The 72,089-nt window shown below is 43.3% G+C and overlaps 1 protein-coding gene across 1 annotated transcript; it reads left to right on the top strand.

Moving 5' to 3' along the window:
- Positions 1–23,430: 23,430 nt before the first annotated feature.
- LHX5 (LIM homeobox 5) lies at positions 23,431–38,479 on the top strand. Its single transcript, XM_051969917.1, has 5 exons — positions 23,431–24,054; positions 26,912–27,135; positions 28,124–28,401; positions 31,023–31,188; positions 37,866–38,479. Exons 1-5 carry the CDS (start codon positions 23,882–23,884, stop codon positions 38,231–38,233), a joined length of 1,209 nt encoding a protein of 402 aa, XP_051825877.1. The 5' UTR covers positions 23,431–23,881; the 3' UTR covers positions 38,234–38,479.
- Positions 38,480–72,089: the final 33,610 nt, after the last annotated feature.

Here is a 72,089-nt window from a genome sequence, read left to right as displayed (position 1 = left end):
AGAACCTAGAGCACAGGGATTCAGATATACAATATTAGGCACTTAATCAAGGTCACACAGAAGTGTGACAGTAAGGACAGTGTGACATAGAAAACAAAGACATGAAGTCATGAGAGACCAAGGTTTGAATCCTGCCTCTAACAAGCCACTTAATTGACCCCTCAAATACTCAGTTTCTTCAGCTCTAAAATGGTATACCTGTAGCACCTACCTCAGTCAGTGAATAAATATTGGTTAAACAACTACTGTGTTCTAGGCACTATGCTAAGCACTGGGGATACCAAAAGGGGAGATAGGAGACAAAAAGGAGTCCCAGCTCTCAACAGCTCACATTCTAAAAAAGGGAGACAGCAAACAGACAAGATACATAAAGGATAAATTGGAGATAATCAATAAAATGAAGACACTAGAATTAAGGGATCCAGAGAAAGTTTCTCATAGATTATAAGAGTTTGACTGAGACTTGAAAGAAGCCAGGGAAGTCTGGAGACAGAAATGGGTAGCAAGAGAATTCTAGGACTGGGAATGATGCTGGGAGTTAGAAGATGGAGTATCTTATTCATGAGATAGCCAGGAAGTCAGTGTCTCTGGATTGAAGAATATATGGTGGGGAACAAGGAATAAGAGGAGTTAAAAGGTAGGAGGGGGCTAGTTTATGAAGGACTTTGAATGCCAAACAAAACATTTTGTATTTAAGTCTATAGATGATAGGGAGCCAGGAGATAATTTGCCAACTTTAAAGTGCTATGTAAATGTCACCTTTAATTATGAGGAAATATTGTTTCTAAGTTTCAAAACCATGTCTCTCCTGACTACAAGTCTAGGGAACATTTTACTACATCATACTCTATCTTTCTCACTAGACTATCAACTCACTGAGGGCAAGGACTGGATCATATTCATTTCTGTGTCCCTTGGAATATATAGCACATAGTAGAGATTCAAATAAATACTTGCTGATCACTGATCCAAATTATAGGACCTTGGTTAGAATCCTGAATCTGCCACTTATATGACATTAGGCAAGTCATTTAACTCTCTCTAGATCTCAGTTTCCTCATCTATAAAATGAATTCATGACTAAATGATCCTGAAATCCCTTCTAACTTGAAATCTGTGGGATCCTCTAAACTGTCATCGGGTTGTCTTTTCAGGCTACAGCTGTGGGAATTTGTGTTTGTTTATATATTCAAAATATTGTTTATTATTCAGCCCCTGTCCAAATGCTCAAGTCTCTTCTTGCTCCCAGACTTCAGAATCAATGGGATCACTGGGGAAAGTGCAAAATTCCCATAGGCTCAGGTTCTACTAGGAACTTACTAATAATGTCTTCTTAGCTCTGAGTTCCTCAGCAGAGAGATGAGGAGATCTGTGTCTGCTATCTCTTCTTCGAGCTAGATTTGGACTGGAAAAAGACATGAAATTATAAATCTACCACATAATGATCATTAAAGCTTAACTTCTCATCCATTTCTCCCAAAGAGTTCAAAGTGATTCATTTACCCTTAGGTAAATGACAGATTGACAGAGAGAGCATGAGCAACTCCATTTTGCTGATGGGGCAACAGAAAGAATAGAAAGGTTAAATAACTTCTTAGGGTCACACAAGACAACCAAGTGGCACTTTGGATAAAATGCTGGGCCTGGAGCCAGAAAGACTCTTCTTCCAAAAAAAAAGACCTCTCCCTGAGTTCATATCCAGCCTCAGACACTAACTTACCTCAGTTTCCATATCTGAAAAATGAGCTGGAGAAGGAAATGGACTTGCAAAAAAATTAAAAAAAAAAAAACTAGGTCATCAAAAAGTCAGAACAAGGTCATATAGCAAATTAGGGTCAGTTCTAAGCCTCCCAATGCCAAATATTTTTCAGGAGACAAGCCAACATCCGATTCATTTAAAGAAAGTCTATAAGATAAATGGAATTGGACATTGTTGCATTTTCAAAAATAATAAATGTAAAGAATTCAGAAAACTTTGGTAGGTATATATGATCTGCTCTGGAGCCAAAGAGCAGAACCTAAAGAATAATATAAACAATGATCACAATAAAGTCAAGAAAAGAAAAGAAAAAAAAACAATAGGAGACATCAAACTTCTTTCAGATCAATGCAATGTCTAATCCTAACTCCAGAAAACTTATGATGAAAACATGTTTCCCCCTTCCCTGCCTTGTTAGAGAATTAGGAATGATGAAAAATAAATAGGCCACATGCTTTCAGATATGCTTGATATTCCTTCTTGTAATAAGGAGAAATGCTGAGAAATAATAGTGATGGAATTGTTTTAAAATATTAATAAAATTTAAGTAAAATATAAGCTTCTTTAAGACAAATACCCTTTTTTGTCTATGTATCCCAGTGTCTAGCCCAGTGTTATATGTCAGTACTCAGTAAATATTTGAATTGAATTGATAATATTTTTAAATGGCTATGAGAACATTGAGATTCCAAGGTCTGAAAACACCTATCTTTGACTTGTGAATCTGAGCAGATACTTTTTTTTACCATATCTGTAATTTAATTGCTACAAAAACCATATCAATTAATTAGTGAGGAAACAAAGCAGACCAGCACCTGTTCTGAAACTTTAAGTTTGAAGGATTCCCTGTGGCATGGAGAGACTAGTCCTGGATCATATAGTAAATTGGTAGGAGAAGCAGTATTTAATCCCAGGTTTTTCTAACTCCAATCTCAGTTCTGTGGGCACTACTCAACTGGCTCTCAGTAGAGTATATTACATTGGAGTAAGTTACATAAGTAGTCTTACTTGTATGGTAGTCAGCAAACATACAAACTAAACCTCACCGGGCCTTTGCTTTCAGTAAAATTAGGGAGCTAGATTAGATAATGATAATAAGTTATCATTTCTATAGTGCTTTGAAATTTGCAAAGTCTTTAAAAAGTATTATATTATTATAATAACTGCACAACATGTTCCCATTCTAGATTAATTATTCTATGGTCCTATTAACTTTCAACTAAAAGATAAAGATCCAGCATGAACTGGAATTCTAGAGCTGTGGCTTCTATTTTTGGACTGATTGCTGACTCGTATTTTGACTGTCACAGACTCAGTATAAGGGAGAACTTATGAACCATCAGTCACATCTGAAAGTGTTGCAGAAGTTAGAGAGTTCCCTATCAGTAGAGTGTATTAAAAAGGAACATAGGTGATCACTTGTCAGAGATACTGTAGGAAACATTCCTGCTTTGATAGAGATTGTTAAACTAAATTGTCTCTAAAGTTCTTTCTTGTTCTGAGGTCATGGGTCCAATAGTTATCATATGACCTTCTAATCATCATTCTTGGGTTCTTCATGACAAGGGCACTTGTAAATCTAAAGTTCTCTGCATGATTATGAGTTGTATATTTTATTTGGTTTGATTTCTTAGAGGGGAAGAATTTCTTTAGATCTCAACCAATTGGTTTCTTTGGAAGATATCTAGTAAATTATTATTTGGTCATACAAATGGAGAGATCCATTCGCAGATGTCTTTCAAAACAGATTATCTAAACGTCATTTCTAAATCACTTTAGACTATGTTTGATAATTTGATTTATTTCAATTTAACAAATGTTTATTAATCACTTTCTGTATTCAAGGAACTGGGGAACTCAAAGGCAAAAATCACATTCCCCCTACCCTTGAGGAGTATGCATTCTACTGGCAGAGAATCAATATGTATTCAAATAATAAATAGAGGCAAAGTAATATGCAGTCATTTCCAGAGCAGTAACAACTAGGGGAATCAAGAAATGCCTTTTTAGAAGGGAACAATAGAGCATACTTGGAAAGAAACTATGGATTTTCTAAGGCATAGAAATGCTTTCTTAAATTCTAGTGTACAGGGAAGGTTTCGTTGAGGAACCTTTGCACAGGTCCTCAGCACAGGTGCTACTATCCTATATGCTAAACCCTTCAGAGAGCCAGAGAATACAAGAAAGGGAAGGAATTTTACATCAGAATGAATGTCCAAACCATTAAAAAAAACCTTAGAATATAGAACAGAAGATACAGATATAAAACTCTGACAAAATACTAGAGTTTGAAAAGACTTTAAAACATAGAATTCAAGGGCTAGATGGTCCCTTTAATCATTGACTATCTGAGCTGGAAGGAACCTAATGACCAGAGATTTCCTGAAGCCATCTTAAACTTTGGAGAAGCAATTGTTAAATTTTCTGTGTGAGCATTGACACCTCAGAAATCATTACACAATTCAAATCAGTAGTTGATTAATTTTTTTGTTAATGGCCTAGATTTAAGAAAATGATAGAGAAAATGTTAATGTGGATTAAACTTTTTAAATGTTTTCTGAGTACATTTTCTTTATTTGAAGAAAAAATAGGTTATTAAGCACTTAACAGCACATCCCTGTTTTAATAGAATGTCAGAGTATCTTTAGAACAGAAAAGGTCCAAGCTGGGAGGGAATTTAAAACACAGAATATAGACTGTAAGATCCTCTATTAGATTGTGAGTTTCTTGAGAGCAGGAACTAAATCTTATCTTTCTTTGAATCCCCACTTCTTAGCCCTTTTCATGGAACACAATAAGGAATTAAATACTGTTGACTAACTTGTCAATATCAAAACAACTCTATCCAACCAAAATTATGTGAAAACTAAAACCTGGGTAATTATAATGATCAAGTTTGTCCATAAAGAAGTGTGAAGAAAATATACCTACTGGTGGAACTAAAGATGAGTCTTACTTATACTGTCATACTTAGTTGATATATTGGCTAGTTTCAATCAATTATTTTCCCCCATTTGTACTTTTTTTGTTATAAGGGATAGCTTACTACTTAGTGAAGGAGGAATATATTAAGAAATGAAAGTGATATGAAAACAAAATAGATCAATCAAAACTTAAAAATCAGAAAACAAATAGCAAACCTGTAGCATCTAGGCATCCCTTCACAGATTTTTATTCTTTTTTCATATTAACAACCAAAAGACATTTTTTCCTATTCACAGAACCAATTTCTTTTTGAAGAAAAAAATGCTTTAAAAATTTTTAAAAAAAACCTTCCCTGGAAGGAGAGAAAAGTGATTTCCCCAAATATTTGCTCAGAAGATGTTGACTAAATTAGTACTGTGGAGAAGACAGGCTGCTTGAGAGTCTCAGAGTCTCTCTCCTTCCCCAAGCAGCAGCAGCTGGCCAATAGGCAGTCAAGGAGTCCAGTTGTCTGGAAGAACATTTTGCCTGGAGTATTTGAGGAAGTCTTTGTTCCCTGACATGTGGAGCTTCTGGGAATTTGGAATGTGCACCTTCAATTCAAGTGATAAAATTTTCTCTTTAGGACATATGGTTTAAATAATAGAAAAGAAGCAAATAGATGAAGAGCTAGGGATCTAGGAAGGTTAGGGAAAAATCTAGGGAGTGTAGAGATATCTTAGATGCATGATAGACCAGTAGAAGTGGTCAAATTGACAATAGATTAAAGATAGCCTGATGATAAATAAATATAGGGATAATAGAGATTGGTAATAGTGACTTGGTAGTGGTGGTGGGAGTGGTGAAGGTATGATGATGATGACGATGATGATGGAGATGATGATGGTCATGGTCATGATGATAGTGATGATGATGATGATGACGATGATGACAATGATGATGATGATGGTGATTATGATGATGCTGATGGTGGTGATGATACTGATAGGTTGAAAGAAAGAGAGACAGAGAAAACTAGAGCCTAGCCAATTTTGTTGTAAAAGCCTATCTTTTACAAAACATTCCTCAATGCCCTTTTCTGCTAGACTCCTCTCTGTTGATTATCTTTGATTGAGATTGTTTGTATGTAATTGTTTGAATATACTGTCTGTCTTTCCCACTAGATAGTGAGCTCCTCGAGAGCAATGATTGCTTTTTGCCTTCTTGTGTATCTTCAGAGTCCTTTTTGGGGTGGGGAAGGGGGGAAGATCTGTTTTCTTTCACAATGTAACTTCATGACTTTAATGAAGGGATAGAGTGGAGAGAAGGGCAGAGAAATCAGAACTCAAAGTTTTTGAAACAAATAAAAAAATTTGTTTTGCATGTAACTGGAAAAATAAGAAAATCAAATGAGAAAAAAAGTACAGATCACTGTAAAATCTATGACCTTCACCTATCTCAGTGAGTTAGCCTGATGTGGAGGCATTATGACCCAGGAATCTCCCATATACTAAGATGGCAGAGAGCTTGGCTTAACTTAGTAAGGCCCTTCAGAAGAACCTTGACTGACTGCCCCCCATCTGCTCTGACTCAAAGTCCAATCCACTGTGGTTCTGGTAATCTCCCTACCTGCATACTGTCCATATTACCACTGCTCCCTCATCCCTCTTCCCTATGAGTTTCATTTTAGGCCTCAAATATCACTCACCTTCTGTGAATTCAAAGGTGCTCTAATAAAAAGCCCACTCTTTATATCTAGTATGGATCTCTCTGATTCCTTTGGTGAAATGCCTTCTAAGTCCCAAAACTGTTTTCAAGGATAAGAAAGGAGAGAAGAAAGCGAAGAAGGAGGGAATTCTTAGGGATATCCTAGGAAAACCTAAGTCTGAGTGTAGACGACAATCACTTTCTTTTTTATTCCCTTCTAGCATCCAGAAATGTAGTTGGGTGCTGCTGAATCAGCAGTGGGTAACTATACAAAATAGATCACAAAATGTCAAACCTAAGAGGCTCTTTAGAATATAGAACACCAAGACAGGAAAGGGCTTAGAACATAAAAGTTAAAGTTGGAAGGATCTTCAGAATGTGATATATAAAAGATTAGAGAAGTCTTAGAACAGAGAATAGCAGAGGTAGGAGAAGGCTTATAACAGGGACCATCCGAGTTGAAAGAGGCTTTAAAACAAAGAAAGTCAGAACTGGAAAAGGATTTAGAACATGGAATATTAGTAGCAGGGGGGCGGGGTGAGGGAAGGCCGAGGATAGAAGGGAACATTAAAACAGGGAATGTGGGAGCTTGGAAGAACCTTAGAACATGGAATGTCAAAGGTTCAGACACATTTTGCCTTTTCCCCATCTGTCAGGGGCCACTAAATATCAAAATGGATGAAGGTAGGAGACACAATCATTCTGCAGACAGTAATAATCCTCAATGGATTAACCCTAGAGAATCAAAACCTGAATATATATAGACATGATCTACGTGGTAATTTCCCCTTAAGCTAACCCATTATTTGAAAATGCAAACTTATATTACATGAACTAGGGGAAAGAAAGTATGTACAAGTAAATGTACAGGCCAAAGAGTTTTCAGTCTAACCATGGACTTAAAATGAATGACATTGAAGGACTTCAATTAGAATCTCCCTTGCTGAATTGAGTATATGGTCTACTATCTAAAATGTTTTTTAGAGATATCTGTCCAATTCACCCCATTCTCAAATCCTCACTGCCAAATCCTCCAGTGCAAATCTGCATGACCTTATGCCTGTGCCACTGCATGTACCTTTCTGAAGATGATTTTTTCTGATTTCAAGATCTCCTCATCCAGTATATTCTGCATTCTATCGGGAAATATCTTCCTTGAACTTCAGTTGCATCTCATACTCAAAACTCTTCACTAGCTCCCTATTCCTTACATCATCAAATCTTCACCTAGGAGAGATGATTAAATGTGTCCAATAAAAGCCTTCATGAAATAATAATGACTCAGGAGGAAGGGGAGGAGATGGCTCAGTGGGTAGAGCACCAGCCCTGAAGTCAGGAGGACCTGAGTTCAAATCCAGCCTCAGACACTTAACAATTCCTGGTTGTGTGACCATGGGCAAGTCACTTAACCCCAACTGCCTCAGCAAAAAGAAGAGAAAACAAACAGAAAAGTCATCCTAATGGCAAAAGCAAGCAGTAGCTCCTTCCCCTTCCTTTTCCACTCCCCTGCCTCTACCCACCAAAATCGTCATTTCCTATACAACACATCAGGACTTGCACAAAGAGTGGGCGGGGGCCATTCTTTCTCCAAGATTATATATTAATAGAGTATGGTCCAATTACTATTTAGCCTCATGTGCTTGGGACGTCAGTGCATCAACTCAAGCCTCAGCCCATTACACCAGGCTAAATAAAAAAAGACTAAAATAATAACTCTAAAATATTATTGTTTTCATTGGGGTTCAAAAATAAGTTTTGCTCTCAAAATGAGCAGTTCAGAAGGTAATATAGACATGAAGTCCTGGGATCCTCCAGAATAAAGTCATCATATTAAATTTAAAATATAATTTTAAAAGTTGTATATAATAAAAATTCAGAGTGTGCTGTACAAGTTCCTCTTTTTCTTTTTTGTAAGTTGAAATATGTATTTGTTGATGTTTGTCCATCTTTCAAAAAAGAATATAAAACAAATATAATATAAAGAAGATTTGAGTAGTTCATCTGAAAATGATCTGTGGGACTTAGTGGACTTTAAACTCAAATCAACAGTGTGATATGGCAGATAAAAAGGGTAATGAAATTTCAGACTACATTAAGAGAAGGATAATGTTCAGAGAGTAATCTTGGTATACTGCTCTTGTTGAAAAACTATTCTGTTAAGTTTGGAGCACTATATTTTAGGAAGAACATTGATAAACTAGAAGGTCTAGGATGGTTTAGATCCTCAAGGATCCTATTATATAAGAATCCATTGAATGAACCAGGTATTGTTAGCTTGGAGAAGCAATGTTTCTTAAATTATGATCGATATCTTTAAGTATTTAAGGGATCCCTGAGAACAAAACTAGAAGCAATGGATAGAAGTTGCAAAAAGACAAATTTTAGATTTCTTATGAAGAAACTCTTCCTGGTGCCTGAAGATATCTAGAGTATAATTGACTGCTTCTAGAAGTAATAGATTCACTGGGGAACTTCAAGCAAAAGCTGGATGATCCATGATCAGGTAGTTTGGAGAGGGAATTCTTGGTTAAAACCAAATTAGGCTAATTCACCTCTGAAGTCCCTTGCTACTGAGATCTTTTGATTCTGGATATTGTAATCTCTCATTCCCTCTTTGTTCCACAGGATTTCAGATACGGAAAAGACCATAGAAACCACTTAGTCCAATCTGTCTCTGAATAAGTGTCTTTTTCTAGAACATATCTAGCAAATAGTGTAGGGCATAGTGAGAGAAGAGACTTTCTTACTTTCCTATTTGTATCCCCAGAAGTTACCATAGTTCTGTACACATAGCAAGTTCTTGATACATCTTTTCATTCATTCAGTACACATTTAAATATACAAAATGTGCCATCTATTTACACATGAACTTTTGAAATTTCCTCTAGTACTCTTTAATTTCCCCTACATGCTTCCATCTCTGAGCAATGACTGGAATCATATTCCCACATTTTTTTAATCAGACAAGCTTGATCTAACCAGTCACTCTCATTCTCCTCCTTACCACCTGACTTCCCATCAACAGTTCTAAGGCTTCATGTGATCTTTCCAAAGGTTAAAATGCCAGGTGTCTTACTGCCCAAATTAGCATGTTTAATACCTAAGCCTCCTTTTATCCAATCATTTGGGGAAAGGGTCAGGCTGTCAGCTACTTTTACCTATATTGCTTCAAATACTCTGGTTCCAGTTCTATTAGGTGTTGGTATAGCTCAGTGATCTCAGAATACATAATAAAGTTATTTAGACTCATCTTCTCTATATTCTGAGACATATACCAAAATTCTGATTCTTATGCCAAAAAGATTAAGAGATTTGCTGAGGAAGGTCATCTCAATATTGGAAAGGTATCGACTTAAGGGAAGTGGAGGAGAGAGGATGAATGAATGGGCTCAGATTTGGGATTCCAGGGCTAGGCTATCCTGATTGATGTGTGAGTGAATGAAACTTCTTTACAAAGCCCACTGCAACCAGGAAGCCATACACCATGCTTCACATCCCATCAGCCAGCAGGCAATGGGGAGCCTGTCTGAGAATGTTGTCATCTACCCTACTATGTCTTTTCTCTACCCTTTACTTCTTACTTCTAGGACTTACTCTGAGAATAATAATCCAATCAATGCTCCCATTGCTCTTGAAGAATGTTATGGTCTGCTTACATCCCCGTGGCTTCTCTCACAATCTCTGAGACACAATTACCTTTTATGTGTTGTCTTCCCCTATTTGGACATAAGCTTCTTGAGGACAAAGACTGTTTCACTTCTGCCTCTATATCCCCAGCACCTAACATAATGTTTGTCACAGACTAAGAACTTAATAATTGTGCTTGCATCTGCTCATTCCAAGGTAGCAAGTCAATTGGAGACTATAACCACCTGATTTCTCTCCCCTGAAGCAATGATAATTCATTGGAAGGATTCGGAAATGTTTTATCTGAAGAAAAGAAGAATCAGAGGATTTTTGGGTAGCTATAATCAATAGGCAGATCCCAAAGAAACAAGTGGAACTTTCAAAGAAGAAGATTTAGCTAAGAGGTCAAGAAATACTTCCTAAAAATTAGAACTACCCCAAAACAAAATGGGCTGCTTTGGATATTAGCTGGTTGTCCTTTAAGCAAAATACTAACGGTCACTTTAGGGGTATATTGTCAGGATGTTCTCAATTGAACAGAGCTAAGGCTAGAAAAGAATCAGATCCAGTGCTAAAAAAGATTTCAAAGGCTATCTTGGATATACAACCTCTTTATTTTACCTTTTAAAAAGCTGAGCCCCAAGGAAGTTAAGTAATTTACTTAAAGCCACAAAATCCCTAGCAAATTGTGATTCTGGCATAAATGGGATTCGTAATAAGATTTTTTTCACACATGTGGGAAGTTGGGCTTCTTTCCTTTTCCTTGAAAATAAAGATTAAGGATAGAAGAAGGGAAGTCAAGTTATTTAATTTACTCTTCCCCTTACCTGTTCTTCCTCACAATGAAATTTGGAACCTCAGCAGGCTTAGTTGGCACCCTGTAAAGAGAGCCTCCTAGGAGAACATAGGCGTTTGGAAGGCTACAAAGGAAAATGTTCATGAAAGCTGAGTGGGGAGATATCTGTGAACAACAAAGGGTAAACACTATTTTATGAGTGTGTATGTGTGTGCATTTATTAATGCATTCCTAAAATGAGAGGGGGTCCCTTTTAGTGAGAATATTTATGGCTATCTGTATGTTCTTATGTTTATTCAGAAAGCTAAGTTCATCCCTGTTCAAATCTGTTTTGTGTCCTATTGACATGTTTTCAATGTTGTGTCCTGTTTACATATGTATCTAACTTGCAGCATCTTTCTTCAGTGGAGAAAGTTTTGGACTTTCAATCAGGAAGACCCAAGCTTGATTTCCTCCTGAGATGTTATGTGATCCAGAATCAATGACTTAATATCTTTGAGCATCAGTTTTCTCATCTGTAGAAATGGGCATAATGACAGCACCCACCTCAGGGAGTAATTGTAAGAATCAAATGAAATGATATGTGTAACTCATTTTGCAAATCTTAATTTGCTATGTAAATATAAGTTATAATTACATGGCATGTGATGTTTATATAATTGTGTTGTATATTACAACAATGTGTGTATATAGAAACAGCTGAAACTCTTTTGCTTTTCTATTTGCATCCTCTAAGCTTACCATAGTTCTGTGTAGATAGTAAGTGCTTGATATTTTTTCATTCATACATACACTATTAAATACATAAAATGTGCCATAAAAAATGTGTCATCTATTCACATTTGGACTTTTGAAATTTCCCCTAGCATTCTTTAATTTCCTCTACATGATTCCATTTCTGAATGATCACTAGAATCATATTCCCACATTTTTAATATCAGATAAGCCTGATCCAACCATTCACTCTGGTCCTTCTCCTTCATCTGACTTTTCATCAATAGTTCTGGGGCTTTGTACATTCTCGCCAAGGGTTAATATGTTAGATGTCTGTTGTTGTCCAAATTAGCATGTTTAACACCCAAGTTTTATCCAATCATTTGGAGAGAGATTCAGGCAGTCAGTTCCTTTCACTTATATTGCTTCAAAGCTTGTTTTATTGTTATTTTAAAATGTTCTAATTTTTGTATCTAGGTATTGTATTTCTGAGCTAAGTTATTTTTTCCTATGCCACGTAGAATAAAGAGACAGACACAGTTTATTTCGTTGATTTTGTTCTCTATTTCTTAATCAATGACTTCACTCTTTGAAATAAAATATATCCATATACAGTGTACATATGACAAAGAGGCAAGGTTTAAGGAATGGAGAGAGGGGAAATACAAATGAAACGGAAAAGAGGAAATAAGAGACTAAGGGAGAAAGAAAGAAGAGGATTGGGAGAAAAAGGGGGAAAGGAGGATCAATGAATTCCAAGCTAGAACTTGTATGGCGGCACCGGGTGGCAGCAGCTTTCAGCACCGCGGACAGCTCCAGGCTCGCTCCTGCCTTTGTCTGCCCTAGCTTGCCGGCGCTCCTGGGAGTTCACCCCCTACCTGCTTCGCTAAACCTGCTGGGAGAGAGAAAAGGACACTAGGAGGCGGGGGTTGGGAATTGGGGTGGGGAAGGGGACGTAAAGGATCCCAGAACGTGACCGGTTATCTGGCTCACCTCCCGCTCCTGCGCATCCCTTGATCCAGACTTAAACGTGTAGCAGAGAAAAGAACCCAGCCTCCCCCGCCTCCCCCCTCCCCTCCCCTCCATCCCAACTCCAGAGTCAATTTTAACCCGCTTCTGTTTTGCTTTTGAACTTAAGGATCTGCTTCTTCCAGCTAGGGGAAAGAAAAGGGAAAGAGGAAAACGGAAGAGGTGGCAGGCTGTTGGAACTTAGACCTATCCTCTCCCTTTCCGACATCATTACTCTTAAGAGGTTCTGAGGTCCTTTCCAACCATTCTCCCTGCCCCAGAACTCCACTCCATAGGTTGGGAGAAGCAACTTGCCAGATTTGCAGAACCAGAGGGCTCTGAGCAGCACAAGGGCTAGGAGAGTCTGACGGCCCAGAGGATCCTGGAGGCTCGCTTTGCTCCAGCTGTTCTTAGCAACTAAACTAAGGTCCTTCATTGAAAGATCTAGGGATGGAGAAGTAATCCTTCTCCTAGTCCTTCCCTCCCCTCCCACCCCAGAGTGACTCTTCCTATTTTACTTCTTCTCGTCTAAGTTTAGTTTCTGCTTATTAAAAACCAAATGGATTTTTTTACCTCGACCAGAAACTCTCTTGTACACACGTACAAAAGAGACAAGGATTCAGTAGGATTCCCTTGTTTTCACCTGGAAAAGTTCTTGTCTACTTCAGGTTGGGGGATGCCGTTTTAATTTGTCCATTCTTTGAAAAATGGGGGCAGATAGACCAACGAACCTAAAAAATGATTCTCTCTCTCTCTCTCTCTCTCTCTCTCTCTCTCCTCTCTCTCTCTCTCTCTCTCTCTTCCTTCCTCCTCCTACACAAAAACACACACATACATATTTTTTTCAGGTGAAAAAGTTGTACACTTCCAGACATTATCTTGGGGCCCTGAAGAATCAGACCTCAATTCCCAAAGCTAACACTTTTCCAACTGCAACTACTAGGGCCTCTGAGGGTAAGGTTTACAGCAAGTATAGATCAGTGGATGTGGAGGGCCTTAAGATTTGGCTTACTCACTCTGGATCCTGAAAACAGTTGAAGGACTAAGAATGGTCAGGTCTCAAGGAAAGGGAATGAGAGGCAGTGTCCAGGCCTGCATTTATTCCTCCCTCTTCTTCCTCCCCACCCACCCCCACCCCCAGCAAAACGCTTCTGCGCTTCGTTGTTGACTCCTCAGGGTTTTAGTAATGAGATCCTCCTTCCTAGAGCAGAACCGGCCCGTGAAGATAAAAATCTTACTCTAGGAAACTGAGACAGAGGTTGATAGGATGTGGGGAGAACCTTCCCTTTACAATCTTTGGGCTGAGAGGAGAAGACACTAGGGAAAAGCAAAAAAGACTGATGAAGAGAGCGATCATCCATACTCGTAATCTCTCTCTCATACACACACGCACACGCACACGCACACACACGCTCCCCTTCCCCTTTGGCTATGAAAGCCCACTGGGGGAGCGGAGGGGGCGGCGGGGAGGACGGACTGGAGGGCCGGGGCCAGGCAGCAACCAGAGCGGGAGCGGAGTCGGAGCCCAGACTCCCTACTGCAGAGCAGCTTGCAGCCGGGGCGGAGTGGAAATCGCCTCTTTCGGATGCACATTTCCTTTTAACACCTTCTAAACAAAGGCTAATGAGGGCACCGCATCGCTATATCAACACACAATCATTAGCAGCCGAGAAACACACACAAGCGCATACACACACACACACACACACACACACACACACGAAGCTGCCGAAATAGAAAGGATTCAAAAGAAACCCAAATTAGGCGATAACAAAAGGGGAGGAGGAAGGGAGGGGCCCGGCTTAGGGTTAGTGTGGGGGGTAGAGGAGAGAGAAGAGAGAGAGAGAGAGAGAGAGAGAGAGAGAGAGAGAGAGAGAGAGAGAGAGAGAGAGAAGGAGGGAGGGAGGGTAGAAGGAAGAGAGGGAAACAAGGAAAGGGAAAGGGAGAGAGAAAGAAAAAGGGAGATTGGGTGTTTCTACTATGCGGGAAACACTTGGAAAGCTACCTTTGCAGCTCAGCTAATTATCACTGGAGACAATCAGCTCCTGGCAGAAGCGAAGGAGAAAGGGATCTTTGCAGAGCCTACATTACTAGAACAGAGGAGAATAAGAGCCAGTAACACTTAAGATTTAGGGAGGAGAGGATACCCATCACTTCTGATTGTTTTCCTCATACTCTTTCACTAAAAGAATCTCTCTCTCTCTCTCTCTCTCTCTCTCTCTCTCTCTCTCTCTCTCTCTCTCTCTCTCTCTCTCTCTCTCTTCCCCCCCCCATCCTCCGCCGCCGCCCCCTCCTTCGGGTTCGACTCTTTTTCCAGTGAAAAACATGGAACAGCAGACCCCTTCCGATCCAAGCGGGCTCCTAAAGCCACAGTTTAAAATATCATTAACCAGCCAGGGTCTGCCCAGGTCTGCCCGGGTCTACAGAGGAAGACAAGTTTTATCCGACGACAAATCTCCTCTAGCAGGCACTGGAGATTGAGGGGGCCCGGCAGGGAGGGAGACGGCTGGGATCTCCAGCCTCGGTATCCTGGTGCGCCATGGATTCTTTCCCTTCGCTGTTCCCGGGAAAGGCTATACAGCCCGAGATCCAGCTCAATCTCAGTGGCGCTACAAAACGTTCAAAAATAATTCATCTTTATGGTCGAAACAAAAGCTCTGGGTTTTCCCAGATGAGCTTGGATAGGAGGGGGCAGAAGCAAAGATCTTTCGACCCAACCTTTGACTCCCCCCAATTTTGACCCCCACCCTACCCTGAATAAGCACACGCAAGTTGAGGACCCGACCCCCAGACCACTGCCCCCTGCTGAGCTGTTGATAAGCTTCTGGTCACCAAAACTGTGGGTTTATTTAAGCCTTTACCTCCAGAAAGGGATATTTGAACTAGTAAAATGACGGACATGAGTCTGTGGATCCACTGCAGCCTTATCCCTGGTGAAAAACCAATGGACCCGTGTTCAGAAGTTGGGAAGAGGAATCCACCTGAGACCCGATCCTTCCCAAAGAACATTGAAAGCATCTCAACGTGAGCTGAGCAAACAGACGCCAAGTTCGAGAGCCCCGAGAAAACCTGGGAGTCTGATCTCCCCAGAAAGGACTCTTTCCTGGGTCGGAGCAGCTTGGTGTCTAGGGTTCGGCATCTCTGTCCCTAAGAAAACTTAGGCGTGTAGTACACAGACTCCTATAAAGATGTGTTTTCTGGAGGATACACAACTTTTCCGATAGTGTTTCTTTTTATTCTCATCTGTACCTGTCTGTGGAGTGTATAATATATATACATATGTACGTATTGTGTATATAAAATGTGTGTGTGTATGTACGTATAGACACAAATTATCTGTTCCCAATCAACATTTGGACTGCTTCTGTTAATTCAAGAATCCCTCTGTGTACTCTGTATGGGAATATGCTTATTCTCTTCCCCACTCCATCCCATCATACGCACGGGGATTTGCTTAAAGTAGAACTCAAAACCCGCGTGGCTGAAGGGCACTTGGTCCTCCTCCCAACCATATTTTTCTGTTACAATTATTCCTCCCCTCGTGTAAAAGCCCCAGCTCTCCCCTCCTTTGAACTACGACTTTCATGGCTCCGAAAATTGTTGAATCGTTTTGTAGTCGGGTCTAGGAGCTGCTTCTAAGAGACTCTCTCCAGATGCGGGGGGGAAAAACGGGCTTGGGGGAGCGCTAGAACCTCGGGAACGATACACACCTTGGGAGTGAGCAAATAAACCAACATCGGACTCGACTGAGAGCCTGATGTGGGTCTTGTTCCTTCCAGATGCTCAAAGGCGTGCGACCTCTAGGACGCCGGTGTAAGACAACGGATTCCCAGGGTTTCCGCTACATCAGAGCCGTGGATTCTCTTACGGGGGAAAAGGGGAGGGAGAAGTTCGGGGAGAGAAGAGGGGAGCAACAGAAGCACAGAGCCAACGAGAGACAGGAGAGAAAGGACAGAGGAAAGAAATGGGAGGGGTAGAGAAATGAAAAATAGAGAGAGGAGAGGGAGAAAGGCAAACGGGAGATAAGAGATAGCAATAGAAGGGGAGGAAGAAGCAAAAAGAAAGAATAAAAGGGAAGACAGTGAAAGGAAGAGAGAAACGGGAAGGGAGGGAGGGAAGGAAGGAAGGAAGGAAGGAAGGAAGGAAGGAAGGAAGGAAGGAAGGAAGGAAGGAAGGAAGGAAGGAAGAAAAAGAAGGGAGGAAGAAAGGAAGGACATTGCTAATGATCCTTTCTCTGGGTTCGAGTGACCATGTAATGAGGGAGGGGTGTGAACATCGAAATGACAAAATCGGGCCAGCTCTTGCATTCTGGGCTGATTCACTTGGCCGCTGACCTGGCACTGTTAGGGAGGAAGGAAATTTGCCCTTCGAGGAGCAGAGTATTCAAAGACAAACCAGATCTGGTCTCCTCCGGGGGAAAAGGGGGCTGCTCAGTGCCCACACCGGGGCCAGAGACCCAACCCAAATCCCTCTGGGCTCCAATGGACCTCGCTTCAGGGCTCATAATCTTCTAGTTAGCCCAGCCAAAACCAGGAATTTGGGCCCAGAATCTGACCCTGGCGGAAACAAGGACAGGCAGGCCTCCCTACACACACTGCACACAGTCAGGGCTTAATGGACAGCTCTCTGACCCTCACCGGACTGCTCTCATTTCCCAGCCAGCCCACAGGCTGGCACCGAATTTTTTCCCAAACGCTTTACTCCATCAGCCTCGGTGGTGGAGAAATTGGAAGGTGCTGCACATCCTCCCGTTTTCCTAGCCGTGTTCTCACACCAGCCTAGGTCCCTATGTGGGTGCGTCACCCTTCGGTATTCTCAGACCAGGACAGCTCCCAAAAGCCCGGCTAAGAATCCGAGGAGGTGTCCTATATCCCAGCTAAACCGAAGAGCGCTTCCCCAGAAGCCTTCTCCCGCGGCTCCCCCTTCGGCTGTTGACGGCTCCTCAGTGAGCCCCGGCATCCGGCAACCAAGCCCCTAAACCACCCCCAGTGGGCCGTATCCCCTTGCATTAGACCGAGATAACTACTCGGGGTGGAGCCGAAGGCCTGCGGCCTCTCGGACCCGGCTGCTGGAGGAAGGTGACAGGGCGCAGCGTTTGGAAAGGGCTCCCCAACTCTGCAGCAGCTGCGTGCGTCGCCTTTAACCCCTCCATTAATTGGGGGCCGATCTCTCTCCGTGTCCCGGAATGCCTGGGAGCGCGGCTGGAGGTTTATCTGTCTGTAGCGTGGGTTATATTTACACCCCAAACAAAATAATTACACTTTTGTTGGAGAGAGAAAGCTGGTGATTAGGCGCCGGCTCTTTGCAGCCAAACAGTTTCTCGGCGGTACAGCGGTATAATTTTTCACGGCTGGCTGAAATCAAAGAGGGGAGGTAATGAATCCGGCGAGCAATTTAAATTTACAATTTGTAACGCAGCCGCGCAGACAGAGCCCAGAGCGCAGCGGCGAGCAGCTTGCTGGGTTTGTTTAAAGTTAAAGCTTCTTTGGCCCTCGCAGAGGGAGAGAAAAGGAGGGGAGGGGGGAAGGAAGGGGGAGGGGAACGGGAGAGGGGCCTTTAATGATCGAAATCAGGGAAAGAAGATGGGCTGCGGCTCTCTTGGAGTGCGAGAGGAGAGGGAGAGAAAGTGAGGGGGGAAGCTAAGGGTTACCCTGCGACTCGCCGTTTTCTCTTCGTCCTTTCCAATCTAGTTCCCAAACAAAAATTCCCGATGCCCGCCCCAATCCCAGAGTGAAATTTCATCTTTAAATAATGACGGGAAGGGGGAATAATAATCCGGGGGGGGGGAGGGGGAGGAGCGGGGAGAGAACTTCAGAAGATGACTGAAGGAAGCCGTTTCTCAACAGTACTTCGCTCCCAAAGTCCCATCCACCAAATTGGCCGAATGGAGAAATCCAGAGATCGGGGCAAGAATATAAGGACGGGGGGGAAGAATCCAAGCATTCTGGGAAGAGTTTGAGCATCCAAGATAAAGGCGAGCTCTGATATTTAAGAGGAAAGAATTCAAGGGTCTGAGGAAGAACTTAGACGTCTAAGGGGAAGAAATCAGAAACCAGGAAGAAGTCAGGCTCCGGGAAATGACTCCAGACCTCTGGGGATGGGGAGAAGATAAGAAGATAACGAAAGCTCAGGAGTTAGTGGGAAAAAATCGCGCCTCAGGGAGAACCCAAGCTTTGGAGAAAGAGCCCGAGCGTCTAGGAAACCGGGCCCTCCAAGGCCCTCCGTCACCGGAGTTAGAAATACCCACCAAGTGGGGTGTGTGCATCCTAACAGATAATTAATTACGAAGCACAAGAGGGAATATGCAAACTGCATATTACAAATTCTACAGGGCTTAAGTGATTGGAAACAGATTATTATCTTGTTTGTCTTTTGTCTGTCTTACTTATCCCTCAGCCGTCTGTTCCGCGGTAATGTGGATACACTTTACTCTGGGAAGGAGGTTTTTATATAGTAAATTCCATCAACATCTTGTATAAGTGACACTGCGTCTCCATGCATTACCCTGTTAAGACACAATCGGTTTATTAGTTACATATAGAAGGGTATTTGCTGCCTGGAAAACCATCTGTTAGCGTTGCGAGGGAGGGGGTGGGGGGAGAGCGGAGAGGGGGGGAAACGAAAGGGGTGCCTAATAGCGGGGCTGCCGCCACGGGTGCAGTGGGGCTCCGTAAGTTGGAGGAAAGAGTGGGCCTGCCTGTTTCCTTCCCGGCGCCTCCAGGAGGGCCGGCCGCGGGTTAGCAAGCCGACCCGCCTTCTCTGCTAGATCCTGGGCCGCTCCTCTCAAGTGGGGGTGATTCAGTCTCTTGAATGTCAAACGGCCCGGCCCCGGACCCGGCTCCGGCGGGGTTCCTTTGCAGCGGTCGCGAAGCGAGAGACCGAGAATATTTGGGAAGCCAGAGAGAAAAGCCAGCAGTAAAGCTGTTCAGGATTCTGGGAAAGGCGGAAGCCTGGAACCGATCCCGAAATAGACAAACGCGGAGACGAGTTCTTCTTTAAAGCTTTTTACTCAAGAGTGACCCGCGGATGGTCACAGTATAAGAGGGACAGCACCTCCGAATTATCTGGCTCCCAGGGATTCCAGAAGATTAAACTGCCGGCGAGAAAGATCCACCCTCAGCGCATCAGAATGCCCCGGGCCCTCCAGAGACCTGGGACTATTTGGGATGGGAGAGCGGCTGGGGGAAAGAGCGCTTCAATGGCGCTGGATCCCTCCTCGGGTTGCCACTGCTGCTCTCCTTTTATCTACCTATTCCGCGGAGGAGCTAGGCTAGTCGGCATTATATCATATACTATTATAGGACGTCATATATCAAATCATATGATATCAAATTATATCCTATCACATTATCTCAGGAGGAAAGAGAAAGCAGGAGGGCTGTTTTGTTTTTGTAGTGTTTTGAAAGACATTAGAAGGCTTCTGAAATGTTTTAACAAAACGAAATCTCTGTTTACTATTGTGAGTCCACATTAGGAAGCATCTAGCAAGAGCTCTGCTCCAGGACTGATGTTCACTCTTCATTCCATACAGAGGAGGGAGGGGACGAAAGAGAGAGAGAGAGAGAGAGAGAAGAGAGAGAGAGAGAGAGAGAGAGAGAGAGAGAGAGAGAGAGAGAGAGAGAGAGAGAGAGAGAGAGAGAGAGAGAGAGAGAAATGTCCCATCAGATCAGATCAGAAATCTTTCTCCCTTTTTCCTAAGTTTTCACTTCCATCTCCCTTTGCTACTCCACTTCGGGCGGCTCCGACTTCACTGCCCCGGAAAAGATTTCTTGTGCCTCCAAGCCCCATTTTCTCAGATGGAAAACTGGGGGAAAGGCCTTTAGACAGAGCAAGAGGGTGGGTGGGGAATCGATTCGGATCTCTTTAAGAGGCTAGCTTTTGTTGGGGGCGGGTTTTCCCCCTCTTTTTTTGTTTTCTACATCTAGGCCAAGGGTCCATGAAGGGAAGATCTGGGGATCTCAGGGAATTGGAACCTCGGAGTTCCCGCTGAGATGGGCCAGGGCCGGAGCAGCCTCTAACCTCCTTCCACCCTACAATCCTCATCTTCGTTTCGGCAAGGTTCACTAGACCCAGGCCAGCAGGGTATTCTGCCCAGCCTCAAACTGGCCTGGGAGCAGTGTGACCACGAGGTATTTAAAGATCTCCAAGCAACTAAGAAAAGTGATCTGAGGAGCTTGAAGCTGAGGGCGCAGAAAAGGGCGGGCATAGGTTTCCCCATTTCCCATCACTCCTTTCCACCCGACTGGCCTTCCTCCCGGGAACGCAGCCAGTCTTTGTAACCTCTCCTGAGACTATGTGGGTAAGAGGGTTCCCCGGCTTCCTGGGGTTCTTACAGACTCGCTCATCACTAGCTTTCTCCGCAGTTCCCAACCTTCAGGGTTCCAGCTTCATTGTACTGCGCGCTGGGTTAATAAGCAGCGGGTTCAGAGTTCGCCAGAGTTCCTGGGTTACTGGTGCCCGCCGAGTGCTAGAACACAGCCCGACGCTATTTTCGAGCGGCAAGTGTATATAGGAATCAGGATGAGGGATGTCTGCTCGTGGTATCCGGGGCACCGCTAGCCTATTCTCAGGAAAGAACTGACGACTTGTAAAAACTCGGTTCCAGAGCTGGCTGTAAACCAGGGAATTATGCTTGGAGTCGAAATCAAGTTTGGGGTCGCTACTAAATGCAATCTTCTCGGTCCTCTCCAGGTTTGGAGAGCGCTATTGTGAGGGGAGGGGTGGGGCAACACTGATTTCGTTTTATGCGGGGAATGCCATCCCTCGAGACATCCTCAGGGGGAAGGTTTACCTGAACGTGCAGAAGAAGCAGAAGAGATCCCCGTCTCTCAGATTACTGCTCTCTCTAAATAATAATAATGATAATGATGATGGTGATAAATTTTTAAAGTCTGGACAAACTTATACCTTAAGGACTCAGACAAATGAGGAGTGTAGACTGGGAAGCCTCCTGGCCCCCAATGACCTGGGTTCCGTGGCGTCTGGGCAAATATCTATCCCCCGCCAAACTCTATTTGTCTCACCCCTTTCCCGGATGGTGCGACGCTCCCATTTTGCTGCAGCGTTTCATTCAACTGGGAAAGAGCTAGCGTCGGAAGCAGCATTCTCCGTAACATGGAGGACTAAGAGACACGGTGAGAAAGCAGATCGGTGGAAGAAAGGAGAACAGGAGAAAAATCTCCCAACGAATTCCCATGTCCCAGTTCCCCACCCAATACAACCTGTGTTCAAAAAAAGAGGACTAGAGGAGGGACATCTTTGGGCACCATTGGTCCCCTTCTCCCAGGTGCGCTTCTCCTGCCGGCTAGGAGCCCCATCCGAAGGGAGAGAGAAAACTATGGTTCCTGGCGCGTTTTCCCCTGATCCTCCTGGGGTTTCCCAGCCCCGAATTAGGCTGAAGTTAAGGGAAGGGGAGCGAGGAAAACCTGCTGAGCTAACAGCTGCCAAGGCCCAAAGCGCCCTCCCGAGAGGACGAAGCCCACGCCGTGGTTTGAGCACCCCTCAAAAGCGGCCGGGACCGCGGAGTCGCTGCAAACCTTCCCTGACCTGCCAGTCTCCACATCCAAACGCAAAGCTTGGTGCAAATACAGCCTTCTCGGCATAGGGCCCTCACTAGACCTCAGCTCCTCTGAAACAACCCATCTGGCACGTACAACCAATACAGCGCGTGCGTGTGCAAAAAAGGACCCGTGCCTGTACACACGAGAGGCAGACGTGGGCGTGCGTTCGTGTGTGAGGGCGACAGGAACCCGCGCGGACGGCGATGGCGAAAATTCGATGGGCTTGGTAAGTGGCCAGGCCCCAGGTTGTAGGCAGAGCTAGGCTGGCTGGCGCGGCCCGGGCTGAGGCCGCTTGGGGCCCTCTCGCGCAAGCTCACCGCTAGAAATCACCTTGCCCCTAGCTCTCCAAAGCCACAGCCTCGGCGCGCTAAGTGACTCAGGAAACCAAGAGGGACTTTCCGAATCTGCAACGGAGACAAAGAATAGCTGTCCACTCGCAACCCCCGGCTCACGTTCCGTGATCGGCTATCCACAAACTCCCGTACCCCGATCCTCGGCCCGGCAATTCCTGGGGAACTGGGAAGGAGAGCCAACGGGTCCTAGGCTGTACTCCGGTAGTGGAGAATAAGGACCTTGCCTCTCCCACCATCCGCCACGGCCAGGCCCAGGGAAGCCTGCCTAACTAAAGTCGGGCTTTCAAAGCTACCTGGGGTCAGCATGGACTGGCCGTGAGCTAAAATTTGGCCCCCCAACTTCCTAGCCCAAACCTGCAGTTCACCCGCCTTCCTGTCCTCCGGGGCCGAGGACCGGAGGCTCTGCTCAGTGAGACTTGGGGGAGGGGAGGGGAGCCGGGTAGGAGGTGAAGGGGGTGGGGCGTACACTAGCCCCCTTTAGATTTGGAGTCACTTTCTAGCCAACGCTACCTCTGCAACTTGGGCCGCCCCCAGCCTGCAGAGGAGAAGAGGGAGCGGTGGGGTGGGGGAGACCAGGCCTCCAGGCTCCTGGCTCTTGCTCCTTCACTGTCGGGCCCTGGTCCCCCCAGCCGGTGACCTGCCTGCCCTCAGGCACTTCTGGGCAGAGAGAGCGAGAGCGAGCAGAGGAGGCGAACCCCCAGCAAGCCGAGGAGGCAGGCGCGTGGACCTCCGGAGTCGCCCCGCCGCCCCCGCCCCCTCCCCCAAAACGAGAAGGTAAATACTTACTTAGCCCCAGCACCAGGTACAATCTAATACTCAACAATACTGACGCCTTGTTTTTTTGCTCTGTCCGGACCACAATGCTGTAGCCAATTTAGATATGCTATAAATTTAAGAGGTTGCCATGGCCACGGCGCGCTTATTGGCCGTCGGGCGCGCTACGTGCGTCGCCACGTCACCAAATCTGAATAAGGATGCGCGAATTAGTCAGCGGCCAGACAAAGATGAGGATGCGGACGGCATGAAAGTGGAGAAAAGTAGCAGACACTCCGGCACCCGGGGAAACAGCTCGCGAGGTGGGGAGAGAGCCGCCGCCACTGCCACCGCTGCTGCGCACGGGGGGGACGCTTAGAGATCCGGGGAGTGTGGGGCCCAGGTCCAGGGGATGAGGCTGTGAAACGCCACCACCGTCCCCCCCCCCCTCTCCCAGCCACCGAGAGCTTACTGCCCCCCGGTCCCCTCCAGCTTAAGGATTGACTCTCTGGCGTTTTGGCTGCCCGATCATCCGGCCCGGGGTAGCGGCGCCCGGGACTCGCGGCCGCCCGGGAGCGGCGGGCGCATCGGGCCGGGCCGGGCCGGGGGACTCAAGCTCTTGGAGCGAGAACCGCAAACGCCTGGATTCCCGGGCCGAGAGGGCAACTGGGGGGAGCGGCTGGCTTTCCCGGGCCCTAGGGTCATGATGGTGCATTGTGCCGGCTGCGAGCGGCCCATCCTGGACCGGTTTCTACTCAACGTCCTGGACCGCGCGTGGCACATCAAGTGTGTTCAGTGTTGCGAGTGCAAATGTAACCTCACCGAGAAGTGTTTCTCGCGGGAAGGAAAACTCTACTGCAAGAACGACTTCTTCAGGTGAGTGGCTCCCACGTCGGCTCCCGGCCCTGGCCTCCCCTTCCTCCCCTCCCCTCGTTTCCCCTCTCCTCCCCCGGCCCAAGAGCTGAGAGAAGTCTCACAGAGAGTGTTTTGGGGAAGCTGAGACGCACGGGGGCAGAGGGCCAGGGGCCCTGCTAATGGACTTTTTATGTCTCTACACACATACATACACACACACACACAACATACACATACACACAACACACACACACACACACACACACACACACACACACTCAATTCTGCTCCCAATTCAACACAAGTGCCTGAATGCTCCAGGGCTGGGATGAGAATCGTACTTCACTTATCTAGCCTTCTCGCAGGTGCCCCGGGCTGCGGAATCGAGCTGAAGAACCGAAAGCCTTCCCCCTACCTGCCCCGTCCTCTTGCGAACAGCAGGGACTAATTTTGACTCCAAAAGATCCCGGCCCCTCTACACACACACACACACACACACACACACACACACTCACATACACACACAACCACACAACCAGGATTGCTGAGACAGGAGGGAGGGAAACCCGGGGAATTCAGAGATGTAAGGGGAGATGGAAGACAGGGAATCTAACAAACTTTTCTAGTGCCCCCCTCCTTCCTGATCCTCGGATGAGCACAGATGATCACCGGCTGGCCAGGCCTGCCTGAATCCTAACTAGAGAGCTGGGCTCCCCTACGGAAACATCCTGCCCGAGGTCGGGTTAACGCGGGTTAGAAGAGAAAGGGGTGCCCGCTGCGAGCTGGCCCCGGCCACAGCCCGGGAAACCGGCTTAAAGTCAGTGAGCCCCACTGAGTGAAGATTCGGAAATCACAGAAGCGCGCCGAGGCCCAGAATTGGGGACTGGGGGATGGGGGAGTCGGAAGAACTGGTTAAGTAGCTCTCCCGGATCCAGGTGTGTGGGGGGTGGAGAGGGGGAAAGCTTTTCTTTCTCCTTTTGAAAGTTGGGGGAACGGATTTTTTAAAAATCGTTCCTACGCCTTTCCCCTTCTTACAAAACCCTGGTAGCGCAGGCAGGAGCTAGGGGCTAAACAAGTCTTTGTGTGGGCCAGCCCGAGAGGCAGCGACCTGGGGTAAGCAGGGAGGGACAGATCCCCCAGAATGCAGGGAGCCGGAGTCCCCTAGCCCCTCAGGCCAAACGAAGGTGAATTTCAATAGGTGAAAAGCCAGGCTCCGCTTTACACATGTAAACTACTCCTAATGGGCGCTAGCTGCCCGGCCCCCCTCGTGTTGCAGGGCTTTCAAAGCTTCTAATGATTTTGGATAAGGCGAAGATGAGTCAATTATGCTTCAGGATAAGACCGAAAATGACTTATGGGGCCTAATGTGCTCACTGCATCAACGTCACCCAAAATCTCCCTGTTTGGGAGAGCCAGGCCATTTCTGTGTTCCTGTGTGTATGTGTGTGCTTCTGTGTCCATAGGAATATGTGACTGTGTGTCTTTGTGCTTGTCAGTGTATCTTTGTGTATTGTCCTGCTTGTCTGCCTCTGTATGTGCTCACGGGAGTATGTGCTTGTGTGTGGTGGGTCTACACCTGTATGTGTGTGCTTGTTAATACCTGTGAGTATATCTTTGTGGGTGCTTATGTACCCCTATGTGTGCCTATGAGTTTGTGTGTACTTGTACCTGTTTATCCCTGTTGGTGTCCAGATATCTGTGTATTTGTGTGTCTATGTGGATGGTAATGTGTATTTTGTGTGGCTTTTGTATGTGCACCTTCGTCTATGTGTATTTATTTGTGTGTGTGTGGATTTCCCATCAACCCAAGGGGGAAAAAATCTACAACTCTCTCACCTCTCCCTTCGCTCTCCCGGGTCTGGCACTTGCCTCCACAAATCCGGAGTTCCTTCTTTCCTTTGGGGGTAGTAAATTTTTGGCTCATCGGACAGCCCAGGTAGAAAGCCAGGGGAATTCCCTAAAATGAACTAGAACTCCTAGGAGAGGGGACAAATTAGCCTCAATTCCTTGGTAACGAGAAGCCAGTTTTGTACATCTCCCAAATTCCGGCTCCTCCAGGTTATACCCTCCTTTTTCCTGGTTTTTCATGCTCCTCCCCATCGGGAGTCGCTTAAAGCCCGCACACTGCCCAAGAGCTTCGGGAGTCGCTGGTCGAAGTAGGGCCGAACCCCGGGAAATGGGTCGTGAGGGAACTAAGGATCTCAAGCCTGTGCCTTCCACTGTCATCTATCCCGTGCAGCCAGTCCCAGGAATAAGGCTTTGGAAAGCTCTTTGCTTCAGCCGAATCCCGAGCATCTTCTTATTTCCATTTGCTTCCAAGAAATCCACCTTCTGCTGCTTCCAACCCGGGCCCCTCTCCCCACTCTCCTCACTCCTCAGGGAATCCAGGCTGGGCCCCTGGGCTTCCCGGTCTTCAGGATAGCGGCCCAAGCTAGAGTAGATTGAAAGGGAAAGAAATCTGATCTTACTTCCCACCCACCTCCAATCCCTTCTCATTTTCGTTATTATTTTAATAGGGAACCAGTCTTGTCTCCTGCCCGGTGATATTTTTACGATCTTGTTATTAATTCTGATTAATAAATAATCATTGTGATTCGTAAATAAGCATTAACCATTATTTATTAACCATAAATAAATATTAGAAAGCCCCTGGAGTTCCCTCCGACCTCGAGAGAAAAAGGGAACGAAAAAAAAATTCGGGCTAGGGAAAAAAGAAGCAGGTGCGAGGGGATCTGGAGGGGTTTGCTAAATGCAAGGACATGCGAGGCTGTAGGGCTGGGCAGAACCCAGTCCTAGGCTGGGAATCAGGCTGCCCGGCTCTTCCCTGCCCTTAAAGCTTCTCTCCTTCTCCACCCTGTGCTCCCTGTTCTTTCCTCAGGCGCTTTGGCACCAAATGCGCTGGATGTGCGCAAGGCATCTCTCCCAGCGACCTGGTTCGGAAGGCCCGAAGCAAAGTATTTCACCTCAACTGCTTCACCTGCATGGTCTGCAACAAGCAACTGTCCACGGGCGAGGAACTCTATATTATAGATGAGAACAAATTTGTTTGCAAAGAGGACTATTTGAACTCGCCCAGTGTCAAGGAAGGCAGCCTCAACTCAGGTACCCGGAGCCTACCCGAGGCCCGCGGCTGGCGCGCGAGGCTCTGGGGACTGGACTGGACCGACCCGGGCCTGCGTGCTCCCGCTGCAGCCACAGCCTCCGCCCAAACCTCAGCCTGGGCGCATCTGGGCTTTGGGGCGTCGGGGCGGGAAGGTGGGAGGCCGGGGCAAGGGGGGGGAATCTCAGTCCTGCTCCCTTCAGGGCTCTGTAGTGGGCGGGATCACCAGGCGCGGGATTTGTACCTAAGAAAAGCTTTTAGATTGAGAGAAGGATGGGAGAGGTAAAGAAGAGGAATGGACTGTGGGAAGGGGTGTGAGGAAATGCTGAAATTGGAGATGGGTGGGGAGGGGAAACATCTGGTATTCTGCCTGCCCTCTGTCCCACGTGACCACAACTGGCCGTGGAATGGGTCTCTCAGTCCACACCCCGCACTTCACAAAATGGAGGCGCCAGGGGGTTTTAGCACCGGCCTTTCTCCCCCTCTCTTTTACCCCCCACGGTGTCTCTCCCACTCCGAAAATGGAACCCAATTGTCCCAACGACAATTTTTTTTTTTCTGATAAAAGGGTCTTCCCCAGGCTGGGTCAAGGCGAAATATCCCGGCTCCACTTCTCCAATTTTACAATTACGCAGGGTGTTGGGGATCAGTAAGGGTGGGGGTAAGAAGAGAGGGATTGGGGGAAGTCGGGGATGTTGGAGAAAATGAATAGCAGCCGCCCTTCCCCATCCCAAATCGGACAGTCCTCTCCTCTGGAGAATCGGGATTGCACTAGTGTGTGTGTGTGTGTGTGTGTGTGTGTGTGTGTGTGTGTGTGAGAGAGAGAGAGAGAGAGAGAGAGAGAGAGAGAGAGAGAGAGAGAGAGAGAGAGAGAGAGAGAAAGAAAGAAAGAAAACCCGACGCAGGAGCTTCTCTGCCTCGACTTAGAGCTGGGCTCAAGCAACTTCCCGGCTCTGCTCACCTTTGTACCCTCTCCCGCTCCCTCCGCAGTGTCATCCTGTACGGACCGAAGTTTGTCCCCAGACCTCCAGGACCCGCTCCAGGACGACCCCAAAGAGACTGACAACTCGACATCTTCTGACAAGGAAACCACAAACAACGAGAACGAGGAACAGAACTCTGGCACCAAGAGGCGAGGGCCGCGCACCACCATCAAGGCCAAACAGCTGGAAACGCTGAAGGCCGCCTTCGCGGCCACCCCCAAGCCCACGCGCCACATCCGTGAGCAGCTGGCGCAAGAGACGGGCCTCAACATGCGGGTCATTCAGGTAGGGAGCCCTCCACTCCAAGCCTGGCCCTTTGGGAAAAGCCGACACTGCCTTCCACTGCTCCCCCAACGCAGCCGCCTTCGTGCCTCCTTTGTCCCAGCTGGCTGTCGCTCTCTTTACCACTCTTTCCCTTTTCTCCTTGCCTTTTCCTTTCCCCTCGCTCCTTTTCTTCTTTCTTCTAGTTGTCTTCCTTCTCTCACCTTTTTCTCTCTGCTGCTTTCATTATTTATCTTCCCTTTTTACCCTTCTCCCCATCTCCTTCCCTCTTCCTTCTCCTTTTTGCCCTTTTTCTCTTTTCTCATTTTCTCTTTCTCCTTCCTTTTCTTTAGTTTTTTTCACCTGGGATGCTTTCCACTGGAAGCATGTGACACTTTTTAGGATTTTTGGCCTCTGATCCTGGCTCATGCTTCCTGCTATGTGATCTTAGACAAGTAATTTTCCCTCTCTAGAATTCAGTTTCCTACCCTGAAAGTGGGAAATAATAAATTGAACCTTTGGACCTTTGCTTGCCCAGATTATTGTGAGAGAAAATGTTTTGAAAACCTTGAAATGATGTGAGAGTTATTAATAGCAGTGCCAAATGATATGTTAATGGATAGCAAAGTGATCGGCCAAGTCTTGCACAAAAGAAAGAGGTTGTTGCTATTAAAAAAAAAAAAAAAACCCAACCTTTTCTATTCTCTTTCTAGGCTTTTCCTGTCCCCTTTGGCCCCTAATCCTGCCAAAGTTCCCCTTCATCTCCTGCCTTTGATGGCTAAGGAGTTCAGGAGCTTATGATTCAGTCCCTATGTTTCTTCCGCTCTCCTCTCAGAGTCACTCAAAAACTGCCCCTTCTTGAGAATCCCAATCACTGTTCCCAGCTTGGACATTGAAATCACAACTGGAAAGAGGCTCAAACTGAAGAGAAGGAAAGAAAGGAGGAAGTTGGGTCTAGCTTGGGCTTTTTGTTTTTTTTTTTTCATAATTGAGAAAAGCAGGTGCAGAAGAATGAATCCAGGCCAGTCAGTCAAAGTAAGATCCTATTAGGAATAGAGATAGGGCAGGTTGACACCCGTGTCTTGGACTCCCCTCCCTTCTAGAGGTCCGATCGATTGTGAGGAGGTTAGTACTGGGTCTGAATAAAGTAAAGAAAGGTCGGAGAAGAGGAAAGGAAGAGAGGAAATGGGAAGAGATTGAGAGAAGAGGAAAAAGAAAGGAGTAGGGGGAAAAAAAGGAAATGGGCCACCTGAGAGCAGAAAAGAGGAAAGTAGAAGATAGATGGCAATAGAGGAAGAAGCAGGGGAAGGAGAGGGAGATGAGTGAAAGGGTCTGGAGGCTTATGTATGGAGAATGGATGGCTTCCGAAGGGGCTGTGAAAAAGAATTGGGGCATAAGGGGAGAAGTTGGTGTTTGGCTATGATGGGCAGCATTGCTTCTTTTGGGGTCTCTTCTGCCAGTGTCCAAGGACACATTCCCAGGATTTTCCCCTCTGCAATTCGGAGCCTGCTCTATACCACCGGGGCCAGAACTCTTTCCAAAGTCTTATTGGATTATAAGAGTAATAGGATGTCAGAGAGGAGAAGGGTCTTGGAACACAAGGAAAAAACTTAGAATATACAATATCAAAGCCAGAAAGGACTTTCAAACAGAATGTGAGGAAAGAAAGAGCCCTTAAAAGGAAATTCAGTACTGGAGAAGGGACCTTAATTTTAAAGAGCCTTCATTTTTCAGAGAAGAAAATCCAAGCCCAGAGAGAGCAAGCAGTTTTCTCAGGGTCACACAGTAAAGCCAGATCTAGAAACCTCAGAGATCCAACTTCTGCATACTACCTATTATCCAAAAGAGTGAGGAGAACCTCCTCCTCCCCCGCTAAGCAGGGAGGAGAAAAAGGGGTTGGAAGACTAGGTGGGGGGAGGGAGAATACAAATAATTAGGTTATCTCTCAGGTCGAGGGCCCCTTTGAGATGGAGAAAGAGAACAAGAAAAGGGGAGGGGGAATAGAGAATGATAGAAACACAGACAAGACTAATAAAAGAGAAAAGACAGACGGGGGTGGGGGAGAGTGGGGGGAGAGCAAGAATCTTTGTTGTGAACATCTCTGACTCTTGCCTTTATGAAGACGTCTGAGGCTGGGGCTGGGGCTGGGGCTAGAGCTGGGGGCCGTAAGAAGTCGACTTCATTATCAGTCTCCCCACGGGTTTACGAAATCCTTCACTCTTGGTTGGTTCACAGAGTTAACTCCCAACTTTCCCTCCCTTCACCAGCTCTGAGTTTAATCCGCTCTCCTCCCCCATTCCCTCTCCCTCTTTCCTGAAGGGAGGAGATCAGACTTTAGGGAAGGGGAGGGAGAGAGAAAGAGGGATGAGCTATTTGTCTTGAACTTTTCCTGGGGGGAAAGGGGAAGGCAGAAGAGAAACCCCACTTATGGGATATAAGGAGGAGATAAGGAGATCAAAGAAGAAAACTAGTCTCCTTAAAGCTGTTCCTCCTCTCCAAGCACACACCCCTTAAACTCTTCTAAAGTGAAAGCTCAGGACTCCCAATACTATTCTACTTTCTGAGTCTATCCATCTGTCTTGATGGTCCCCAAAAGGTCCGACCTTAGTGTCCTGCTGACTGCTTTCCCCACCTCCCAACCCCAGGTCTGGTTCCAGAACAGGCGGTCCAAGGAGCGTAGGATGAAACAGCTGAGCGCTCTTGGTGCCCGGAGACATGCTTTCTTCAGGAGTCCGAGGCGCATGCGTCCACTGGGTGGCCGGCTGGATGAGTCAGAGATGCTGGGGTCCACCCCCTACACTTACTACGGAGGTAAGGAGCACTCGATGGAGTTTTTTCTATCTCCCATCCCAGCATCCAGGTCGATAGACTACTCCCCATAGCCACCCAAGCACCCAGTGACATGGCTACATCTCCAGAGAGAGTCCTCCTAGAAATTCACTAATTCCCAGCTTCCTAGAGGTTTTCCTGCCCAGTACATCTGTCTCCTGCTGTACACTCACCAAAGCCCAAGTACCAGATATTGGGCTTACACGGGATTCCAGGCCTCTGGGAGCCCTGCAGAAATTTAGTTAAGCCACTCTGCAGCCGTAATTTCAGGACCCCCAACTTGCTTGGGGGACCAAACCCTTCACCTTTCATCCATGGCTTTGGGTAATCCTCACCCATTCCCCCCCCCCATGTGTGGTAAAGTTCTAGCCACTGACTATATCCTTAGTTAGTTTTGCCTTTAGACATCATGCATTTCCATTTAAGAAGAAAAATAATGAACTCTATCCATGGGGAATTTAATATGTAAAATTCATTGCTTTAAATGTTTGATGAATTAATGGATAGATCAGTCTCAAATGAGAGCGAAAAACTATAGGAGACAGAAAAAGAGAGACACAGAAACACAGGTAGGACAGACAGAAAAGGGGGTAGAGACAGAGAGGAGATGAGAAAGAAAAGAAACAGAGAGACAAAAAAGATAGAGAGAGAGGCAGATTTTAAAAACATCAGTTGTAGTGTCTTTTGTGTCTTTTGGGGGAAAGAGGCTATTTGGGGAGGGGGATAGAAACCTTGTATGCTGCCTTGGGTCGCTATTGAGTCCATCCATGGGCCTGGCCAGCAGACACACAAATAAGTAATGGACTCTCTGTGGGATAAGATATAAACCAAGGGATATTGGTTCGGCACACTGCACATGGAAAAAAGTATTCTCCTGGAGTCCCTTCAATTGTTAGACCTGTCTGTGGGTTAAACCAAGCAGGATAGCTGAGGAGAGGTGGGATAACATTCCCTGAGAGTGACGCCAAGAGGCATCTAGATCCATGTTACCCAGTTTGACACACAGACCAAAAAGTTTTCTCCTGGCCAGGAGCTCCTCCCTCTCACCTCCCTCAAAAAATACTGTGGTTTGGGGAGTTGTATTTCAGAGTGTTTTTCCTGGAGTCAAAGATAACGCGGGAGAATTTACAAATCATGCTTTCAGAGGCATGGGTTTGGGAAGCATTTGTTCTCCATCCCTACTGGTTGGTAGGAAGGCTCAGCTCTTCTTCTAGTCACCTGTTCCCCAACTCATTGTCCCAGGCCCCTAAGAGAATTGACAGGACTTTCCTGCCTCCTGGCTCTGGGAAATAACTTAGCCTAAGTGAGTCAGATAGCTACCTAGAGTGTAAGACTCAGAGGAGAATCACAAGGAGGGATATTTTTCAAATGTGAATTCAAGGTAGTTCTTACAATTTATATTTTGGAAATGTTTTAGTCCCCCCAAAAAATCTAGCTCTCTGGGACCCAGAAGAAATAACTGTGATAGACAAGGGACATGGTGAGCTGATTCCAGCTTAATGTAAAATCTGGGGGGGAAGTTGATGGAGATAACCTCAAATCTCTTCTGACTCTGAGATTCTGTAGTCCTCTGCTAGTACAGTCACATGCAGGGGGCGCCATTTTCAGACCTTTTGAAGGGCAAATTAAGGCTTCTTAAATGTTCTAGTCAGCCCCCACAGATTAATTCTATGGGGATGTTAAGGGTGAAGAGGCAGTGATGGTGAATGCACTTTGGGGAGGAGTGGAGGAGAACTGTAAAAAAAAAAAAAAAAAAAAGCATCTGTCTCTCTGGGCATGAAGCCGCAGAAGAGTAAAAAAAGGAGAAAGTTGGATTGTGTGTTAAATAAAAACAGCAGAAAAGCAATTTTAGGGAGAAGGAAGGCTTGAGATTATATATCCCTGGGAGGGGGGAGAAGGATCATGAAGAATAAGGCTAGAGACCATTAAAGGTGGAAGGAGAAGTGGAGAGAGAGAGAGAGAAGGGGAGAGAGAGAGAGACTCAGCAGTCTTCAATATTGTTCTCACTAAGTGGGCTCCACCACTTGGCAACGTTATCCCACTCTATCTGCCCATACCATGTGAATTAGGTTTGATTTTTAACTAAAAATAATTTTGTTAGTTAAGTATAAAGTGATCAGCCATAGCAGGAACAGATAAATTGGGATTTGAATAAAATTAATATATAATCTAAGAGAACTTGTTTGTATGCCTGTGTATGTTAGTGATGTACATACTTGTATATTATGTGAATGGATCTGTCGACATGTGTATTGTGGTATATATTTGTATGTTTTTGTTTATGGGGACTCTGTGGAGTATGAACAGCTGTGTGGGGGATGTATGTATGTATATGTGGGAAGTGTATGTATTTCTGTGATGTATATGTTTGTATTGTATTGAGTACTGTGTATTTCTATGTTCATTACCCCCAATGTTGTGTGTGTGTATATTTATATATAGATTTGTATGTGTATTATGTGTGTGTACAAAGGTGTATCAGTAATATGTATCTTTTTATTTGCATACGTGTGATATGTGTATCCATGTGATGAGTAGGTACATTTGTGTGGTGTGTGCGTGTGTATGTGTACATAGGTGGATGTTGTGAGGACCAGATGAGCTAGGATCAATGAGGTGCTTTGGAAACATTAAAAGCACTCCCTAAATGCTAAGCATGATTTTAGTTTTAAGTTCGTATACTTGTCTGCAGTATTCTTGCTCCAAAGAAAGGGAATCTAAACCCTTTAACAGTAATAATAATGTCATGGCACCAGTGTAAGCAGTCAGGAAAATCCTGCAAAATCCAATCATGACCAAGGTTCCAATGTGGTGACCCCTGGCTCCCAGGGAACTCAGATTCCTTTGCCCCAGAGTTCAGCACCTCAGACAGGTAGTGTCTTGACATTCAATGGGATCTTAGAGCAAACCCTGTGAACCAAAGGCACCCTGACAAAGAGACTTGCTTATTAGGTCTTTTTCTATACCCCTAGCCCTTTGAGGAGGGAGGTTTCTGAAGAATAAGCCTGTTATTTTTGTAATAATTTTGACTGACAGGATAAAATTATATCATTATTGATAATAGGAATGATGATAATTTTTTTAAAAAAATAATAGCTTATTATTTTCAAAATGCATGCAAGGACAGTTTTCAACATTCACCTTTGCAAAATCTTGTGTCCCAAATTTTTCTCCCTCCCATCCCACCCCTTCCCTACACAGCAAGTAATCCAATATTTGTTAAACAAGTGTAATTCTTCTATACATATTTCCGTATTTATGATGATGATCTTTCTATATGCAAATCACTTTATTTCATTGAGCCTCAGTTTTCTCATATGTAAAAACAGAATAATAATGTTTGTAGTAGCTACCTCTTAGGATTGTTGTGAGACATAAGAAAAATCTCTTTGCAACTTTAAAGCTTTCTTTAAAAATCACTCATTAACACTGATTTGTTCTGGCACCACTGGGAGTCTACCTTCCCTATTTTCCTGTTTACCTCCCTTATTTCCTTTCCTCATACGTGGGGCAGGGTAGGCCACATCAGACCTCTGAGTGAGAGCACTCAGGACTTGTTGCTCCACATGTGTCAGGGTGCTCTGGGCATCTGCTAGCTTTTGTGTGCATCTCACCCTTCTCTCTGCCACCTCTACCCGAGGAGCAAAGGGGAGGAGAATCTGGACAGTGAGAATTAAAAAAGAGGAGTGTGTGTGTGTGTGTGTGTGTGTGTGTGTGTGGAGAGAGAGAGAGAGAGAGAGAGAGAGAGAGAGAGAGAGAGAGAGAGAGAGAGAGAAGAGAAAAAAGAAAGAAAAGGGAAATAGAGCGATAAAGGAGCGAATGTGAAATAGGATTGATGAAGAAAGAAAGAGAGGAACGAAAGAAAAGGGGTAAGAAGGAGAGAAATAAAGAGACCGAGAAATAGGGAGAGAGATGGAGAATGGAGATGGGGGTGGGGGAAGAGAAGGGCGAGAGGGGAGCGCCGGAGCTGCGGCCACGCGGGCCGCTCTAATCCGCGCTCCGAGAGATTCCGTCCCAAGCCCCAGCCAAGTTTGGCACCCCGGCAGCACGCAAGAAAGGGCACTTTGTGCCGGAGCTGTCTGTGTGAACAGAAGCCCGGGGCTCCGCGCAGCGCCCCCTCTCCCTCTTGTGTGAGCGCGAACAAAGCGCCAGCTGCAGCCTTTTGTACCTCTTTCAGACGGTATTTGTTCCAATTACCTCCAAACCCTGCCACCATATGGAGGCCGCTAGCCGAGCGCCGGCTCCCCTCAGTAGGCCGGGGACTTGCAAAGTCGCCTCGTCGGCTCCTCGGCTCCCCGCCGCCGCCGCCGCTTGCAGGCAGCCGAAGCGCGGGGCCCTCTCTAGGATCCTCTCCTCCCTCCCTCCCCTGCGCGGCTCCCCACCTTTGCTGAGGTCGTTCTCTCCCCTGAACCTTGGGCGGTGCGCTCCGGCCTTGCTCGGCTAGGAGCTCCCTGCGCCTTCATACCGAACGGCGGGAGGTCCCGAAGGAGGGGGGGAGAGTCACAACCACGGCCGGCGGGGTTTCTCGCTGGCCTCCCACCCCCTCGTTGCTTTCTGGGAAACCCACCCGCTGGAACCTGAGTTAGGGCGTGAGGGTGAAGGACGGTGCGAGCTTCTATTTTGGTTCCTCCGGTCAAATACTTGCTATTTGCATTAAAGGGGCCCTCAAACCCAGAGCGCACACCTGTCCGCAGATGTGAGGGAAAAGTTAAGGCAGAAGCGCGTTTGGTTTTTGTCTGTTATGGTTCTTTTAGAAATTAGCATGAAGGGCTATCTGCCCCTGGATTTAGACGGAATTCGGGGGTCCTTTATCTGTAAATTCAGGTAGCCGTGTGTAGTAAATAAGCTGGGGCCCACTACAGAGGCCATTAATTTCCTAAGTGACCCACAGCAAGTACCTTGATTTTTCCAAGGCCTCAGTTTCCCCATCTGTAAAATAAGGAGATAATGATGTCAAAAAAAAAATCAGTTTTGACGTTCCCTATTCTAAAATTTCTTATACTCTGGACTTGCTCACGTTCTGTGTTCTAAGAACCCTCCAAATTCTGACAGACCGTATTCTGAGGTCCTTTTCTGCTCCTGCAGTCCGTGTTTGAAAGACCCGCTAAGATCTGAGGTCTCATAAAAGGTCTAACATCCTATATCCTGAAGGCTCTCCCAGCTCTGACATCTCATGTTCTAAGGGTCCTCCCTGCACTGGGAGCCTGTGTTCTTGGCTTTTGAATTGAAGGCTTTTCTCGCAAACAATCGATTTTTTCTTTTCCCGTCTGGGACAGTTGGGCAAAATCCCGAGCCTTTGGGGCAAATCGGGCCCAGGTTAATGGGAAAGTCGAAGAGTGTCTCAGTCCCTCCCCCAGAGACCTCACACACGCAGTCTTTGGGCTTCCCCATTTGAATCCCTCTAGCAAATCACTCTCCGTGGGCAAGCCTCAGGGCAAATAACCAAGTATTGTCAGAGTAATGTGGTAATAGCAGGAATAATAGCTTCAAGAGTGGAATGGAGGGGCAGGAAATGGGAGAGAGGACTGGTCTTTACTCTTCTTCCAGTTGCCTTTGTTACTCAGGGCTCATGTCAATGTAAGAATGGTTCCTGTACCCTTGTCTGGCCCCGTTTTCTAAGAATCACTGAAATAGCCAGGATAAATACATCTCCTCCACTTTGGGATTGGCCTAAAAGCCAGAACGGGAGAAGGGAAGAGGGAGGATGGAGAGAAGTAAATGAAATTTGTGCCATAATCTTGGGCTCCTCCCAGCCAGTGGTGAGAGGGAACCATCGCTGGAGGATCCACTCCCTCAATTTCCTTCTTTCCAAAGGCTTGAACCTGGCTCAGAGATCTCATACATTGCTTTCCCTCGCCTTTCTAATGATTCTTTTTCTTTCCTCCCTCCCTTTCCCCAAATTTTCCTCCTCTCTCCTACTTTTTCCTATCTCCATATTCCAATCTATCTCCGCTTCCATTTTCTCATCCATTTCTACTTGTGTCCTTTCATCTTCTCTGCTTCTCTTCTTTTTTTCCCGTCCTTACTTGTATCCTTGCTTCCATTTCTCTGCCTCTACTTATCTATGTGCACTTGTCTGTGTCTTTTTCTCTCCTCTTTGATTTCCGAAATCTGAATATCTCTGCGAACCTCTGCTTTTTACACTCTTCTCTCCGTTTTCTATTTCCCTATCTTGCTTTGTCTCGGATGTTTCCCTATGGACGTGCACGCTGCCCCACCACCACTACTCTTTTGTTGATGTTGTTTTGTAATTTGTTTGTGTTTTGTTTTTCCGATTTTGACCCTCCATTGGTCCCCTGATATCTCTGTCTCTCTGGCCATCTCTGTGTGCTCCTCCTTCCTATCCCCTATTCTTTTTTTTTTTTTTTCCTATTTCACATTTTATTTCTGATGTTTCTCTCCTTCTTGTCCCTCTTTTATTCCTCTACTTCTCGGCTCTTATCTTATTTCCTCTGTGTCTCGGGCTGTATCTGGTGTCTCTGCGTGGGTGTGTCCCTTCCCCGTCCTGTTTCCGATTTGTCCCCGTGTCTCCGTCCATCTGACTGTTTCTCTCTGTATCCGCTTTCCACCTCTGGGCTCGTGGCTTGCTTCTGTTCCTCTCTGGATCTCCGTCTCCCCTACCCCTCCCTCCCCGTATCCTCCCCCACCCCACGGATCAGATTACCAAGGAGACTATTACGGCCCTGGAGGAAACTATGACTTCTTCCCGCACGCCCCGCCATCACAGGCGCAGTCGCCCGCGGACTCCAGCTACTTACCGAACTCAGGGCCCGGCTCCACCCCGCTGGGGCCCCTGGAGCCGCCCCTCCCGGGACACCACTCTTCAGAAAACCAAAGGTACACGGATATGATCTCGCACCCGGACACGCCGAGCCCTGAGCCGGGCATGACTGGCTCCCTGCACCCCATCCCGGGCGAGGTCTTCACCGGGGGGCCCAGCCCGCCTTTCTCTATGTCCAGTAACACCGGCTACAGCGGGCCACTGTCACATCCCAACCAGGAGCTGAACGAGGCCGCCGTGTGGTAAAAGCTGCTGGGCCCTTTCCCAGCCCCTTCCCTGCCCAAAACACCCGGCTTAGGAACTGCACGGAGCACCCAGACCTCTCCCCATCCCAGGCCCGGCGCCTCTGTGGATCCAGAGTCCTACACGGCACACACATGCACACATTTCTCACTCACGCAGAATCACAATTTGTCTCTCTCTCACACACAAACATTAATGAAGGCACGTGCGTGCATGCGCTCACACACACACACACACACACACACACAGACACACACACACACAGACACACACACACACACTCACACCCTATACCAAAACGCCCAGCCCCGGGCCGTATCCCACTGCCTCCAATCCCAGGCGTTATCGCCAACCGAGCCTCACTCAGCCCCCCCTCAGGTCCACCCTCTAATGTCCGACTCCTCCAAAGGTGGGATGGAGCTTGGGGAGAGCCGGTCCATCCCTCACTCGGCCACCCAAGCTGGTTCGACGTGGCTCTTTCCGGGACCTAGAGCCAGACTACAGCGGTTTTCTCCTCGAGGCTACGAGCAGTTTTCTTGGACCAAAGTCAATCCCCACTGGATCAACAGATCTTGAAGCACCTGCAAGACTTAAATCTATGTTCCCCTTTTCTTCTTTCCGTGGAGGGAAGGGAGAGGCTCAGAAATGGAGATGATTTGTTCTTCTCCAATTTCGAATAGCATTAAAAAAAAAAAACTTTTTTTCTCCCTCACCTTCTCCGTTTCTTAAAAAAAAAAAATGAGAAAGGTGTGTGAGAGAAAGAATGGGGAGGAAAGAAAGAGTAAGAAGGGAGAGGAGGAGGAAAAAGATAGCTAGATAAGGAATGACAGGAGGAAAGAATAAAGGGGGGAAGGGGAAAAAGGGAGAGAGAGAGACAGACAGAGAGACAGAGAGAGAGAGAGAAAGAGAGAGAGAGAAAGACAGAGAAAAAGAGAGAGAGAGAAAGACAGAGAGAAAGAGAGAGAGAGAGAAAAAGAGAGAGAGAGAAAGACAGAGAGAAAGAGAGAGAGAAAGAGAGAGAGAGAGAGAGAGAGAGAGAGAGAGAGAGAGAGAGAGAGAGAGAGAGAGAGAGAGAGAGAGAGAGAGAGAGAATGTGAATTGCTCGGTAGGAAAAAAGAAAATTCAAACTGGAATTTGTCGCCCCCCTGTGGCCTCTCCCGAGACCCCAATTCAGTTTTCCCAATCTCAGTCGCGGAGGGGGTTCCCGGCTGGGTTAGGGAGACTCTCCACCCCTTCCCTTTTTGCTTTTGATTTGGGACCCCATGGGGCAGGACTCAGACACTAGCGCCTGCTCCTGGTCCTGCAGAATGCAACCAGACAAGCTTTGGCAAGCTGAGCTGGCCAAGAGCCCTAGGAAGTCAGTGGCCCCTGGCTCTGAGCTATGAGGGGGAGGTCAGGGCTGGAAGGATGTACAGGATGACACTTTTTTGGAAGTTGAGGCTTCTAGTTTCCTTATTTTGTATAAAGAAGAAACAAATAAAGTATGTTTTTGTGTTTCCTGCATATTTATTGTACTTTCGTCTTCTGGGGTTTGGACATTTTTATATTTTTAAGAGGGGGGTGGAAAGCAAGGGAGGGGAGACCAGAAAGAGGTTTACCTAAATTTAAAAAAAACTTTTTTAAAAGAAAAATTAATAATAAAAAAGATCTTTTTCCCTCAGTGCGTTGTGATATTCTTTTCATCTCCCCTAAAAGGCTCCCTCCTTCTCAAACCAAAATGAGTAAAGTGCCTTCTTCTTTTCCATTAACTTTGAATTAGAAACTTCCTTATTCCCCCTTGCCTTTGCCTTAGTTCAGAGCATTTTGTTCAGTCATTCCTTCTCCTCCCCGACTCCCAGGCTGCCTCAGGAATCCATAAGGTGCTTTTGAGAATAAAAGCAAAGGATTCAGAGACTCATCAGTCCTCAATTTACATCCCAAGTAAATTGGGATTTCAGTAGGTATTAGTCTCATTGACCATACTAGTGTAATTTCTGAAACAATGTCAAATTTTTTTTTAATAACACCATTAAACATTTCAGTTCATCTGCAAGGATATTTTAGGTATCAGTAGAATGTGAGTTGGTCCATGCAAGGCCCATTATAAGACAGAGAGGCTTCCCTTAACCTTTCTGTGGCCTATCTGTGGGAATCCTCCTACAGCATCCATATTTGTCAAATCCTCCATTAGCAATTCATTAAATCTCAATTAATTAAAAAATTAAATAGCAATTCATTAACTATCTGCAGTGGAGAATTGAATTTGAAGTTAGAGAGACCTGAATAAAAATTTGGCCTCAGACACTTTCTAGTTATTTGATCTTGGGAAAATCACTTAACCTGTGTCAACCTCATCTGTATGATGGGAACAATAAAAAAAAAAAAAACTTACCTCTCAGGGTTGAGGTGAGGATAAAATAAGATAATAAATGCAAAGTATTTTGCAAATTCTAAAATATCATAAAAAGACTCATTATTGTTATTAATGAGTATTGTATATTTATTTAGATAAGACATAGTCACTGCCTCCATAGAATTTATAGTCTAATTCAAGGTTAGGGGATAATTCATAGACACATTTTTGAGTTTAGAATTTGGACCCATAATTCCACTGGTATAGGGAATTCCTTGTGAGAAAAATCCCACTACCAATTCAGATCCAACCCAAGCACTGAAACATGTTGCCTTGGGAGTTGCTTGGGAAACCGAGGCAGTAAGGGTTATTGCTCAGGATCCCAACAAATGTAGAATTTGAATCAAGACTTTTCTTACTACGAGGCTGGCTGTCTATTCCTTGTACTAAGGTACCTCTCCAATACCAACAAAATAATATAGATGGTTTACAAATGAATAAGTTCTCTGTGTGTCATTAAAAACAAGTGATAAGCAGGACAGATTTCTGCAAGAAGCGTTATTTGAAATGTGCTTTTAGGAATGGGTAGTAATCCAGTGATGTGGGCATGGAGGAGGATTTTAGGTATGGGGAACAGGATAAACAAAGCAGGAAAAAAGAAAATATTATAGGCAATGGTCAGAAGTCCGATCTAGCTTGTAGCACTGAAAACAAAAGAGGAGAAGAGGATGAAATAAGATGGGAGAGGAGGCCAGTGCTAACTTGTGGTGTGGTGACTTAATCAAAACTAATAAGCATTTATTTAATTTCTTCTAAGTGATAAGCACTAAGCTAGATGCAAAGAGTTCAAGGGCAAAAATGAATCAATTACTTGCCCCAAAGGTGCTTGTATTCTTAAATGAAAGACAAAAACTTTGAGCTTTATTTGATGAGCAATAGAGAGCCAGTGGGCATTCTTGAGCAGAGGAAAGACAAGACTATGTCAATACACAAGGAAATTATTCTGGCAGTAGTATAAAGGAAGAATGAAGATCTCTGAGGAAACTACTGCAGTAGTCCATCCAGGCAGAGGCTAATGATAGCCTGTTAACAGGACAAGTTAGTAGACTTATAGAGGATGGATGTTAGAGATATCATAAATCCATAGGATTTAGTAATACATTGAATGGGAAGTGAAAGAGATGGAGGAGCCAAAGATAATCTCAAGATTTAAAAATCAACCAGCAATCAACACACATTAGTCACCTACTATGTACCAAGGACTCAGAATACAAAGACAAGTGAAAGTCTCTGACCTTGAGTATTCCCAATCCAGACAGGGAAACAACATATGCATACGTGGAGTTATAGAAGACACCTATGAGTCCATGGGGGAGGGGAGGAAGGAAGATGCTATCACAAAAAAAAAAAAAAAAAAAACATGGCAGACTGGATGGATTTGGGGCATACCGTGGACAAATTATATTCAAGAGGAGGAACAAGTTTAGGTGTAAAGATAAAGACTTTAGACATAGCCAGGTGCAAACCAGTTAAAGTGGTTCTATTGAGAGTGAAAGTGTTTGGGCTAGGTAGGTTTGGAGCTCAAAAGTCAGGCTGAGACATTGGGGCACAGATTTGGGAGCCAGCTACATAGGGATAGCAGGTGAATCCATTGAGTGAATGAGATCTCTGAGGGAGGAGAGAACATCAAGAAGGAAAATTTAGACCCTGAGGGAAACACCTACCTTAAGAGATCTCCATCTATGCAGAGTTTAAAAGAAATCAGGTGAGGTCAAAATAAAACCTAGGATGAAAACAACAATAGACACAGTGATTATGATAATAAATCAGTCAGTCAATAAGCATTTATTAAGTGTGTATTATGTTCCAGGCACCATGATAATGATGAAAACACAATAGCCAAAAAATGAAACAGTCCCTGTCTTTAAGGAATTTATATTCAATTAGAAAAAACAGATATACCTATAAGTAAAATGCAAGGTAATTTGCAGGAGGTGCTAGCAACTGAAATATCATTATGAGCACTGTGTAGGAGAAGGCACTTGAACTAAATTATCTATTTAAAGTCACATGAACTCCATTCAATGACAATGGTCATTGTAAGTGTTACACAGCCAAAGGTCACATCCCTCTTGTCTGTTAAAAGTCAAATAACTGTTTTGGGATATGTAATCTTTTGACAAGGATACGTGGAAAAGTTGTTAGGATATCTGTTGGTAAGTTTTTGCTGGGTCAATACAAAAAAAAAGAAAAGAAAAGAAAGGAAGGAAGGAAGGAAGAAGAAAGAGAGAAAGAGAGAAAGAAAGAAAGAAAAGAAAGAAAAGAAAGAAAGAAAGAAGAAAGAAAGAAAGAGAGAAAGAAAGAAAGAAGAAAGAGAGAGAGAGAAAGAAGGAGAGAGGAAGAAAGAGAGAGAGGAAGAAAGAGAGAAGAAAGAGAGAAAGAAAGAGAGAGAGGAAAGAAGGGAGGAGGGAGAGAAGGAAGGAAAAAGGAAGGAAGCAAGAAAGAAAGGAAGGAAGGAAAATAAAAGAAGAAAAAATAATGTTCTTTTTATGATCTAGAGAAAAATTTTACACACTTGAAGATTTTGTAGTTTACTTACAAGGTACATTACCCAGATTTCTTTTCCAGGCTCCTGTCTCTCAGGAGAGACAATTTCTCGATTCATTCCAGGTAGATGCCATCCAAACTCCCATTTCTAATAAATCCCTCAATTATCAAGCCTTCAATATTCTGTTCTTAGAAGGAGTTCTCTATCTTAATTGTATAATGACAATGACATCACTTTACCTTTATAAAACACTGGCTAGGGAAACCAAGGCACAAATGGGTATAATAAAACAGAAGGAAAAACCCTACTCCTCCCCCCTCACAGGGGCCTTCTCCCCTACCAGTCGCTCCACCAGGAATATACATTTCTGATCAATTCAGCCAGTACATTATTAGACCAAAAGTGATAAATTTAGAATGAATGGCAGAGACGGAAGGGCTTTTAGAACATGGAATGACAGAGCTAGAAAATACCTTAGAAGACAAAATGTCAGTGGTATTTGGAACTTTAGAATGGAGAATTTTAGAGCTAACAAATACTTTTAAAGATATCTAGCAATTCTTTTGTATTCTAGAAGAAACTAGATTCTAAGCTTTCCCTAGAACCAGGAGACTGAAGCTAATCAGCTATCCATTTATTCCCCAACCCCCTCCTATTAGTCTGAAGTCATCAACTGCCTCCTCCCTCCTCCTCCCCAAGCCTAGGAGTGAGAATAGATGTCCTGATTATCTTTTCATCTTCACAGGCAAATTCAACAGCCATGGGAGCTCTATAGGAATCAGGTCAAATGATTTACCAAATAATCCCACTACTTGTCATAATAACCCAGGAAAAGAGAAAGAATGAGGCTGTTTTAATTAGGCACCAACATTTCTCAAGCCAAACACTTCTTTGTGTGGAGGGAAGGAGGCCCTTTTAAAAAGTTGAGCTCTTTTATTTTGTTTTGTTTTAAGCCAATTAAATTATATATAGCAAGGGTGGAATCAACTGAAATGGAATTTTAGTTGAGCTGTTATTTTGTTTTTGTTATTTATATAAACACTATAGGAGTGTTTATTTCTTTTTTACTATTAAAATCTAGGCTGTAACTGTTAGGCATTGGAACAGAACTCAGTGATGCTTTTGAGTTTATATGAACCTAAGCTCTGCTAAGAGGAGAAAAGAAAGAGGATGCAGAAAAGAAATAAAAAAGAGGGGGAAGGAGGAGGAGAAGCAGAGAGAAGATAAACATAGGACATACCGTAGAGAAGTTTAGTATTAAGGTTCAGGGGGGAAATGCTTACTGCAGGAAAATCCTTCCCTTTTCTCAAAGCACAGCTCAGGTATCACATCCTAAATCCTTCACCCCTTTCCTACCTCCCTCCAATTCACTTTCTCTCTCCCTACCTCTCTGCCTCTGTGTGTGTGTGTGTTTCTCTCTCTGGGTGTCTCTATCTCTATTTGTGTGTGTGATTTTCTCTCTATCTGTCTCTCTTTGTCTCTCTGTCTGTCTGTCTCTCTCTCCCTGCCTGCTACTTCCCTCCTTCCCTCCTCTTCCTTCTTCTTTTACCTTTTTATTTTATCTTTTCTTTCTCCTTTAAGGTCCAGGGGGAAAATACAGCAAGAAAATTCCTTTCCTCAAAGCACAGCTCAGGTATCACATCCTAAATCCTTCACCCCCCGCCTTTCCCCAAATATCCCCCTTCATTCCTCTCCCCTCTCTCTTTCCCTTCCTCCTCTTCCTTTTCCTCCTCAGGTTGCACTTCCAGCAACATACTGACTCTGTGACCTGGACAATCATTTCATCTCCCACTACTTTAGACAATTAAACCAGAAGTTACAGAGAAGATGCCGACTTGCATTGGTACACGAAATTTTCATTTTCCAAGAAAAGTGCAGGTATTCATTTATCTTTGTGCATTTTGTATCCCTACTTTCTCTACAATCGAATGTATTCTACTTAGGAGAGGAGCTAATATTTCTTTCTCTCTTTTTTTTTCTTTTTTTCTTTTTTGGTCTTTTTTAATCTTTAGCATCTGTCAGGTTTGCAGTTTACTTCATATACAAAATAGCATTAGAGCTTTATCTCAACCTTGTGATATAAATACTACAGACGTTATCATATCCATTTTATACATGAGAAAACTGAGGTTTTGAGACATTAACAAAAGTCAAAGAACTAAATAAGGCAAAACATTGAGATAAAATGGAGCAGTACCCATTAGCAGCTTCTCTTAAAAATTCTTAAAATTATTTTGAAAATCAGACACTAACCTCAAATTTGTCCACCTCTGCGAGAAATATTTTATTTTATATTTCAAATTTGGATATATTTAAAATAAGGCCTTTTATGTTTTATTGATATCTTTTTTACTTTTTTTGCTTTTTTGACTCGAAGATATATTTTTCATTGCTATTCAATGAATACCAATGTTTTCTCCCTTACCATACTTTGCTGTTATTGTTCAATCATATCTGACTCTTTGTGACTGTTTAATGGGATTTTATTGGCAAAGATACTGGAGTGATTTTACATTTCCTTCTCCAACTCATTTTAAAGATGAAAAAATAGAGGCAAATTGGTAAGTGACTTCCCAAGGATCACACAGCTAGGAAGTGTCTGTATCAGGATTTGAACACAGGAAGATGAATATTTTTGTCTAGGAAGTATCTGTTGCAGGAGTTGAACTCAGGAAGATGGATATTCCTGTCTAGGAAGTGTCTGTTGCAGGATTTGAACTCAGGAAGATGAATATTCATGTTTCTAAATCTGGTACTCTCTCCACCGTGCCACCTAACTGCCTTCCTATCACTCTAGCAAAGTTCATCATACATATTCTAGTCCTATACCCTTTTAACCACTAGAGGAAGATATCATCGTTAGGGAAATTTGGGGATCCCAAAATTGCAAGAATTGATATATTCAATTCTATCCACCAAATCCATCCAACTATGATATAATTCTGTCCTCAATGCTTCACTGCAAACTCATGCTACAATCACAGAGATGATCACTATTTATAATTGATAGCAAAACTGGAATTTCGCTTGCAGAAGAATATGCGTTATAAATCACAAGACTAGGCTGATTTTTAAATTATGTAGAAGTAGAAAAAAAGAAAATCTAGATCAAAAGAAAAGAGAAAACCTCACTGAAAGTTACTGTACATCAGTGCTGTCTTTCATGTTCAAAAACGATTGAAATCTTCAATAAAAAAATTTCATAGAAAAAAAGAAAAAATGGGATCAGAGGATGTCAGTTCAAATCTTACCTCACACATTTAATATCTGTATGGTCTTAGGTAAAAACACAGGAAATCCCTGAGACTCAGTTTATTCATCCATAATAGGAGAAAGTTGAACTAGAAAGATCTCTCAGATTCCTTTCCATTGAAGTCTATGAAACTGGAAAAGATCCAAAAGGAAGATTTGAACTCAGATAGTTTATTACACCTTCAGGCCATTTTACCTATTGATTTTATTTGTTGCACTGTTCTCTGGAATTTTTAACTTATAATCATGGCCATTGCCTATATTCCCTACTATTACAATGATTTTTATATGTCCTTTAAAAAAAAAAAAAACCTTTTTGCTTTAAGAGCAGGTAAAATTCAATTTAACTCTCCAGACCAGGACATCAGATTGAGCCCTGCCTCTGCCTTCTTTATATTTCCTCTGTCTAAATAGGACAGGGAGGAGAATATACCCACAAGCAAAGACTTTCCCCAATCACCTACCTCAAGAGCTTCTCACAGGAGGAAATAAGCAATCACTGTCCACGAGGAATTTCTATCCTAACTGATTGAATGTGAAGATGATGGAGATCAGTTTCCTCATTTGTATAATAAGGAAGCTGCTGAAGTCTGAGAGGAGCTGAGAAGAGGCCAGGGAGTTGGGGAACACTCAGTATAAGTGAGAAAAAAATAAAATTTTACTAACCTAACTTTGGTCCTTGAGGGGAGCCCTTCACACTTGAATATCCTTAATCATTTAAAAAAAATGTATGGCTCTTGCTTCCCTAGGATTGATTAGCTCAGTGGGTTTGGCCAGAGTATTAATATAGACAGAGGTCACCGGTTTGATCCCAGTATGGGGATACTAAAGCCTTGTTACAATAACTATGGTTAATGGTGAAAGCTAACAATAGTTAGCTCACTTCAGGACAAGGGACAATTTAATGACCCCTAAGGTTTGTGTGGTTCCTTTTTCTGTGGCTTTAGGGAGTTTATTTCAAGTGAAAAGTTATTAGTTCAATCACAATTGCTCTGAGCCCCCGGTTAGGAACATTTCTAACATTTAGGCAGAGGTTGGCCTCTCAGGTTAAATTTTCATTTAATTCTATCTTTATGAATTCTTTGAGATGGAGGCAAAATTCAGGTTACTTGGAACATTTGGCTAAAGACACAGATTCTTTTATAAGGTCTGTAGATAGACAGGCACCTGGAGGGTATGAAAAATCAGATTTTATTATAGTGTCTGTGGACAGACAGCACAAGGAGGGAAAGTTGGAGAAAGAGCAGACTTTTTCTCAGTCCTTAAGTAGGTCTGTCTGTGTAGCAGTGAAATCAGCCTCTGTCCCCATGGAACTTCTGGCCCTCTTCATGTCTCTCTTGGGAAACAGCTCAGTCCTACCTTCACTTTGTCCTTTCTCTGGTTTCACCGGGTTGCCAGTTCTTGGCTCAATTCTATATGACCCTACTCCTTCCTCTCTGCTTTCAGAGCCAGTATCCCACAACTCTACCCTGTCTTACAAATACATGCTTTTGATTAATTCCAGTCAATAAACATTTATTAAAAATCTACTATGTGTCAGGCACTAGGCAAAGCACTGGGAATGCAAAAGCCAAAATGAAATCCCTATCTTCAAAAAATTTACATTCCATGAGGGGGAAAACAGTATACACACAGATAAAGAAATAAATATATATGTATATGTATATATATATGTACATATATATACATACATATGAGGCAAAAATAATTTCAAATATCAGTAATATCTAGAAGAACTAGAAAACTGCCTAGAATAGGTGGGAGCAATAAAAGAAACTCCAATAGGAGGACTCGAAGAAGAGAGTATTCCAGGTATGGATGACAAAGTCAAGAAGACAGGAGATGAAATGTCATTATGGGGAACAGCAAGTAAGCCAGTTGGGCTGAATTATATACAGTTTGTCAGGAGGAAGAATGTGTAATCATCCTAGAAATATAAGTTGAAGACAATCATGAAAAAGCTTTACCTGCCAAGGAATTGTATTTTATTCTAGAAACAATAGAGAGCCACCAAGGCTTCTTAAGCAGGAAAGTGACACAGTTAGATGTTATGAAGCAATTTCCTCCATAGAGAGGAAATCCAATATTGTTACTAATACAAAACTCTGAAATGGGAGCACTATTTTAAGCAGACTAAGCCGTTGTGCATCTCGAAACCCATCTGCCAAAGGAAAGACAGAAGGATTGTGGATGAGCCTTCTTTTTTCGTTAGGTCTTAGAAAAGGGAAGGAAAACTAGATGCTATTGAGTGAAGAATTTCTAAGAACTTTCATCAATAAAAACTACTAATGAGCATTATTGTCATTCAATCATCTCAGTAATGTCCAACTCTTCATGAATCCATTTGAGGTTTTTCTTAACAGAGGTCATGGAGTGGATTGTCTTTTCCTTCTCCAGCTCGTTTTACTGATGAGAAAACTGACACAAACAGGGTGAAGCGACTTGTCCAAGGTCACACAGCTAGTAAGAGTCTGAAGCCAGATTCAGATTCAGGTCTTCCTCCCTCCAAGTAGTATCACCTGGGTTCCCCACTAATGCTCATTACTTCCCATTAAAGACCATGGCTAAGGAAGGCAGAGGGCTTGCTCAATATGAGTCAATGAAATCATCTACAGACCTCCAAAAAAAGACTCATACACTTAGACTTATTTAAGAAAGATGTACTGAGGTAAGTGATTTTCCCCCTTCCCGTTCCCTGGATCAGACCACATCTGGAGTGTCGTGCTCACTTCTAGGCACAATGGTTTAAGAAGCACATTACTAAGCTGGAATATGTCCCAAAGGTCTTCCAATTCATGTCATGTGAGGGTCTGTTGAAGGAACTGATGAGAATAAAACTAGAAAAGAAAAGGCTGTGGGGAATAGCCATCTTCAAGTGGAAGAAGCCTTCATTAACTTGGTTCTATTTGGTCCTGGAGGGAAGCTCCAAAAGCAATGAGTGGGAGTTGACAAGAGACATATTTAGAATCCATGGAAAGAAACTCATTATAATAATTAGAGCTAACCAGAAATTGAATGGACTTGGAAGATAGTAAGTTCTGACCCACTCCTCCACTCTCCAGGTCTTCAAGAAGGTCTAGATGATTCATTGTGAGGATGCGTTCATTTTGGCATGAGAGGCCTCTGAGGCTCCCTCCCAGCTCACATTTTCTGTGATTCTTTGATTCTGGTGTTTCTCTCCTTGAAATCTGCTCCCTATTACCTCCAAATGGGTCATAATAACTCCCACACACAAACATGTATGTGTATATATGTGTGTGTACATATATATTAATATATGTGAATGAAAATAAGTTAAAATTTTAAAATATAATTGGAAAATATATCTACAAATATGTATATATGTGTGTATGTATATACATGTGTGATACATACATATATGTAGATATATTTCCCAATTACATTTAAAATTTTTAACTTGCATTTTTGAAAATTTTTGACTTCCAAATTCTCTTTCTCCAACCTGCTCCTCCTCTACCCCTTGAGAAGGCAAGCAATATTATATCAATTATAGATGTGAAGTCATGCAAAACAGATTTCCATATTAGCCATGTTGCAAAAGAAAATACACACTAAAAAAAAAAAAAAAAAACAAGAAAAAATAAGAAAGTGAAAAAAGTCTGCTTCAATCTACATTGAGAGTTCATCAGTTCTCTCTCTGGAGGTAGACTGCATTTTTTTTTTATCGTGGGCACTTTGGAATTGCTAGGACCGACTTTTACCCATTTCTTCCGAACTGAGCATTTAGCTTCCTTCTCGTCAAGGATCTCTATAATATTACCCTTGGAGTACTCTGCAGTTCAAGCAAAATAGCCTGACTAATCCTCACACAAAACATTCCATCTTCTGTCTCCAATCATCCAGTAAACATTTTTTTAAACACCTACTATGTGCTAAGAATACAAAGAAAAGCGAAGAGCTCCTCACTCTTAAGGAACTCAGATAATGGAACAGAAAACATGCAAATTACGTATGACCCAGTTATATACAGAATCAACTGGAAATAATGAACAGAGAGAAAGTGATAAATAAATGAAGAGGAATCAGCAAGAGCTTCCTGCAGAAGATGAGATTCCACCTTTGCCCTCCCCACTTGGTACCCTTGCCTAGAGTGCACTCTTTCTTCATATTCACTTCTTATATGTTTCCTTCAAGATTCCCCCAAGTGCAGGGGCCTACATAAAGCCTTTCCTAAAAAGGAAAAGGAAAATGCATTTAAATCCAGTTTTAAATACAAAGTAGCTGCTTGATCCTGGGCAAGTCACTTCACACTGTTTGCCTCAATTTCCTCATCTGTAAAATGAGCTGGAGAAGGAAATGGCAAACCATTCCAGTATCTTTACCAAGAACACCCCAAATGGGGTCATGAAGAGTCAGACAATAACAATCTAAAAAAATCATTTGGGGTCAGCTACATAGTGCAGTGGATAAAGCATCAGCCCTGAAGTCAGGAAAACCTGAGTTCAAATCTACCCTCAGACACTTAATATTTCCTAGCTGTGTGACCCTGGGCAAGTCACTTAACCCCAATTGCCTCAGCAAACAAACAAAAAACGAATAAATGAATGAATGAATGAGCATATAAATAAATAGATAAATGAATGAATCATGTGACTATGAGATCCTTGAGAGCAGGGAATATCTTTCCACATTGCATCCCCAACACTTAACTCAGTGCCTGGTACTAAGCTTAATAAGTGTTTATTGACTGACTAACCTAGTTCCTTCAACTGCTCACAAAATTTTTTTGTATTTATTTTGCATATGATTAAATGTATACATGTTTTCTCTTTGGAATGTCATTTTTTGAGAAAAGAAATTGGTTTTGCTTTTTTTTTTTTAAATCTCTACATCTTAGCAGAGGGCCGGGTTCATAACAGAACACTTAATAAGTGATTATCCATTTAACCATCCCAAAAGAATGTCAGCTCCTTGGGGGCAGGAACTATATTTGCCTTTCTTTTTTATCCCGGGATATAGTAGGTGTTTAATAAGTGCTTATTATTGATTTGACTTGACAGCCTTAAGAAAATATCAGCTCCTTTAGGGTAAGGACTGTCTGTTTCATTGACCACCTCCCCCTGTCTGACCATAGCAGGCACTTCATTGGTGTTTGTTGTTGGATTGATGGAATAGACCTTTTCTCTACTAACCTTCCACAGCTCAGCACTACCCAGGAAAGATGGGAATGCACGGTATAGGTCCTTCTTGGAACCCAACGTTACAGACAGAGGTAGCATGTAGGACATTATAGAATAATAAAAGCTGACCTTTAGGTAGTGCTATAAATTTGCGAATTGTTTTATAATCATTCTCTCATTTGATTCCCCCAACAAAAGGGAAGGAAAAGTGAGAAGGGAACAAGCATTTATTAAGCACCTCCAATATGGCAAATGCAACATTAAGCATTTTATAAATATTATCTCATTTGATATTCACAACATCCTTAGGATATAGGTACTATTTTACCCTTATTTTACAGCTGAGGAAAATGAAGCAGCCTTGCCCATTGTCACATAACTAATAGGTTTCAGAAGCTAAATTTGAACTTGGGTTTTTCTGACTCTCTAACCCCCAGACCACTTAGCTTCCAACATCCCTGCAACTCAGGTACAGCAGGGGTTGGTATCCCCATTTTACAGATGAGGGTCTCGGAGAAGAGGAATGACCCATCCGAGATTATACAGCTAGGCAGGCCTTGTACTCTGGTTTCTCCTGGCTCCAATTCAAATACTGTTTCCACGCCAGCACACGGCTTCTAAACAAATAGAAGAGGACAGATTTTGGAGAGCTGGAATAAGGCCTTACTTGGAAAACAAAGATAACACTATTGACCCAGCCTGAGCAGAATGTAGACTTTGCTTCTCCAGCCTTGGAAGCCTATTTCTGGTAGACAATCTGATGTAACAGATAGAGCCTTCATCTCTCCACAGGTCCTCCTCAAGTAGACAGCAAGATTTTTCTCATGAGTTCAGGACATGAAGAAACAATGGGACCTTCTCCCATCTTCCTGCAGTCAGAGGAAATAGTCTCAGAGAGAGCACTTTGGCTATAAGAGAGGGGAGGATTCTGGTCTAAAATCCAGCCTGGGCCCTAAGAGACAGCTTGGGAATTTGCTCTTGTCACTTCCATTCCCCCATATACACACACCAATAAATATACCCCAGATCTCACCTCCCCATTCTTAAAATAAGGGATTTGATCCACATTAACCTCCTCTCCAGAGTCTGTCTGCCGTGAGGATGAGGTGACATGGGGAGGGATGAGGAGTTAGTGCCCAAAAAATTCATGAGGAAGAAAATCTTGCAAAAGCAGATCTCATCTAGCACATTCATTGGAACTGACAGGTATATCAACTGCCAAGGTTTTCAACATGGCCCTGAATTAAACAGTGGAGAGAAAATAGACAAGAATCATGTGTAGGAGATGGTGCTGGAGCCAAGTCTTGAGGGGAATTCGGGAGTCCAAGAAGCCACAGTAAAGACTGACGGCACTACAGGCACAGACTTGCAAAGGCTGGTGGGGGAGGATGGAATATTGTGGGACAGATTGTGAAAGACTTTAAAAAGCCCACAGAGAAGTTGACATCTTTTTTAAAGGTTTCTTTTTTCTTGTATTCTCTCTATTTCCTTCTGTTCTCCATCTCTATCTCTCTCTGATCCTGTGTGTCTATTTCTCTATTCCTATGTGTATATCGACCCTTTGTCTCTACTTCTATTTCTCTGTTTTCATATTTTCCATCTGCCTTTGAATTTCCGTGTGTGTGTGTGTGTGTGTGTGTGTGTGTGTGTGTGTGTCTGGGTCCATTTCTTTCTTTCCATCTCTGTTTCTCTTTGTGTGCCTTTTTCTCTGTATCTTTTTCCTCTGCTTTTACCTTTCTATTCTCCCTCTTTCCTTCCTTTTCTATTCCACAGATGAAGCTGTTTACCTTCTTCCATCTCTTAATTATTCGTATTTTACTATCATTTAAAAATAAAATATCAGGCAAGAAAGAAAAAATAAGCCAACCCCTGGAATCTTATGTAAGGAGGCCATTTTTTACCATAATCCTTCCTTCAGCTCCCAGTTCTCTGGAGCCAAGACTCGGTGCTCCTTCCCAGCCTCTCTCTCTCTTTTTCTCTCACGGAGTTGTAATTCTTAATAAGATCGGGCCGTTAAAAGCCATCGATTCCACTCTGGATCACTCTTGCCGTCTCCCCCACCTCACAACCCACCCCCGACACACGCACACGATCCCCATCCCTTTCCTCCTGCATCGAAATAAATACCATAAAAAGTGTGACGCCCCACTGTGGTCTGAACTAATATTTAAAATGCAAAATCACCGTGGAGGGGTCCCCCCCTCCACCCTTGTCTTGCAGTAAAAAGATATAAACAGAATAAATTACCTCTCTAGCACGGATTATGAGAATACCCATCTCCTGACCTGAATTTTAAGTCTTCCCTCCCTTGTAGCTCCATACTCTGATGATTTATGGAAAGCCAGTGGCTTCTCTGCATATTTTCTCTGTTCAGCCAAGTGATGGAGTTTACCCTTCCTATACCATTAAAGATATTAACAACTGGACTACCTATCACTGCAAATGAGCCATTCTGATGATGAACTGAAATCTCAATAGAGCTTCTCCAAGAGCAGGCACACGAGCTCTCCTTCTCTGACTGGCCCCCAGCCCGGCAAGGCCAGGCTCTCTGCCACTTGTTCCCTAATTTCCTTTCAGGGTTGAATGGGTCCCAAGAGCCTACATTAGTGTTTTCAGGGCATGGGGGCAAGGAGGGGGTGGCAGCTGAGCCTAGTGGTAAAGGCACACTTCATAGGCTCATTGATTTAATGCTAAAAAAGTCATTAATTCTAACCCCCTCATTATACAGAGGAGAAAAATGAAGAGCTAGAAAGTTCCAATGACATATCCAAGGTCATGCGGGCAGGAAAGGTGGGTGCTGTGCCCTGGGCAAATGAGCCGAAGCTTTCCCCTAGTTGGGGAGAATATAGTAGAGGGCACTGCCCCGTGGAGAAAAAGGGAAGATTCTGGGAGACCCACTTGAGCTTTCTTCTAGGAAGGTTAATCTTGGTAGAAGGCAGATGAGAGGAGGGATTCATTCTAGTCCCCAACTTGTAGCTGACTAATTATTCTTACCCAATAAGTTTAAGTGGTAACGTGGCATTTTGGACAGAATGTCACCCTGAGTCAGGAAGCCTGGGCCCCTCTATAAGAACAGAAATCTCATGAGAGATGCCATTCTGCACTTTCTTTCAAGGTTCAATTCAAGTGCTAGATACCAGTGCCTTCATTCTCAGTTCCCCTGTATGTTTGGTGGGCGCTCTCTCTCCTGAGTAGACTGCAAACTCCTGGAGGGCAGAGATTTTTGTCTTTCATTTTAGTTTTTGTTTTCCTAGCATCTAGCACAGGAACTAGCACATAGTAGGTATTCAATAAGTGTTTGTTGATTGATTGCGCTTTCCCTGTGAAATCACAGAGGGAAAAACCCTAAGGTGCTGAGTTCTATTGTTGGAGAGAGATTTCTCACCAGGAGTCTCCTGATATCTACAAGTGTTAGTGCTCCATCCCAAATCATTTCATATTTAATTCATAGATTATCAAATTTATATTTTAATTTAGCATATTTATAGGTATCAAATTTGTATTTTCATTTAGTATATTTTATATTTTCATTGATAAAATATTTTATATTTTAAATACTTAGTATATTTTATATACTTCTTTCCTCCACCATTAGAATGTAAACTCATTATAAATAGAAATTATTTCACTCATTTAGTATATTTTATATTTTCATTGATAAAATATTTTATATTTTAAATACTTAGTATATTTGTTACAGTATATTTTATATACTTCTTTCTTCCACCATTAGAATGTAAACTCATTATAAACAGAAATTATTTCACTCTTTGTACTTGTATCTCATGCCAACCACAGTGCAAGCACACTGTAGGTGCTTAAGAAATATTTTTTTGATTGGTTGGAGGAAAAAACCCAACAGCTAGACGCTGAGCTCCATTATTTCTTCAGTATTCTTAGCACCTGACACATTCACAAGTTGTTGACCCCACCCTAATTATAATTCTGGAAACAACAGACAATAGGAACAAAGCTGTTGGGGGCTTTAGATGATTTTTTTTTTCCTATGTATCTCAGGCAGGAGATCTGAGGAAGCAAAAAAAATCACACCAAATTCAGAATCAGCAGAGACCTGGGTTCAAACCTTGATTCTGATACTTAAAGTTATGGGACCATTAGAAAGTCATTGAATTTCTCAAAGCTTAATTCTCTTCATCTATAAAAGGTGGCTAATCCTCCCCAGGCTCCTACTTGTTGGAGGCTCCAATGAAAATATGCATTTTGTAAACCATAAAAGATTCGATTCATTTTAGCTATTATTATTTGTCTCTTAAGCCAAACAGAAAGTAGCCCTTCTCTATGTTGCGGTCAAAGCTTCTATTTGTTTCTCTTTATTTTCTCCTTACCCAGTGATTCCTTTCTTTTCTATTCCCTAAATATATACCCAGGTATCCCTAATCTTAAAAAAAAAAAAAAAGCAATTTAACTTCATCATCTCTTATTATCATATATCTCTTCCGATTTCTCCTGACAAGCTCCTGGAAATTATCTGTACTCCTTATCACCATTTCCTTACTTTTGCCCCCAGAATTTTAGAATTTGAAAGGTGAAAGGGACCTCAAGAGCCATATAGTCTTGTTCTGTCTCCCTTTTATAGCCAGCCCTTCCCATACTTGAAGATAGCTAACATATCTACAGAATCCTTTCTTCTCTAAGATACTAATGCCCACTTCCTTTAATCTAATGTAATATGGTTTCCAACCCTATCACTTAACTAAAACTGCTCTTTCCAAGGCTACCAGTGATCTCTTAACTGATAAATCTGACGCTCCTTCCCTGAGCACGTCCTAATGATTTCTCTGTCAGAGTTTTTGACATCATTGACCACCCTCTTCTCCTGGGTTCACTTAATTCTCTTGTTTTTCATGATGTAGATCTTTGACTGTCCGACCTACCAACCTGACCACTACTTCTGAGTCTACTTTATTAGGTCATTAGTCACATCTCATCCCTTAAGCATGAATCCTGAGTCCCTTTCTCTACTTTCTTTGAACTTTCTCTTCTGACGATCTTCTCTGCTCTCATGGATTCATTTATCATCTCCATGCATATAGCCCCCAAACCTCTATCTCTATCCTTAATTTCTCCTTTGAACTCTAGTCTAACATTATATAACTACTCTCTTCCCACTTCTAATCTCTCCTTCCTCTAATCTATCCACCATAAGCTGCCTAATTAATATTCTCTATATACAGGGCTTAGCACAGCATTCCGCAGCTCAATAATTTTCCTGTCTCTGTTGCCTCATATAAAAAACAAAGATTGCCATTTTAAGCCCTTTTCTCTGACCTCTGCCTTCCTCTAAAGTCTGATTTCATATTCTTCCTCTTTTCATACTCTACGGTCCAACCAGAAATGCAGACATGAGTAACTATTCTTTAAACTTAACATGATATCTCCCAAATTTGTGGTTCTTATTAGGAGGATCCCATCCCTGCATGGAAATGCTCTCGCATGCATAAGATCACAGATGTAGAGCTGAAAGAGTTCCCAGGGGACATCCAGGCCATCTCCTCATTTTACAAATGAGGAAATTAAGTTCTTTAGAAATTATATGATTAGGGTCAGCTATGTGACCAGCCCTGAAGTCAGGAGGACCTGAGTTCATATTTGACCTCAGGCATTTAACACTTCCTAGCTGTGTGACCCTGGGCAAGTCACTTAACCCCAATTGCCTCAAAAAAAAGAAAGAAAGAAAAAATAAATTATATGATTTGCCCATGTTCACACAGATGTTAAGTAGAGAGCTGGAAATGGAATTCTAGTCTTCTGACATAAGATGCAGGACTTTTACCACTGTCCTACTTTCAGCTCTTAGCTTCCATTAGGATTTGACACAAGTGCCAGCCCCTATTAAGAGGTCTTTATTGACAGCCCCCCAATTATTGCTTTCTACTTCCTCAAATTACATTAAATTCAATTAATTGTCACCAGAATGCATCACCCACAGCCAAAAATAGAATTTAAGTCCTGGAAGACAGGAACTATTTCATTTGGTCACTGAATTGATAGCAGTCAACAACATGCATTAATTTAATGCTTACTGTATGCACTGATTTAAATTTGTACGCCAAGCACTGGAGCTGCAAAGAAAACCAAAAAATAATCCCATTCTCAAGGAGCTCACATTCTGTAACACAAATACTCAAATATTTAAAAAAAATACATAGAATCCATGGAAAATTATCTTAGAGAAGAAGGTACTAGCTGGGGAGATTGTAAATCCCCTGTATTTGGGGAAATGAGCTGAGTCTTAAAATAAGCCAGGGGAAATAAGAGTCTGAGAAAAAGGACTGTAGCATTCTCAGCATCTGGTAGAGAGGATGAAAAGAAGATGGAGTTTCTTGTTTCAGAAAGCAAAGGAAAGCCGGAGTAACTGGACCATACAGTTCCTAAGAAGGGAACCAAGTCTAAGAAAACCAGAAAGGGAAAAAGGGGCCAGATGTGAAAGGCTTTAACAGCCACACAGAGGATTTTATATTTGATGCTGAGGGTAATAGGGCGCCAATGCAGTTTATTGAGTGAGAGTGGTGAGGGGACACAATCGTGCCCCTCACTTTAGGAAAAACTGGTTTGGCAGATGAGAGGAGAACTAATGGTATGGGGAAAGGCCTGGGAAAAGAAACCCAAGCAGAAAGCTATTGCAAAAGATAATTGCAAAGTAGACAGGAAGCTGTAAGATCGGAAGTATATGAGAATGGAAGGAAAAGGTGACTAATGATATTGTGAAGTTAGAATAAGACAGCAATAGATTGAGATTTGAAGTAAATGAAAAAGAATATGGGAAAGGAAGGGAAGGGAAGGGAAAGGAAAGGAAGGGATATGAAAAGGAAGGGAAGGGATATGGAAGGGAAAGGAAGGAAGGGGAAGAGAAGGGAAAGAAAGGAAAGAGAAGGGAAGGAATATGGAAAACAAGGGAAGGGAAGGGAATAAATAATTATATAGCACCTAATAAATGTCAAGCACTATGTTAAGTTCTTTTTACAAATATCTCACTGGTTCCTCACAACAACCTATTTGACAGTTGAAGAAACTGCAAAATGAGGATAATGCAAGATTAAATAATTTACCCAGAATCACTCAGCTAGTATCTGAGTCTGGATTTGAACTCATGTTTTCTTAACTCTAACCCTAGCACTGTATCTCCTGCACTGGCACCTGCTAGAAAGAGAAGAGTCAAGGATGGCATCAGGCTTATGAGCTGGATGATTGGCAGAATGGGAGTGCCTTTGACAGTCACAAGGAAGTTGGGGAAAGTAGAAGATTTAGGGGAAAGATAATAAATTCCATTCTGGAACATCCCATTTAAGATATCCAAAAGATCAAAAGTTGGTGGTATCAAGGCTACGGACAATGCAGAGGAAAAGTTAGGGCTGTATATTGAGAGCTGAGAATGCTCTTCATAGAGATATCATTGAGTCTATGAAAGCAAATGAGATCATCAAGCAAGAGAGAATGTTATCAGGACAGAAACTTGGGGAACACACAAAATAAGTAAGCTTGACCTGGATGGAAATCCAACAAAGGATACTGGGAAGGAATAGCCAAACAAGTAGCAAGAAGACTGGGAGAGGGTGGTACCATGAAAACCTAAAGCAAAAAGAGTACAAGAAGAGAGTGATCAACAGTGGGGCAGGCTACAGAAAGCTTTAGGTGTTGAGGATTGAGAAAAAGCCATTAAACTGGGCAATTAAGAGACTATCGGTGGCTTTAGAGAGAGCAGCTTCAGGTAAATGAAAATGAGAGAGAGATTGTAAAAGTGTGAGAAGAAGGATGGGGACACTGAGTGCAGTCAGCTTTCTTCAGGATTTTAGTAGCAAAGGGGAGGAAAGATCAGCATGGTGGTAAGCAGGAATGGTAGAATCATGTAGAAGTTTATGAAGGATAGGAGAGACGTGGGTATGTTTGGAGGCAACAGGGAAGAAACCAGGAGGCATGGGGAGACTGAAAATAGAGCAGAAATTACAGAGCAGAGCAAGCCGGAAGGCCTGGGATCAAGGGTGTATGTAAAGGGGGTGGCTTAGCAAGGAAAAAATAACACCTCTTTGTGAGAGATACGTATGAGGGAGGAGATGGTGGGAGAAATCATCTGAATAATGTGAGATGAAGAGTAGAAAAAGGAAATTCTTGAGCGCGATGGGGGAGGCTCGAGGAAGGAGGAAGAGATTTATAGTTGCTGCTGTGATGAGTGAGAGAGTGAACCAATTAGGGAGATGTAAAGGAACTGACTTACTGCAATGAGAGCCTGGCAGAAGTTATGTAACATAAATTTGTAGCGGACCACGTTAGTACAATTTTGTGATTTTCTTCAGCTCTATGCAGCAGGACATGAACAGGAATAAAGGATGGGGAGAGTAATTCCCAAACGGGGTTCCATAAGGCATGATTGTCAATAGTACAAGGAGGCAAGGAATTCCAGTAGAGATAGTGTCAAATCTAAATGACTTACTGAAGGCTTGATATAGGAAAAGAATACCAAATATAGGCAGAGAAGGATTGATGACCTAGAAAAGAATTGAGGAGTGAAGGGATTGGAGGTCCCAAGGAGACGTCAAAGGAAGAAGTAAAAATGGAATGATAAAAGGTTATGAAAAGAATTTCAGAGCTCACAAATATGAAAATGAAATCTCTGTGATGATGAGTGATAAGAACAATAATAAACTATTTCTGGCTAGAATATGGTAGAGGATTGACTAAGTTGAAGAGCTAGGAAGTTAGGGTACATGAGGAAGTATCGTTATGTATGCTGAAGTCCCATAGCATAAGGGGAAGAATGGAAAAATGGACTGTTCAAGAACTGAACCCACTGGGGAAGGAAGGAAAATATCTTAGGCGTCAATGGATAGTGACTATTGGGATCTGAACTGAGTGGCCTATGTGAATAGTAGGAACCTCAAAGTCGGAGAAGTTACTGGTCAAAATGATAAAGGAAGAGTCTGGAATGGTGATGAGGAGCAAGAGAAATTTCAGCTCTTCCACCCACAACCAAGGAGTATAGGAGGGTATGAGGGGAAAAATGCAGCCAGTTCTGGGGAGGGTGATCAGAGAAGCTGTAACATCATGAGGAATCTGGGTCCTAGTGAGAGATAGAAGATGAAGAGAGTGAGAAAGAAAAAGGTTTAAGATGAGAACAAGTTTGTTGATGATGAAATATAAGAAGGGGGAGGAAAAAAAAGAGGGGGGAGGAAGACCTGGCTCAGACTTTGGAGGGAAGGATTGAAGAGAGCAAGAGCAAGAAAATAAGAGGGAAGTGGACACATTTGTGCAAAAATGTAGTAGCTCGTTTTGTAGTGGCAAAGAATTGAAAAAATGCATAAAACCCATCAATTGGGGAATGACTGAATAAGTTATGGTATATGAAAATAACCGAATATTATTGTTCTATAAAAAATGATGAACAAGTAGATTTTAGAAAGCCCTGAAAAGATTTACATGAACTGATGCCGAGCAAAACAAGCAGAACAAGGAGTACGTTGTATACAATAACATCGAGGTTGTGGTTTGATCAACTATGACAGACTGGGCTCTTCTCAGTGAGTCAGTGATCCAAATCAATGCCAATAAACTTTGGACAGAAAATTCCATCCAGACTATGGAGACTGAATGTAAATTAATACTTGCTATGTTCACTTTTTTCTTTTTCTTCTGTTTTTTTTTTCTCTCTCATGGTTTTTCCTTTTGTTTGTTTTGTAGAGACTATTGAGAGAAAGTCCATAAACAAAAATGCACAGAGGCAGATGGGCTTTGATTCAGAGCTGAGGCAGAGTTCTCTGGCTAAAGATGCCTAGTGACACACATATGAGGCATTAATGTTTATACTAGCATATAATTTCAAACCTGGAAGGGCCTTCAAAGCATAGAATGGCAGATTAGGATTTAAAGTGGCACATTTTAGAATATAGAATGTAAGCGCTGGGAAGGGTTTTAGAACGGGAAATGCCAGACCTAGAAGAGGTCTTAGAACAGGAAATATCAGAGCTGGGAGGGGGGGTCTTAGAACAGGGAATGACATAGAAGAAGGGGCCTTAGAACAGGAATGTCAGAGTTAGGAGGAACCTCAGAACAGGGGTATCAGAGCTGGGAGGGACATTTGAACAGGGGTATCAGAGCTGGGAGGGACATTTGAACAGGGGGTGTCAGAGCTGGGAGGGGCCAGCTCCCAGCTTGGACATTCTCTATTTTGAAAAGTCTTCTAGCCCTGCTAGTCTATATTCTATGGCCCTGTTCTGTCCTGACAGTCCATATTCTAAGGTCCTTCCCAAACATCAGTTGGATGACCCTTCTGCTTTGCTGAATCAAACATCAGTGATTCATCAGCAGCTTGAATATTAAATACCATGGACCCCAGTGACTATCCCAAGATCTACGTCTCATACCCTTCTCCTTTTCTTATTGGCGCCCACCTTTCATGTTCCTCAAGACACTAGTTCAGCAGGTAAGAATTCCTCCCACTCTCCCTTGACTTCTCTTTCACCTTATTTCAGAGTAAGAAAGACCAACTACAGTTAACCCTCTCACTTTTCTGGAATAAAATCATAGAGCTCATATTAATGGGAGCCAAAGTCCTACAGCTGCCTAGACACAAAGACAGGCTTAATACCAATATTATATCAGTCTCAAAGTCTGTATTTCATGTGTGTGAAGTAAGATTCCTCCCTTACTTGAGTTCTAAATTTAAGTAAAGATTTGAATTCAAATCCAGCCTCAGATACTTCCTAGCTATATGACCCTAGGCAACTCACTTAATCTTTGCCTGACTCATTTATAAAATGAGTTTCCTCATCTGTAAAATGGAGTTAACAATAGTACCTACCAGTCTGAGTTGTTGTTAAGATCAAAAGCATTGAAAATGAGTTTGCAAACCTTAAGGTGATATATAAATGCTAGCTATTGTTTTTATTGCTTTGTGCCATCAGAGATGTTAAATGAGTTTCGTCTTGTACAAATTGAAAGTGACCTTAACAAATAAAGGGCTCCAGTTCTACATGGAAACTGACCACCGAAGGTAGCTCTGGGCAGTATTCAATAGAAGCCCAGGACCCAGAAACAGCCCATCTTCCATTACCTACCTGTGTGATTTTGTCCAATCACTTCCTTTCTTTGAATCTCAGCCGGCTCATCTATATCAGGAATAATATCCTTCCCTACCAGGACTGTGGAGATGGTCCCTTGAGATAATGAATTTGAAAATATAAAAAAACAAACCAAAAAAACTAAAAAATGATTGAATATGAGAAGCTGTTATTCCACAAGCCAGAAAGCCTGGGTTAAAGGGGAAGAAACTCCATCAATGACATATTCAACTCTTCATGACCCATTTTGGAGTTTTCATAGCAAACATACTAGAGGGGCTTTCCATTTCCTTCCCCAAGTTTTTTAATAGATGAGAAAACTGAGGCAAACCAGTAACTTGACCAGAGTCACACAGCTAATGTCTACAGCAGAATTTGACCTCAGGAAGGTGAGTCTTCCTGATTCCAGCCTTGAGGTTCTAAACACTGTGTCTCTTAGTTGTCCACAAAACAGTAAAGAAGATTCATGACTTGTTTTTTCCCTTCTATATTGTCTGATTTGAGAACTTTAAAAGTTCTGGGACTGTACAGACAGTCACACACACACACACGAAGTATGTATTGCATCTTTTCTTTGTCCATTTTTTAAAAAGTTAACAATATCTTTTGATTTTATATCACTCTCCTTTCCCTTTGGGCAGTGGATGGAGCACCAGGACTGGAGTCAAGAAAATGACTTCAAATTTAGCCTCAGATACTTACTGACTGTGTGATCCTGGGCAAGTCACTTAACTCTGTTTGCCTCAGTTTCCTCATCTGTAAAATGAGATGGATGAGAGACTGAACAACAATTCCCCTCTTCCACATTTTTAGAAACAAAGATGAAAAAAATACAGGAGGACACAAAGCAGTTTAACAAAACCAAAAAGTATGTAACAATGGAGAAGAGTCTAATTTAGGTCAAAGGACCTGCATTCAAATCCAGCCTTGGTCTTTCACATACCTATCTGATCTTATACAAATTGATTAACTTTTCCAGGTTTCAGATTTTCTCATCTATAAGATAAGGAGGTAGGATTAGATGGCCTCTGGGGTCCTTTCCAGGTATATAGCTAAGAATGTGTGATTTTGTGACAGTGTATGCAGTAGTTTGGACCTGTAGTCTCCACTTCTGCAAAAGACAGAGACAGAGGATGAAAGAGGTGAATTTTCTCAGTTCTTATAGGAAAGAGCTCAGCTGTTTCACCAATTTATTATTTTAAAAGCTACAGATTCAGTGGAGGAAAGATCCTGAGTATGAAGTGGTATGAGATGCTTAAGTATGTAAGTGAAAAAGTTCTTTCTGTCTCTTCCTCCTTCTCTCTCTCCCAATATGTTCGTTCTCTCTCTCTCTCTCTCTGTCTCTCTCTGTCTCTCTGTCTCTCTCTCTCTCTCCCCCCCCCTCCACCCTGTGTCTCTGCCCCGTTTCTGTTTCTTTGTATCTCTGTTTCTCTCTGTCTCTGTCTGTCTCTGTCTCTCTGTCTCTATCTCAGTCTGTATGTCTCTGTGTGTCTCTCTCTTTTTCTGTCTCTGCCTGTCTCTCTTTCTCTCTGTCTTTGTCTTGCTCTGTGTGTGTGTCTCTGTTTCTATCTTTCTCTCTGTATCTGTCTCTCTGCCTCTCTGTCTCTTTCTGTGTCTCTGTCTCTCTTTCTCTCTCTCTCTTCCCCTCCTTCCCTCCCTCTCCCTCTCCCTCTATCTGTCTCTCCCTTTCTCCCTCTCTCACTTTGCTTATTCTCGCTCCCCTTCCTAAAAGCTCAAAGTTTCCTATTTGTTTTTCCAACATTTGTTTTATTCTTTGGGGTTTGGGGGAAGGGGAAGGACTGGCAAAGGTAATCAGTTTTCGGACTTAAGATAAAAAATAGCAGGAAAGGGTCGACTTGACTCCTTATAATTAATGGGGCAGCTTGTAATAGGATTCTCCTGCCTCCGGCGCTCCCCGGGCACACCTTTTTACATAAGATATTGCCCACGATGGAGTGGCAGGGCTGTGATTTATGGGGTTCCCTGTTCCAGAAAGCCTCTCCCGGGGTTGCCCGACCAGCAGAATTTATCAGGGACCTTGGAAACAAAGCAAAGAGACTTCCCGTGGCATTTTGGTAGCGTTTGCAAAGCCCCACCACCGGGGAAGGGAGAGAGCGGCGGGGCAGGACGGGAGCCGCGGAGCTGGGCTCAGGCCAGGGAGCTTTCCCAGTCACCGGGGCTCTGCTCCAAAGTGTGGAGACCAGGGCCAGCAACGAGAAGGCGCGTGTGGGGAAGAGGGAGAAGCGTAAAGCCAACGGAGCCAGCGCAGGAAACAGCAGGGCCAGGACACCTTTAGCACACCTGGGCTCGCACAGGGAGGGGTCTCAGAACGGGGAGTATCTGAGCTGAGAGGGGCCTTTCAACTGAGAAAGTCGGAACTGGGAAGCCACCCCCTAAAAATAAATAAATAAAGTGTGTGTGTGTGTGTGTGTGTGTGTGTGTGTGTGTGTGTGTGTTTTAAGTTATTTGCCTATTTGTGACCCTCAGATTAACCCCCACCTATCCCCACCCTCGACTCCCAACCCTGGGCTTAACACTGCTGTGTCTCCTGACCAGAACATGTTCCTGCCTCAGTTCTTGGATTCTTCCCAACTTCCTACCCCCCAGTATCTCCAGGACGACCTCCATATTCCCAACTCTTCACACTGCCCCCTCCCCTGCTTTCCTCTCTGAAGTCACCTTCCACCTCGGTCCTCTGTGTACCTGCTCAGGGACCCCACATCTACCTGGTTAGAACTGCAGCTCTTTCGGCCCAAAGGGATGTCAAACTGTGCAAGCCCTTTGACCCGGCAGTATCTCTATTGGGCTTGTATCCCAAAAAGATCTTAAAGGAGGGAAAGGAACCCACATGTGCAACAAAATTTGTGGCAGCTCTTTATGCAGTGGCAAAGAACTGGAAACTGAGCGGATGCCCATCAGTTGGAGAATGAGTGATTAAGTTACGGTGTATGAATGTTATGGAATATTATTGTTCTGTAAGAAATGATCAACAGGATGATTTCAGAGAAGCCTGGAGAGACTGACAGGAACTGATGCTGAGTGAAATGAGCAGAACCAGGAGATCTTATACAGGCAACAACAAGATTATACGATGGACGTGGCTCTTTTCTACAATGAAGTGATTCAGATCAATCCCAATGATCTTGGAATGAAGAGAGCCATCCAAACCCAGAGAGAGGATTGTGGGAACTGAGTATGGATCACAACATGGTATTTTCACTTTTTTGTTGTAGTATGTTTGCATTTTGTTTTCTCTCTCATTTTTCCCTTTTTGATCTGATTTTTCTTGTGCAACATGATAATTGTGGAAATATGTGTAGAAGAATGTTTTTAAAAAGAACTGCAGTTCTTTGAGCACCAGTACTGGCTTCCTTTGTGTCTCCAACACGTAGTGAAGTACTTATACCTTGCAAACAGTAAGCACTTAGCAAATGGTTGTTGATTGACTAAATATTAGAAAGGTCAGGAATAGTAGGACATACAATATAGGATGTCAGAGCTGAGAGAGACATTTGGGATTCTCCTGTGACGCTAGTCCTGTCAGACATTTTCAGTTTTATCAGAGGAGAAAATTCAGACCCAAAGAGAGGAAGGTCAAGGTCACATGGGGAACAGAATCAGAACCACTACTCTGTCACACTAGGAGGACAACTAGGGTTCTCTCCATTTTCCCTAGACCAGGCTCAAAAGACAACAGGAAGCACTTGGTATATAAGTTTGGATATGAAAGGAGTCTCAAAGCTCATCTAATTTAATTTCCTAATCATATAAATGAGGAGACTGATCCCCAACGCCTTCCCATGATTGGATCAGTAGAATGGAACCTCCCTGTAGGTAGGCACAGTTTACTTTTTCTTTTCATTCCCCAGAATAGGCAGGTGCTTAATTAATGCTCACTCCCAGATTTCAAATAGGGCAGGTGCTTAATTAATGCTCACTCCCAGATTTCAAATTGTAAAAGACATTAGACACCACCTAGTCCTGGCCCTTTCCCTGCCTTTTACAGATACGGAAATGAATGGAGCTTACCAAGTATTCAGAGTGAGGTAGTGGTGCTGATAGGGCAATGGAGAATCTCTCAAAGTCAGTAGTTTTTCCCTTTTATCACATTATTGTGATAATAATGAAAGATAGAGGGTTGCTGGGAAGCAGCAAAATTCAAGAGAAAGGAAAGGGAGAGGGGAAATAAACATTTATTAAGCACCTATTGTATGCTATGTGTAAAGTGTAAAGCACTTTATAAGCATTATCTCATTTGATCTTCATTCACAACCCTCTGAGATAGATGCTAATATGATATTCAGACTGAGTCAGGTAAAGTTTAAGTGACATTTGCAGGATCATACAGCAAAGAAGTATCTGAAGCTAATTTTGAATTCAAATCTTCCTGACTCTGCCCCAAGCTCACTATTTGACCTTGGGCAAGATCACTCATTCAAACAATAGGAATCTACTAAATGCTTACCCCTTTCATCACCTCCCATGTCTGTGGCATTTGTTGTTGTTCGGTCTTTCAGTCATGTCCAACAATTCATGACCCTGGTTGGGGTGTTCTTTGGATATATATATTGGAATGGTTTGCCATTCTCCAGCTCATTTTACAGATGAGGAAACTGAGGCAAATCAGATGAAATGACTTGCCCAGGATCAGACAACTCAGCTCTGCCATCTTAATCCCCTGTGCCATCTAACTGCCCTCTAAGGGTTAGAGAATGTAAACACTATCCGCATTTTACAGATAGTCCTATAACCTCAGAGAAGTTAAACGATCTGCCCAAAGTCACACAGATGGAGTCAAAGCGGAAAAAACTAGAATGGACTTGTTTGGGTCACATAATCACTCTGTGTAAGGGGCAGGACTAGAACTCAGGTCTTCCTGACTGAGGAATCAGTTCTTTACCCACTATACCACACCGCCTTTCTTATGTGAGGAGATTTCACATAATAGGGACAAACCAGTTTTTAAATCTCTGCCTTGGTGGAGTCACAGCTGGTTCCTGGGCAGAATCTGAGAGACAGAGATGGACGTGAAGTCTGGGGAGAAAGAGAAAAGGAAAAGGGGTCACATCCACCTTTTCCCCTTGAGTTACGGGACGCCTTTGGATGGCAAACCAGCGACGCCTGAAAGAGCTGGAGTCTGCCTCTATCTGATGGGCCAGTCATTGTGTCCCGGATGTGCCCGGGCTTGCAGCTCTGTGCTGATTAAGCAGCCCCAGAAGTGGAAACGAGTGAATTCACAGCCTCCCTGCACTAGGAAACAGGTGATGGAAAGCCTGCTGCTTATTTTAATTCCCTCTTATTTGCCTTCTATTCTATTTTAAGAAAATGTCCTTTGACTTGCTGTGTTATCACATGTCTGGGGCTGGCTGGTCAAGGAGGGAAGATTCAGGAGAAAAGGAGAGCTTGTGAGCAGTGATTTTGAATAGATGATGAACCCAACAGGGTGTAAGAATATGAGTGTAGCAACAGGCATATGAGAGAAACCGAGATAGAGAGACAGACAAGAGACAGAGAAAGGGAGGCAAGGCGAGGGGAAATTATAGCCATTTTCCATTTTGGATCTATGAAAATTGAAAATCCAGAGAGTTTTAAGCAGTCTGTTCATGGCTCAAAAATAAGCAAGCAGAATGACCTGGATGCCCTGGTTCTCTTCTAACAGTCCATATCATATGGTCCAAGGGAATAACCATCTATCCCAATGGACATCATCTTCATAGGACTTCCTCTATGGAGCAGGAAAGTATCATCACTTCCATTATATGGATAGATTTAAGCCCCTCTTTAATAATAACATCATCATCAAACTAACATTTATATGATACCTACTGTGTGCTAGACACTGTGCTAAGCATTGTCGAATGCTTATTATCTCATTCAATCCTCACAACAATCCTGAAAGGCAGACATTATTATTATCCCCATGAAGAAGAGAGAGGTTAAGGGATTCATCCAGGATCACACATCTAGGAAGATGTTAAGGTCAAATTTGAACTCAGGCTCAGTACTGCATCACCTTGGCAACTAGTTCACTTGTTCAAGTATTGGACTTCTTACTTTCCTCCCAGACGAAGTCTTCTGGATTTCTCCATCCTGCCCCAGGAACCTCTTCATCCTATTGGATCACATCAACCCTGGAACTCCCAATCAAGCAGTACTTTCTGACCGTGGGGCCCCTCCCTTCCTCTGATTGGAAGGTTTAGACCTCTTCCAAAAGCTTCAACTAAGGGGGGAGCCCGGGTCAGCTTTCTCATCCAGCCATAACTCTCTGGATTTCTCCATCACTCCCACAAACATGTTTCCTTTTGTATGTTGTTTTCTTCCACTAGACTGTAAACTCCTTGAGGAGAAGAACTCTTTCATCTTTCTTTATACCCTCAACATTTAGCACAGTACATAGAACTTAATAAATATTTATTGTCTTAGGCACCTCTCAGTATGGAATTGAGTAGAATAGGATATTAAAAACACAAAGACGGAGCAGCTAGGTAGTGCAGTGGATAGAGCACCAGCCCTGACGTCAGGAGGACCTGAGTTCAAATCTGGCCTCAGACACTTAACACTTCCTTGGGACCCTGGGCAAAGTCACTTAACCCCAATTGCCTCAGCAAAAAAACAAAACAAAACAAAACCAAGAAGGTGAAGTGGAAAGAAAGAATGAGTAAAGAGTCCAGCAGAAAGTAATAGCCTCTCTGGTCCCAGTTAACAAGGGCATCACTAATCAGCAATAACCTGGATGAAAGCTGTTACCTCTTCTAAGATTATCACACACACACACACACACACACACACACACACACACACACACACACCCTTCATCTGGGTTTCACATAGTACCATATGGGAGAACAATAGACACTTTAGGAAACACAGGTATACACTAGCAGACATTCAACTCAATATGTTCATTCTTACCAACACATACACGCCCAGCTCTCTGCCTGCCTGCACAGATTCATAAATAAACAGAGAAACTCACCTGTTTTTACCTAGGTATACATGAGCAAGGAGATTTACAAACATATATATATATATGTACATATATATATATGTATATATATATAATTACTCAAATATATTCATACATCAAACAAGACACTGACTATTAAGAGATAGATAGAGAAGAGGTAACAGCTCCATTGTATTTCTCCTTGATCATTCTATAGGGGAAGATGGTGGGGACCACCATTGGAGACCACAGGCTGCCCACCCATCATCCCTTGTTCTTACTACTGGACCACCCTATCCTTTTTTGCTTGTCATATAATTCCTTCAAAACATCCTTTGCTCCTGTTCTTGAGGTTTCCTCACTGGTTATCAGATGTAGCCTATTCATATCCACCCTGTATTTCTCCATTGCTCTCTGAGAGTTGTTCATCTTTAGTTCTTCAAAGATAGGGGTGTTCATCATCACAGCAATATGGCAGCATTAGTAAAACATTTATAGAAAAATTAGGCCCAGTGGATAGAACATCAACTCTGGATTCAGGAGACCCTGAATTCAAATCTGGCCTCAAACATTTGACACTTAACTTCTATTGCCTTGCCAAAAAAGAAGGAAGAAAAAGAAAAGATAGGTCTTTTGATAGTAGGAAGCTTGTGGTCAATAGCACTTCATAATTTATTGAAAGCAATCTAGCCCAAGTTTCTGAGATTGTGGGTCACAGCCCCATGTGGGGTCACAAAATTATGATTTATTATCAGTAAATGTTTGATTTGTATATATTTTATATAGTTATATACCCAGGGTCATACATTTCTCATGTGAAAAGGGATCATCAGTGAAAAAGCCCTGATCTAGCCCACTTTGCTCCTGCCTTTCCACTGTGAACCTCAGCTCATTATGTATCTATCCTCTCCCAGATATATACACTAAGAAGCTGTACATCATGTCCTTTCAGATGCTTGTTGAAATCTGGGAAATTGACGGATGAAGAACTTCATCCACTCAGTCTTCCCTGTGTGGATGGCCAAGCCAGACCCCTTTGGGGATTACAGCTCTCTTCCAGGAGCAGCACTGAGTTTCTTACATGTGTCTTTTCTCCTCAGGTCAACCGTGTGTAAGGAGCAGATAAGAGGAAGGAAGCGGGCCTCAGAGGCACCATGCTCACTGGACAAAGGTATGATGATTGATATTTTTTTTTTTAATGATCACTGGTTCAGAAGGGACCTTAGAGGTGATCTAATGCAACTCCCTCATTTTAAAAAAGAGAAATAAGTGATTTCCCAAAATCACACTTAGTGGATGGCAGAGTAAGGATTTGAACTCAAATCTGATTTCGAATCCATCGAGTGTAATTTCCACTAACCCATGTTGTTCCATTATTGCTTCTCTTCCCAGCCACACTCCATGCTTTGAGATGGGGGAAAGAAACAAAGATTCGACGTCCCCTCCTTTCTTAGCTCTCTGTGTTAGCAGCTGGTCCATAGCAGAGGGATCCAGCTGTATTTATCCCGCCCAGGAGAACTGATAATGAAGCAGGAAGGTATATAGGAAAAGATGTTTGGCCCTTTTTTGTGTCGGGCTGACACAGGGATGTGAGCTGGGCTGGGTGGAGGAGAAACCGAGATATGTTTGTTTCAATCCCTCTGGCCTCAGGCTTCTCCAACCAATCCCAGATGTGCCTTTCACCTGGACTCCAGGTGAAGTTTGATCTCCTATTGTTTCCGGTGGGAATTTCAGGCTTGAGGCAGCTGGCTTGCCCTATTTCTATTGCCTGTCACCCCACTCCCATCCTCAGCAGCCTCCTCTAATTTCAGATCTAACACTCTTATTTCCAGGGAATACCCAGGACTTCAGCCCGGAGGTCAATGGGACAACCTGTACGTGGGGCTCCTGCTGATATGGTAATAGCATAATACAAGAATATCTGAAATATTGATATCAGAGAGATGAGTCAGGCCCTTCTGGGAATAATACCAGCAAGACAGGCTATGGGGGGAGGTCTCCAGGATGTTGGGTCATTGGCAACTTCCCATCCTCCAGTGACGGCATATGGGCCCCTGTAGGGTGAGTCTGAGAACGACCATTAGGGAGGAATCTCCAGCAGAGAGGGGGAAAGCAGACCATTCTGAACTCAAATATGTTTTGGCAACGCTCATGCTCGTATTAATACAGACATGGCCATAAATACTTGTGTGTGTATGTGTACAAATGGATAGATTTGTACATATTTGAATATACAAATATATAGTGTATATATGTATAAGAGGCATGTGTACATATTTGTATATAAATATACATAGTATATATATACATATATGTACATTAGTAAATATGTGTTTAATAAATAGTATTATGTGTTTGTGTGTATATACATATATTTGTGGTTGTTCTTTGTCATTTCAAACATGTCTGATTCTTCATGTTCCCATATGGATTTTCTTGGCAAAAACACTGGAGTGGTTTGCCCTTTCCTACTCTAGATCGTTTTACAGATGAGGAAACTGAGGCAAAAAGGTTAAGTGACTTGTCCAGGGTCATACAGCTAGGAAGTGTCTGAGGCTGGATTTTAAC

Source organism: Antechinus flavipes, chromosome 1 (genome assembly GCF_016432865.1).
Source record: "Antechinus flavipes isolate AdamAnt ecotype Samford, QLD, Australia chromosome 1, AdamAnt_v2, whole genome shotgun sequence".
NCBI lineage: Eukaryota > Metazoa > Chordata > Mammalia > Dasyuromorphia > Dasyuridae > Antechinus > Antechinus flavipes.
This window is presented reverse-complemented; position numbering and strand designations above follow the sequence as displayed.

What these genes read in the sequence shown, in the direction of transcription:
- LHX5 (XM_051969917.1), top strand. Translation starts at nt 23,882, where the DNA reads ATGATGGTGCATTGTGCCGGCTGCGAGCGGCCCATCCTGGACCGGTTT. An exon ending in GGAAGGCAGCCTCAACTCAG is followed by an intron (nt 27,136 to 28,123) that starts GTACCCGGAGCC and finishes CTCCCTCCGCAG; the next exon opens with TGTCATCCTGTACGGACCGA. An exon ending in CCCCTACACTTACTACGGAG is followed by an intron (nt 31,189 to 37,865) that starts GTAAGGAGCACT and finishes CCCACGGATCAG; the next exon opens with ATTACCAAGGAGACTATTAC.